This window comes from Argopecten irradians, chromosome 4, assembly GCF_041381155.1.
Source record: "Argopecten irradians isolate NY chromosome 4, Ai_NY, whole genome shotgun sequence".
In the NCBI taxonomy this organism is placed as follows: Eukaryota; Metazoa; Mollusca; class Bivalvia; order Pectinida; family Pectinidae; genus Argopecten; species Argopecten irradians.
In genome coordinates this window covers 16,176,289-16,243,842 of record NC_091137.1, presented here as the reverse complement: position 1 = coordinate 16,243,842, position 67,554 = coordinate 16,176,289, and the positions used below count along the sequence as shown (strand labels likewise).

The 67,554-nt window shown below is 33.7% G+C and overlaps 1 protein-coding gene and 1 long non-coding RNA gene across 8 annotated transcripts; one reads left to right on the top strand and one right to left on the bottom strand.

The window, feature by feature from the left end:
• The first annotated feature begins 12,398 nt into the window (after positions 1 to 12,398).
• On the top strand, positions 12,399 to 48,693 carry LOC138320755 (uncharacterized). 7 transcript variants are annotated; one of them, XM_069263939.1, is made up of 10 exons: positions 12,399 to 14,088; positions 18,211 to 18,291; positions 24,674 to 24,914; positions 29,513 to 29,590; positions 30,006 to 30,185; positions 35,154 to 35,464; positions 42,450 to 42,494; positions 45,589 to 45,901; positions 46,432 to 46,509; positions 47,146 to 48,693. In XM_069263939.1, exons 1-10 carry the CDS (start codon positions 13,960 to 13,962, stop codon positions 47,295 to 47,297), a joined length of 1,608 nt encoding a protein of 535 aa, XP_069120040.1. In that variant the 5' UTR covers positions 12,399 to 13,959; the 3' UTR covers positions 47,298 to 48,693. The 7 variants fall into 7 exon arrangements, with proteins under 7 accessions (XP_069120040.1, XP_069120043.1, XP_069120042.1 ...); XM_069263942.1 differs by lacking the exon at positions 18,211 to 18,291 and having other exon boundaries at positions 12,402 to 14,079; XM_069263941.1 differs by lacking the exon at positions 18,211 to 18,291 and having other exon boundaries at positions 12,402 to 14,088.
• LOC138320756 (uncharacterized) lies at positions 16,311 to 18,321 on the bottom strand. The gene is made up of 2 exons (XR_011208242.1): positions 18,167 to 18,321; positions 16,311 to 17,974 (listed from the first exon to the last, which is right to left on the bottom strand). It is a non-coding gene; the product is annotated as an uncharacterized lncRNA (long non-coding RNA).
• Positions 48,694 to 67,554: the final 18,861 nt, after the last annotated feature.

The window sequence follows — 67,554 nt, the reverse complement described above, 5'->3', positions numbered from 1 at the left end:
TGAAAATTTGACGGATTTGTATAGTCCTTTATTTGATATTCTAATAGGAAACAATATTTTTTGTTATCAACTGTCGAAAGAGGATTTTATCATTGTACAGAAATTTAGATTAATAGTGCAAAATTCAATCTGATTAAAATACAGATCCTTATTATCACTACGTTTGATAAGAGGATCTGAGAACATCCCATTAGGGGGTCACGTCAAGATGACCTTTTGAAATGGCCAATCAAATTGGCACTGCCAGAATCTTGACTGGGGACGAAATAGTTTGAAAAAGCTGTCCAAATTATTTTTCGTATATGTAGTCATCTCGCCCGAAGTGCACAACAAAGCTAATTGTATATGTATACTGGGGCGAAAAGACGTTTTCAATTGATGTTGTAAGGTGTAGAAACTGCTCTGAAGTACACGTGGTATAAACGTAAACTGAATGTGACCCCTTATATTGTCAGATCCTCTATTGAACGGAGTGGTTATAAGGATCTTTGGTGCAAAATTATGATTATTGTGCTTGTTATAGCGGTACTTTTGCACTTTTAGTGATATCTCACTGAAAGAAGCATGTCTCCGAAGATACCGAACAAGAACTGCCCACCCGGTCACATTATACTGAAATCGGGCAAACCAGTCGCCCAATCCCATTTGTGTCGAGCGCTATTATAGATTAGTGTCAGCAGGACCAGGGGACAGGACCTATAGCTAGCCTTCGTCACAGGGGCGAGCGCTCAAATGAAGACCAAGCAAAATTAAGGCGATGTCAAGGGAGACGTTAGGAAGAAGAAAGTCAATTAAATAGAAAAAGAAAAGAGAAAAGTAGCTAACTGTGACTCAAAAACCTTAATAGCTAAAGAAATGAAGTAGATGTAAGTTTTTATTTGAAATCTGACCTAGAGACATCTTCTTTAAAAAAAAACCTACAACGAAGTATTTCCGTATAAGATGTGTGGAGCTGCTAAATTGCGTAACCTTTAGTCAGAGGAAAAGTGACATGACGATCGGACGCAGCAGGATTAACTAGATCATACTTTAATGAGTGACAGCAAAAAAGGAAACAAGTGACTCGTTCTACTCCTTCAGTGAAACCAGCCCAGTTTCACGAACATTCCTTAAAAAGGAATCCCTGAACTTAAATTTTTCCATTTAAGAAAATATTACGGTTTCTAAGGAAGTCTCTTTAACTAAATATTTCCCCCTTAACTTCTGTAATTATTATAATGCGTTCCTATGGTGAATTTTAAGTTATGGAATTCCTTATAATTAACTTGGTATGTAAACCGCCTGATCGATCGAACATAGACGAGGTTAATTGGTACGTAGGTGATGAGACTTACAGCGGTATGAGCCTGATATTTTATTTCGTGTAAGTTTACAAATAAACCCACTGATAGTCTCATGTGTGAAGTATCTATGTCCCAAGAGCAAGTGGCAAAATCGCCACCTCTCTCTAAAGGTTTGATAATTAAGCGTACCGGGGCTCATATTCTTCCAGCTATACTATACTTGGGGCGTCATGTATGTTTTATACCATATGAGAGAAATACTATTAGTTGATACCGATACTTTATTAACCATTTCTAACGTATAATTGTGTTCGCAATCCTAATACAACAACAATATCTTTCATCGCTTTGAAGAAGTGTATGTACAGTGCATAAAAAATTGTGCCATTGTTCATGCCTTTTGTGCACTCTCAAAAGTAATCATCTGTTGTAGGAAAACACAAATCAAGATTACGACAATCTATGGGTTATAGATGATCGGCACCATATTGATACGCCAACCGCTAGGACCATATATTATGTGTACCATGGATACACCAACCCCTAGGGCCATACTGATAGAGGGGGCACCATGGATACACCAACCACTAGGGCCATAGAGGATGGGTACCATGGATACCATTTCGTGACAAAAGGACATAGATTTTATCAAGGAGAAACATGTTTTCAGATTCATTCATTTTGTATTAGGATGATAACGGCATGTGCTCAGGTGAATCGAATTTGTTTTGTGAATTCAGCAATAATCGTTTTCTTTAACTCAAATTGTATTGATCATCTTGTGAAAAGACCAAAACGACAGTCCAATAACAGCATAAGGAACAGTATGAGTATCCTATCGTCACTATATAGTCACAAGGAGAAAGGGAGGTAACGTCAATGGACTTGTGTTCAGATGTCAGACCACTAATATAATTGGTAACTAAAGTTAGCTTTGAATGTAGTTGTATGCGTCTTTTTATACTTTGTGCCTCTATTGTTACCATTGAGGCTTGTTTGTTTGTGACACCCGTCTGGTACATAACGTAATCTTACATGTATATCAATATACTAAGTAATGTACTTAGCATTCGGCGAATGGTCGCTATTACATGTACATTGTACCTTTAACTTGCGCATGTATGGCATGTAATCCCTAATACTTATTGTTGTATATATATTTTGGTATTATAGATCCACACATGGAAGCCTATAGAAGAATTAGGTAGGTCAAAAAGTTGTTTAGTGTTGATGTTTATTCCTATATCGGCAATACGATCTTATTGAAAGTTATATGTGCCGTAATTTTCGTATTGACGGGCATAAGAAATAGCTTACACTATTCGCCACCAAAAGCGTCTAACAGTTTGAGAATTGAATATTGGCAGTACTGCCAAACATAATAATATTAAGTCTCGAGAATAGCACTACAGTGCTAATGTTGTATTTGTTTCTGATATGCGACGTAAAATAAAATTTCTTGAAAAGTCTAAAGTGCAGTCAAATGGGCAGATCTGGTCTGATGCAGTCAAGTTGTAGTCTTCAATATTCCTTTAATATTTTTACACTTTATTAGTAATTGTTAAGTGACTTCTACAGATGTTTTTTCATCTACTACACAAAGTATAAAAACAAGAACTTTAACAGTGCAAACGGTAAGTGCTGTTGCAAATGGCATGGGCCTATATAGATGTTAACACTATCCAAGATTATTTATAATACATTGTTTTAAAACAAAACAAATAAGTAAACAAATATAAGTTATTGGCTACAGTACATGAATTTACTCATAGATCTGATAATAAATAGAAACGAACCTCTTCAATAACTTAGTGGTAAGAATTCTAAAAATGCCATTTCGTCAATTGAAAACTAAAACTTGTAAAACATTCAACTATGATACTTGTTCTTTGTTCGGTTCGAAGATAAAAAAAAATTAATTCTGGTAAATTTCTTCTAGCCTAGATTTCGCATGAACACTAGATTGCAGATTGAAAACGTTATGGCTCATACAGATTTTCAAGGGCATACTGATGGATCTTTCCTTGAAAATCGGTGTACAGATCCTATTGCAATTAGATATATTTATCTATTATGGCCTGGTTGAGAGGGCAATAGTGCCCTCTCAACCAGGCCATAATGGGTTTAGTACATCACAGTAAAACATATGAATTGTTGCAGAAATCTGTGTTTTTATAAAACGGGATTCAGCTTCATGAAGATTTAAAAGTAGATCAATATAGAACATGAGTAACTGTCTCTTGCAGAAAAGCAACATTTGCTTCCATCCCCGCACACGTTAGCATGTCCGCCATCTTGACGTCTTTGTCGAAGCGCAACGTTATGACGTTATGTAATGGTGACGTCACAATACATTCACGTTCAATTTCGTGCCACTTCAATAGTGCCCGCTTTCCCGGGCACTATTGCAAATAGTACCCATGTGTGTAGCCAATCAGAATCCAGTATTCTGTCACGTGATGTGAAATATCTCAGATACAGGACGCCGGTTTCAGTATGATTCGATGTTTGTTGTACCTTAAAGTTATATTTGCCGTAACTGGGCGAAAATTTCGACATGTCAATTTTTTATTCAGTAATCTATTAAAACTCACAAGGTTTAATTAATTAAGCCGTGAAAAATCATGCAAATGGTCAGACAAACATAAATTATACCTTTCAAACTTAAGTTTAAACACAGACATTATTCACTGTAAAAATTTTGGCTCTTATGCATTATGTAAGTTTAGATGAAAACATAAAGTTCTGCAGAAATCACTTTACAATTACTAATTGTATTGTAAAAATGTGAATGAAATTGTAGACCACAATTTGGCTTCATTGTCTGGCCATACTTTAGTAGTCATTTCATTGCAATGTAAGCTTAGAAGTAAAACTTATTTGTACTTGTAAAATTATAACTCATGAATTGTATTTCTCAAAATGTTGGTAATTTTTGTGGCGAATAATATATGAAAAGCTCTTCTTGATTGGTGAATAAGAAAAATACTGCACATATAACCTCGGCATTTTTGAAAAATACTACGTTTCCCCTAAGATATTTTCTCTTACATTTAATAGAGACATTGACAAATCGTATTCAGTTTTTACACAAAAAATTGTGATTTTAGCTTTCTATCAGATAAATTAATAATACACTAGTGTGCAACTGTATAAGTTTCAACTGTAATTTGTAGCATCTTTATAAAATTATCATAAAACTATGTTCAGTATAAAATTAATGTTCTTGGTAATACTTTTGAACGAATCCACATTTATTGATGTAAATTGAAAAGTCATGTTTAAAAAGTTTATAAAAATATATTGACGTCGCAGGTATAATTTATGGCACACAAATTAAATGAGCCCTTGTTATAACAAATTGACAGTGCCTGATAATTACATTATGTACCACAACATGCATATGTATTTACAATAGGTCATTGATAAAATGTGATTGGGCTGCAAGATTAACGGGATTATTTTAATTTCGGCGTTTCCCCGAAATTGGAACATTTCCATCACCTTTAGGAATCCTTCTACTAAGATTTCCTATGGTATTACACAATTAGTGTTACACTATAACTTATCCGTATTTTGAGGCTGTGACTAGGACATTGTGTGTCATAGGGCTAAGTAAAAGCATACCTTCTAAATGTTGCTCCAAGTTTAGTTATACCTTCTAAATATTTTGAGTATAAGTATACCTTCTAAATTTTGTTCTAAGAATAAGTGTACCTTTCAAATGCTGTTTTATAATATTTTGAGGCAAACTCAAAAACAATCTAATTAAAATTCGATGTTCATTATCTACTACGTAAAAACCGTATGAACAGAGTTTACTGAGTAGATAATGAACATGAAATTTTAATTAGATTGACTCAAGAACGGTTAACATGTGCGACAGTAACTGAATTTAATACATGTAGGTAGCGGAACTCCCAAGTAGCCCTTCTGTATATGTACAATATGTCAACACAGATACAGACTTGATAAAGAGGCGATGTCACCAGCCCGGGGGCTGGTCCAGTTTGTGTGTGGACATCAAATAAATACTGAATCTACGGAATGTCTGATAAACTACAGAGTCAGTAACGGCTATATAAATTAATGTAAGTCGGGTTAAAGAGAAAGTTTTTCATCAGGATCAGGTAGTGCTGCGATATTATTTTAGATCATGAAACACTATCATATGCTTGTAATGATGAGTTTATTGGTACGTTCCACAAACAACATAATGCTGTAATGCTATAGTAAAGAACCTTCCAGAACGTTATCCAATTTTCACTGACGGAGCACTGCTCAATCATACAGCATTGTTGAAGTATATCCGAATTCCTAATACTTATATTGAAATACAGATTCGTTATGGCCGAATGTATAGAACCTTTCTGACTTTCATCATTGTTCTAGACTACAGTCATATCAAGAAATAGTTTACATCACTGAGTTCTGCACTACAATCATATCAAGATAAAGTTTACATCACTGAGTTCTGCACTACAATCATATCAAGATAAAGTTTACATCACTGAGTTCTGCACTACAATCATATCAAGATATAGTTTACATCACTGAGTTCTGCACTACAATCATATCAAGATATAGTTTACATCACTGAGTTCTGCACTAACACTCATATCAAGATATAGTTTACATCACTGAGTTATGCACTACAATCATATCAAGATATAGTTTACATCACTGAGTTCTGCACTGCAATCATATCAAGATATAGTTTACATCACTGAGTTCTGCACTACAATCATATCAAGATATAGTTTACATCACTGAGTTATGCACTGCAATCATATCAAGATATAGTTTACATCACTGAGTTCTGCACTACAATCATATCAAGATATAGTTTACATCACTGAGTTCTGCACTACAATCATATCAAGATATAGTTTACATCACTGAGTTCTGCACTACAATCATATCAAGATATAGTTTACATCACTGAGTTATGCACTGCAATCATATCAAGATATAGTTTACATCACTGAGTTATGCACTACAATCATATCAAGATAAAGTTTACATCACTGAGTTCTGCACTACAATCATATCAAGATATAGTTTACATCACTGAGTTCTGCACTGCAATCATATCAAGATATAGTGTTTACATCACTGAGTTATGCACTACAATCATATCAAGATATAGTTTACATCACTGAGTTCTGCACTACAATCATATCAAGATATAGTGTTTACATCACTGAGTTCTGCACTGCAATCATATCAAGATATAGTTTACATCACTGAGTTCTGCACTACAATCATATCAAGATATAGTTTACATCACTGAGATCTGTTCTGCACTACAATCATATCAAGATATAGTTTACATCACTGAGTTCTGCACTACAATCATATCAAGATATAGTTTACATCACTGAGTTCTGCACTACAATCATATCAAGATATAGTTTACATCACTGAGTTCTGCACTACAATCATATCAAGATATAGTTTACATCACTGAGTTCTGCACTACAATCATATCAAGATATAGTTTACATCACTGAGTTCTGCACTACACTCATATCAAGATATAGTTTACATCACTGAGTTCTGCACTACAATCATATCAAGATATAGTTTACATCACTGAGTTCTGCACTACAATCATATCAAGATATAGTTTACATCACTGAGTTCTGCACTACAATCATATCAAGATATAGTTTACATCACTGAGTTCTGCACTACAATCATATCAAGATATAGTGTTTACATCACTGAGTTCTGCACTACAATCATATCAAGATATAGTTTACATCACTGAGTTCTGCACTACAATCATATCAAGATATAGTTTACATCACTGAGTTCTGCACTACAATCATATCAAGATAAAGTTTACATCACTGAGTTCTGCACTACAATCATATCAAGATATAGTTTACATCACTGAGTTCTGCACTACAATCATATCAAGATATAGTTTACATCACTGAGTTCTGCACTACAATCATATCAAGATATAGTTTACATAACTGAGTTCTGCACTGCAATCATATCAAGATATAGTTTACATCACTGAGTGCAATAAAAAAAATCTTGATGCTTAAATATATACACTTCAAGAAGTCAAGAAATTTGTACTTATGATTTAATATTTGGAATGATTTGGGTAAGACAAAGCAAGAGCATTGCTGTAAGAGTAAGCCTTTAATCACTAAAAATCACCAGGATACAATTCCAGGGATGCTTGAATTTCCAAAAACGAACGTTGGACGTTGTAACCAAACACTCACTCAGCTCATGGGTACATACATTTTCAAGAGAACAATAATGATTATTAGTCAGATGGCATTTGAAAATAAAACACAAAAGCGCTAGTAAGCGAAAACACTTAAACCCTGAAAAGTTCAATTAGTATATAATTTAGCTTTTATGCAATCCGTTTCTAGACAATGTCATATAATATGTCATAATGTAAAATAAAAAATGTTAGAACGATAGAGACTAAACGATATATATATTGATTATGCCAATCACTAAGTTTCTAGACATGGGTTGAAGGCGTAATATCAAGGGTATGTTTTTATGTATTCCTTACTAATTAGTGTTTTTCACAAGTACTCTTGTTGATTCAATCCTCGACGTGTTTCCTTGGCAGGTATCTACTAAGTTCCATAGATACAGGGTACGATTGGTACGGGGATAATAACGGTCTTTTACCAATCATTTTACCCATTTACGTATCACCTGGTTTAAGGATTTTTATTGTACATTTTGAGTCATATGGATACACTATTTATAAGCACGACTTGAGTTTGTCCCACCATGTCAGATCCACATAGAGACAATTTTCTGAAATCAATATCATTTCTTAAAATAAAATAATTTTCAGCGAATCAATCAGAACCCATTTGTAATATAAAGCCAAACATTAAAATCCAAAACACCTATTTAACAATATAAACGTTATGTAATAAGCAAATCAACTCATATCTGAGATAGTTTGATTTATTGTAGTATAGATAGTAGAACTTATATAATATTAGCTGAAGATTATAAGTGTTTACCTTTGTAACAGAAGCAGGTAGAGCTAAAAATATAATTCATGATTTCATATTGATCGGAGACAGAAAAATATGATAAAACCGCTCAGCTCAGGTTGCAATTTACTTTTAAACATTACGTTAAAAGGCTACTGGATGTACATATATTTGTGGTATTCTGGCTTTATTATGTACTATGCATTAAGTTATGGATGCACTCCATGTACTGATGTAATGTAGAGGGTTTTACTGGTACTGTACTGTGAAGGTCTCGCTTTCTATAGGCTTATTCATGTAATCATTTAACTATTGCTTGCACCTTACAAACATTCGGCTTTTAATATACTTCAGCACCCATATTTATTAACGACTCGAGTACATAAATAAATCTCGGATTTAATGTACTCGATACCCGATAAATAAGTAGGGGAAAGCTAATTCATGTTTAGAACGATAAATTATGTAACATTTGAAATGTGGTTGGAAACTCTTAATGGTTGAGCTGGCATAGTGGATTAGACTTGGTAGGGTATATAGTTTTAATACAATGTCAGCACCAGTTCTAAGTCCAAAAAGAGTCGGCATTATAAATCATTAATATTTCTCACCCACTTGAAAAGCTTTTAATAAGTAGTTATGTAAGTTGAAATATTCTAAGAAACTTTTACAGTGTTTTCAATATTTGTGGCGTATATAACTGATACGGCAACACGGGGTTAAATCATGATAGACAAATGATGAAGCAGATAATTGGTTATGTTATAGAGTATCTAGCCATTCCTACGAGTGACCAAATTTCTGTTAAAATGGCTGTACTCTTTCTTTTCTCATTAGTAGCAAATTAATGTTCAGGGTTTGTAAGTGAATTATAATGACATCTGTATGCAGGTCTATGGTCGGGAATTAAAACATACATTATACACAGGTAAACATGTCTTTGTATTTACATGTCTGTGTTACATTGACATCATTATACACCGGTAAACATGTGTTTGTATTTACACGTTAAATTGACATCATTATACACAGGTAAACATGTTTTTGTATTTACATGTCTGTGTTACATTAACATCGTTGTACACAGGTAAACATGTGTTTGTATTTAAATGTCTGTGCTACATTGACATCATTATACACAGGTAAACATGTGTTTGTATTTACACGTTACATTGACATCATTATACACAGGTAAACATGTGTTTGTATTTACACGTTACATTGACATTATTATACACAGGTAAACACGTGTTTGTATTTACATGTCTGTGTTACATTGACATCATTATACACCGGTAAACATGTGTTTGTATTTACACGTTACATTGACATTATTATACACAGGTAAACACGTGTTTGTATTTACATGTCTGTGTTACATTGACATCATTATACACCGGTAAACATGTGTTTGTATTTACACGTTAAATTGACATCATTATACACAGGTAAACATGTTTTTGTATTTACATGTCTGTGTTACATTAACATCGTTGTACACAGGTAAACATGTGTTTGTATTTAAATGTCTGTGCTACATTGACATCATTATACACAAGTAAACATGTGTTTGTATTTACACGTTACATTGACATCATTATACACAGGTAAACATGTGTTTGTATTTACACGTTACATTGACATTATTATACACAGGTAAACATGTGTTTGTATTTACATGTCTGTGTTACATTGACATCAATATACACAGGTAAACATGTGTTTGTATTTACATGTCTGTGCTACATTGACATCATTATACACAGGTAAACATGTGTTTGTATTTACACGTTACATTGACATCATTATACACAGGTAAACATGTGTTTGTATTTACACGTTACATTGACATTATTATACACAGGTAAACATGTGTTTGTATTTACATGTCTGTGTTACATTGACATCATTATACACAGGTAAACATGTGTTTGTATTTACATGTCTGTGTTACATTGACATCATTATACACAGGTAAACATGTGTTTGTATTTACATGTCTGTGTTACATTGACATCATTATACACAGGTAAACATGTGTTTGTATTTACATGTCTGTGTTACATTGACATCATTATACACAGGTAAACATGTGTTTGTATTTACACGTTACATTGACATCATTATACACAGGTAAACATGTGTTTGTATTTACACGTTACATTGACATTATTATACACAGGTAAACATGTATTTGTATTTACATGTCTGTGTTACATTGACATCATTATACACAGGTAAACATGTGTTTGTATTTACACGTTACATTGACATCATTATACACAGGTAAACATGTGTTTGTATTTACACGTTACATTGACATCATTATACACAGGTAAACATATGTTTGTATTTACACGTTACATTGACATCATTATACACAGGTAAACATGTGTTTGTATTTACACGTCATATTGACATCATTAAACACAGGTAAACATGTGTTTGTATTTACACGTTACATTGACATTATTATACACAGGTAAACATGTGTTTGTATTTACACGTTACATTGACATCAATATACACAGGTAAACATGTGTTTGTATTTACACGTTACATTGACATCAATATACACAGGTAAACATGTGTTTGTATTTACACGTTACATTGACATCAATATACACAGGTAAACATGTGTTTGTATTTACATATCTGTGTTACATTGACATCATTATACACAGGTAAACATGTGTTTGTATTTACATGTCTGTGTTACATTGACATCATTATACACAGGTAAACACGTGTTTGTATTTACATATCTGTGTTACATTGACATCATTATACACAGGTAAACATGTGTTTGTATTTACACATTACATTGACATCAATATAAACAGGTAAACATGTGTTTGTATTTACATGTCTGTGTTACATTGACATCATTATACACAGGTAAACATGTGTTTGTATTTACATATCTGTGTTACATTGACATCATTATACACAGGTAAACATGTGTTTGTATTTACACGTTACATTGACATCATTATACACAGGTAAACATGTGTTTGTATTTACACGTTACATTGACATCATTATACACAGGTAAACATGTGTTTGTATTTACACGTTACATTGACATCATTATACACAGGTAAACATGTGTTTGTATTTACATGTCTGTGTTACATTGACATCATTATACACAGGTAAACATGTGTTTGTATTTACATATCTGTGTTACATTGACATCATTATACACAGGTAAACATGTGTTTGTATTTACATATCTGTGTTACATTGACATCATTATACACAGGAAAACATGTGTTCGTATTCACACATCACATTGACATCGATATACACAGGTAAACGTGTTTGTATTTACATATCTGTGTTACATTGACATCATTATACACAAGTAAACATGTGTTTGTATTTACATGTCTGTGTTACATTGACATCATTATACACAAGTAAACGTGTTTGTATTTACATATCTGTGTTACATTGACATCATTATACACAAGTAAACGTGTTTGTATTTACATATCGGTGTTACATTGACATCATTATACACAAGTAAACGTGTTTGTATTCACACATTACATTGACATCAATATACACAGGTAAACATGTGTTTGTATTTACACGTTACATTGACATTATTATACACAGGTAAACATGTGTTTGTATTTACATATCTGTGTTACATTGACATCATTATACACAAGTAAACATGTGTTTGTATTTACATATCTGTGTTACATTGACATCATTATACACAAGTAAACGTGTTTGTATTTACACGTTACATTGACATCATTATACACAGGTAAACATGTGTTTGTATTTACATGTCTGTGTTACATTGACATCATTATACACAAGTAAACATGTGTTTGTATTTACACGTTACATTGACATCATTATACACAGGTAAACATGTGTTTGTATTTACACGTTACATTGACATCATGTCCCCCACCAGAAATCCAACTCTACCAGTTTTCGCTGGTGTCGACCTTTAAAGTCTCTCTTTTCATAAATCAAACCGCTGTCGTTTTGATAAAGTCAAATCTGTTTCAAACCCGAATAAAATTTACATTTTACCTGTACATATATGCACAATGTCATATCAATGTGACGTGTGTTGGCTAAAGGATGGCGATATATGTGTCGTGCTATGGCAGATTGTAGCTAAGTAAAGTATAGGAATCAAATTTAAACTGCCGGACAGGAAGGATGGTTAAGCGCGCTATTGCATTTTAACTTTTGGACAGATGATATTGACGGTGTTGTGAACTTCCTGCACTGAAGATCTTTTCAGTATTTTCTGGGCATAACAGGCAAAAGTGCTTCATCATCTGGACGATCATTCGAGTAACGAGTGTCGACTCGGACATCACCAAAAGATTTGCAGTCTAAACATTTCATAATGGAAGATATTTCGATGTCATGGACTGTGTTGTTCCCTTTCCTGCTGTTAAAAATATAATTACTGATGAATTTGCTGACTTGTGTGTGGTACCTTATGAAAGCATCAATTTAACATATTGAAAAATAACAGAATTATACAGTGATACGTTATGATTGATTTCCACCTATCATGTATGTATCCTCGACCTAAACGTGGACACTTATGCTGCCACTTATATGTACCTGGTGATCCTGATGATGTGTCAGGTCTAACGACCGTCCTACGGGGGATTTATTGGTAGATAAACAGGACACCAAAACTTTTATGATCAAATCTAAATTACAGCTGAGATTTATACGTGTGGAGAAAAGCTATTCACGGTAAATGAATAACACTTTCATACGGTTCATATCAACCATGACTCGTCCCTGTATTTATAACAACCTAGACACCTTGTGGCACGGGTTTATAAGTATTTAAATACAATGACATACCTGTCTATTGTTGGCCAATCGTCCATAAACATTCACTAATTGTTATAGGTATACCTACCGTGGGTTTGTACGTATGTGTGTATGTGTGAATGTAGTATTGCATGTATCTTGTACAAGGAAACTCTCGTGTCCACACATAAACAGGTTCTGCTACTCCTACTCATTCTGGTTGCCTGACGGATGTAAAACATTACTGTCAAGGTGATTCTATACGGATAAAAAGTTGTGCATTTCACTTGAAGTGATATTCCAAAACGTGGAAAGGATTCTATATATGCATGAATTGAACAGCTGAAATAGTGTCATAGTGTGATTTCAAATCAAGTAAAACTATTGTGATGTATTGAATGCAGCCACAGGTGAGGTTGCATCGTAAGGAAGTAGGGGGCAAATATTGGTGGCACACAAGACTACATACCTCCAAGCTTGTGATTGTCACCAAACAAACATAACTGAAATAAAGATTTAGAGAACATCAGTACTGCAGCAAAGGAAAGTCAAGCAAAAGAGCACAGGCATCATCGTCTAACGGTAATCATCAATGAAATACCAAAAAAGTCTAGAGAGAACAGCAGGAAACGCAACACTTTCAGCAGTAACAGCAGAAACAACGACAATAACAATAAGAGCATATGCATCATTGACACCATCGTTTGATGCAGCATTAAACAGGAGCTATATAAGGAGAGAGATGTACCTGTAGTATAGTTAACGATGCAGCATTAGACAGGAGCTATACAAGGAGAGAGATGTACCTAGTAGAGTATAGTTAGCAGTTACACACACCAGTGTGAGTTTGACCAGCGCCGAGGTCATACCCTGTTATGTGTCAAACGTGTAAGAACATGGTGGACCTGGATATACCACCCTGGCTCTGGGACCCGGGGGTTACATGGTGTAGGAGGAAGTACTACCGCGCCCAAAACGGCCGGGGGTCGGGCCAGGTATGTACGGTAAGTGATCTCTCATCTATTTGTCTATATATGAATTAAAAAGTACTATCAATTGCAGTTACCAAATGATCGAAACATCTATTTGGTGTACTACATAGGCTGCATATCATTAAAATATACACTGAAAGTAGTTGTCAAAATCTTCCACACGACGATTATGGTATGTTATATGTTACAACTTATGACTAAATCATTATAAAGGAATCTAACAACAGTGAATAAAATCAGATGGGGAGAACTCTTAATCTATCAAGTCTTTCTTCCCAAATTAGATCCATTAACTACTCGTTAAACATGCATGATGAAATTTTAGAAAACATATGTACTAAAGGGCGTTGCATTATTTAGATTCAATAGCCATTAGACATTTCTCTGTTTGCTTTATGATAACAGAAGGAAACATATATATACTCATAAGAGCAAAAGCAATTGAACACAGACTGATAAAGATACCAATGCTAATATGAAAATGTGACATTTTTATCAATAGCTACATTTTGACGTGCAGTAGTCAAATACTGTAGTGATACTGTTAGAATGTAAACACGTTTCAAAACCCCACAGGTAAAATTACAGGTAAAAATACAGGGAAATTACACAGGTGTATATGTGTACTATATAGGCGTAGACAGGTGAACAGACTTTCAGCCGTAAGCAGTAAGCAAAATTAATGTCTTAATGAAACAAGGTTGAAGGAGGGCATTACCACTGTCAAATATAGACATTTAAATCTCAAAACAGATATATATAGCACTTGTTCTATTGTCCTCGCTACATAGTCCAAAGTAGACGATTATGTGATAAGCATCTTAAAATGGCATTCGATGTTTGAAATTATAAAGAAGTTACAGAGAAGCTTTTAATAGGAGGTGAAAGTAGAATAACTGTAGAAATAGATTAATAATTAAATAAATGTATAATATCATACAAGGGAAATCCATAATATATTTCGATAATGTTATGATAGTGAATGTGACGGCTCCACCACACACAGTATACCGCAATGTATATACCTCATCAGCGAAATCAATCAATAAATAAGAAAAGAAAATGATAATTTCTTAATACCTAAATCTAATTTTATTTACCTTCTTAACAAATAATAAATACTTTTATGCAAAAACAATTACGACATACACTTTAATCAGAATTGGTGGTTGTCGTAGAAGTTCTAGCATCATAAGAACACAGATATTCTTATGATGTTACATTATAAGTAAGACAAATTGCATTCCATTTCACACTAATAGTTTGATCATGTGTTGTCCGTTGGCATAAGTATGGAAATCCAGATGGCTGTTTCAGTTGGTTTATCGGTGTTTGTCCTTGTAAAAAAAACCCAAAATTAGAACATGAATTGCACATGTATGTTACTTAATGAAAAAAATGTTATATGGACTGGTGGCTTTTTGGTACAGAGTTAAAAAAAAAGTCTTTTTTATGCCAGTAGTGTGATATTTGTGTGTCGCCGCAATATGTATACCTGAGTGGAGTAACGCTGGTAAAATTGCTAGTTTTATTCAATTTGAGTAATTGACTCTCAAACGATATGTTATAAGTGTGAAGTGGTTCGGTTGAGAACTAATCGTCCAAGACAAATATTGCTGTATTGTTTGTGCTGTTATCGCTTTGTTTTACTATAATGTTGTTCTCCTAATGACCTTGAATGGTGATGGATGATGGTCTCTTGGTTTCGATAGGTTGGATGATTTGGTTGTTTAAAGATATGTAATTTGGTGACAGATATTTCGTCATTATTTAATTACAAGCAACACATTGATCTACAAGTCTACAGTTATACCTAAGGTTAGGTCCGATGCATCTTCACGTACACCTAAGAAAGGATATATGGGCATACAAAATATCACTAGTTTAAATAGGACTTAACCCTTATGTTATCCTGGTAATGTAACAACAAACATTATGCCAAATACAATACTCCCGTCTCTCGTGATTCGTATATCCTACAATACAATGTTTAGTATAGCAGCAATAGAACATTTCATTACTGAAGGAAATGAAATTCATTCACTATAGTGACGGTACGTGCAACTAAACTTTTCATAAAAATAACGCTACCTTTGATTACGCTGCTAACTGTTTTGCTAAACTTTTTTCGTCTGTGATCAATATCTTATATTGTTTTTCGTATTGGAAAAAAAAATGTATCAACATACAGCAATGTATTTAAACGTCTTACTTGAAAGACAAAAAGTACTTACTGTCGATACATTCCCGTTTTATTAAAAACAACATTAAATACATGTTCTTTGGTCCATTTTATCATCACTTACACAGAATAGCTGCTACTGTGTCTACCATATTTAGCAAGTTAACCTAATTCACTCTCGTTAGCTTAATTCACAAAAGCATTTCAATTATGATTTTCGAACACTTTCATTATCTTATCACGCCGTATCTTACTAAAACGCAGAAGAAAGAAATAGATTTCAAAGTTTGTATCTGTAACAGTAGAAGAGAAAATGTAGCGTTCAGACAGGGGCACGAACCCCGGACCTCCGGACACAGGCCGGATCTTCGTACTATTGATAATCGCCGATGATCGACCCAGTCCCGCTACACTCATTCCTCTTTTCTCAAAGTATTTGCTCTTAAAGAAACACGAACCCCTTAAGCTATAATATCATACATGTACCACCACCGTGGATATTTTGTTGGGCGCTAAGATTGTAACAGGAGAGGAGGAAATGTAGTGGCCAGACGGGGCTTAAACACGAAACCTCCGAACACTAGCCAGATGAGCTATCTGGTCACAAATGATCGGGGTAGTCCAGTCTAAAGTTTGTAGATTAGTAAATGCAACAAAGTCCATATCGAATGATAAACCAATTAACAACATTAAGATGGTCCATTGATTTATATTTTGAACACTTTAGTCAGAAGTAGTTGTTACATAAGATAACATTGTCCAATATTCACTTGCTGAAGTTCACACATGCTTTTGTAAATTACTTTCCATAAAATTCCGATTATCATTTCAATAGATGTTAAGAAATCGAATGACTATTTCTGCGGTTTGTGTGTTTCATTTTTAAGACTCCAATAGATAATGCTATTATGATAATGTAAATATAAATTAGTTTATCTTCTATGAACATAGAACAGTAAATATTGCTGAATGTTCTTCTGAAATAAAAGTAAAATATCTTATACGTAATAATGTTCATACCATTCAATACCATTTCAAGGCAAAAATGGATACATGCTTTGAAATTCTCTTTTATGTTATAACTATATCTTTGGTTTTTGTGTGAATTACGATACGACAGATCACAGAACAACATTTGGCGTTATAAAAATATACACTATATACAATTCTATATAATTATTAAACATATTACACTGTATCAACAAATTAAAAGTATATAACAGAATTTTGCTTTCATTTGATGTAGAAACAGCAATTGCGTCATGTGAGGAGTACTTGAAATTTTAATTTGACTTAGAACTGATAGATGTCTTTATGTTATTTGGATTCTAATAAATGCAATGTTTGCTGTCACTTTTACCTGATTTTCAATGTTTAGCCACTTTGTATTCAGCTGAAACCCTTCACTTAAACATCACCCTTAGCGGTTTACGTAGATGTCATACGAGTTTGGAATATACCACTCCAGGGAACTGGCGTATACTTAATCGCTGTTTTGATACTATAAATGATACGTTGTAACTGTTCTTTCCTAGCATACCAGTGCACGTAAATACAACCCTTTACTGGCGGCGATATATGATGGTTTTATTTACCAACACAGAACGTGATTATCTCATGTTGCGTCTGAATATTGATGAACTCCTGATCATTAGTTTCACTAGTCAGTACAGTACATCCTGTTTCCAGTATGACACAGTCCATTTTGCACGTAATCTATGAAAATAAAATATCATCTTTTATGACTTATATTATGTTGGTTTTATTATACCGTTTTCTTCGTATAATCGTATCATAATGACTGATTTAAAGATACCATTAATAGTATATGATATATTGTATAATTATTTGTGGGTATATTATTACATGGTTTAGAGTTTTCAAAACATTTCATGGATAGATATTTACAAGTTGTAGTTTGTTTTTCCCGTTCTGTTGGCGGTTTGTTGTAGGATGCTATGACGCTCGTCTGTAGGACTTTTTATTGGCTGAAGAAGATTCACGCAGGCAGACAATACATTACCTGTAAAAAGGTAAAAATACAAATGAGTAACTGTTACAATAGTAAAAGGTCAAAGGTTATCGTTTCATTGGACAATGACAAATTCTGTCACGATAGCTGTTATAATTTTATACTATGTATGTAAATGTGTATTATGTTCTATTATCACTCGGAACCGGCACTTACAGTGAAACTATACAGGAAGTTAAGGACACTTAGCTAAGTACGTGACGACAAATATGACTAACATTCAGTTTCCTATTTTGTTTATACATAATCATATATTATTTCACACTAACTGTCGTGCTTCAGGGAAGAATTAAGTTGATTCAGGATTTATGCGTAACCTGTGATTCCCTTTATCGAACACCAGAATGGCGTGGTAAGCACGCGTAGTTTGGATTCACGTGAAGGACTCAAATTTGTTGTTATAAGAGACAAAATAATGTATTCCTCTAAGTGTGTGATAAAAACTAAAAGTAGGACTGCACATCCAGACTTTGGTGAAGTTCGACTCTCTCTAAATCCTGATAGAGGAGCAATGGTATCGGTCACTCCCGGTACTGAGGGCTCAGTGACGTCATGCAGTGGTAGGGGCTCCAGAGATGTTCCCCTGATCGTACAGAAATCAGATCCCAAGGGACAACCGCCATGGGCGAAATCAAATCAAACAAAAATTCTAAAACCAGTTAATTCAGGTATGGGATCTTACTCGACTACAGTTCCTGAAAATAAAAACTACCAAGCTCGGCCATCCTGGGCACAGACATCAGAAAGACAGAGAACTGATCATCGCCAAAGTGGTACCCCAGTTTCGGACAGACAGTATGGAATAGAACGGCAAGACAACCGTAGGCCAGTGTCATCTTTGTCATACTGTGATCAACCTTTCCGGCCAGATGATAAAATATCAGTGGGGCGTGCGTATGATAGACCTCGATCATCTCTTCCGTTGAGTAATTGCACGAACCAATTCAAATCGGACTTGTGGACGCCTAAAAAGCAAGTTAATAATCATTATTCAGCATTAAATGAAAGCCCTACACCAGAGTCGAATATGAGGAAAACCTGGATGAAAGACGACAATAAAAAAGAACGAAATCGTATTGCACCAAAGTCGTCATGGCAACGACCAAAGGTAGGATAATCAGTACTGATCAGACAATGCTTTTTAAAGGTCGTGTTGGCTATGTGGTCATTCTGCTATGTATTACAATTAAGGCTACTGCACACTTTAAATACCTGTCCCGTTCATATAGTACTATGAGATCGACTGGATAACAACAAACCAAAATGTCCGAAATAAAGTCTTTGCTATCGAATGCAGTTAGAATTTTTTTAAATAGTTTAATGTCATGTATTAAGAATTAAAGATAATCTTTAAGGCTTCGATTCTCAATATAAAGGTATATGTGTTAGAATTTAAATCTGTCACTGCACCATTTTATAAAACAGTAGAAAAATAAAAATAGAGCTAAGAAATCACACGTATGATAGGTCATGTATGGTAAAACAGCACAACTCGAGTTTGTTTCATTTTACATGATGTTAGAGTAGAGTATCGAGTCCTTGTCACCGTAGTAAAAAGTAAATCTGTTACCATTGCATCACCTGCTTGCCCTAATGATTCTTAGATCCATGTTATAAAAAATGGTTGAGATGACTTTCGATCGGTATTCGGTAGCCATCCATCTTTTAAGACCTAATGACGGTGCATTGTGGTTAACTATGTTACGTTGAAGTTCAGTTGAAGGACCAACTTTTCGTTATTAGATGCCATAAAATACTATGATGCATACAATAATAAAAAAACTATGAAAGCCATAGTAAGCAAGTTTTTGCAATAAAATGACCATAACACATGGTTCACGTTCCGTATTCGATATGTGATTGTATTTATATGTTCACATGTGAACGGAAAAGCCTGAACCAGAATATACAGAACAATCATGTAAAACATTAATATACTCATTAAAAGCAGTGTTGAAAATGCACGTTCATTTTAAATTTTCATTGTTACTGTCCACAGTTTTGATTTGAATGAGTTATGGTTTCTTAGATGAAAGAAAGTGAGCATTTTCCTATTACGGCTAATCTTAGTTGTTTTCTAAATTAAGTTAGAAATCGCTCTACTATTGTATACGTGGAACATTAGCGCGCGACAAGAGCGATAACTCCTACTGTCATAAGCGACGCAGTTTTCATATCTATATTGTTTGCTTGTCTAGCTTCTGAAGTGTTTGTGTGAAGAGAAAAAAAAATGAAGTATAGTCAATATATGTTGTTTAAAGATGGTTCACCGCTGACGAACGGTATTTCATCTGTATCAAAAGAGGAGGAGGGGAGGCGAATTCGTATTTTTCTTTAATTACAAAAGTTGCTTACTTTACGCCATTACCATTATTGAAAGTACGAGCTTTTTGTTTTACTTCAAGATAAATATATATATATAACAAATAATTGCGTCACGAAAAAATTCTACGGCACTATGCCCTAAATGGAATGCAGTACTGAGTGCACCAAAAGCAAAATTTCATCATTTTATATGCAATTTTGTGTTAATTTGATATAATGTCAAAAATATCAATAAGTAACCACGATTCATGTACATATTACGATGTAATAGAAAAAAGAGTATTATATTTTCTATTTCTTCATACACCGTGTAGCCGGTTGTTTTCGTGATAGGATATTTTTGCGGGTCATCGACGTGATCGCGAAATTTTGATCCACGAAAAATTTCCATTGTTTTTCCTTGTTTCCTTTGTTTTTGGTCACCCGTGAAAATAACTGGCTATACAAAATCTCCTCCCCGAACATATTAAAATATCTTTATAATATTGTACAACAAAGTTCGACAGATTCAAGAAGCAAGTTCAATAATGTTTTGAAACAGTAGGACATTAAACCGTTTTAGTAGGTGTATTTAAAAAAATCAATTTTGAGCATCTTTAAAAATCGTTAAGAATGACATCATACAATGTCAATGTTATATAACTTAAACGCGCTGATCTAAGGTGTTATATAACATTAAAAAGTAACATTATTATACATTTCCTAATAGTTGTTGATGACAGCCCGCAATATTTGCATGAGGCATCTTTTACTCCGTTAATCATCATGCAAATACCTTTCACATGTTTATAATACAGTATTCTTGTTGTAAGGGACATAACTCATGGTGAGGCCCGTAGAATATAACTATTTCGACTGATCATCGTATGTTATTGTTACCATAGTAATAGAAAAATCTATGTCTTGTTGTAAATATTGTTGTAATATAATTGTAAATATTATTGTAAATAACTCATGCAGATTTACGTTAATATTCGAAGAGTAGTGTATTGGTGTAACACCATGAATAAAGATTTATGATGATAACCATAAACCGGATATTAACTTATAAATCACGTCGTTTCTATGTGACCAATGCTTCAGATGGAATGAGGATAGAACGACTTCTATCAATCCAGACAAACGAAAGTTTCAGTTGAGCATACGCGCATTACCCAAGTCAGCCATTTCAGGGCAAGGCTGACCAATTGATAATAGTCACTTTGACCAGATAATACTATTGACCGTCCAGTAGACACGTTTTCGTTATAATGTTTATTGAATAATCGCACAATCATAGACAGTCTGGCGCTGGGAATGGTGTCCAGATAAAGTATGTTTCTATCACAAATTATCAACACTAGAACAAGAAGAAATTTAATATCTATTGAATAATACAGTGAATATAGAAATCGTTTACTTTGAATTATTAAAACTTTAGTTACAAAAGTTACATGCGTCGCAGAAGGACAATTTACCTGTTTCATAATACGAACAGAAGAATATTTGTTTTCAATTTAACAGCTGTCCTTCTGCACGTATGCAACAGGGGAGTGATCAGGTATAATGGGGAGAACTTACGTTACTGGTAAAGATATCAGACACACAAAAGCAGTAAAAGAACTTCTACTTCGAGATAAAAATATATTTAAACTTTGACGGTCAATGATATCTTATGACCACACAGTGCGTCAGTGACATTATGGTTTATCGTCATACTAGCTCGAATAATGCAAAACACATCACTACAAAGACTTTCGACGACAGAAGTAACGGTCACATTTTAATCGTCGAAACTGTGTCAATTGTAGATTGATTCGTTTTACTGTCACCAAACTGAAATTTACTGATATACCATATATGATTATATACAAACATCGTGCATAAAAGCACTGCAGCATCACATAAAAGTCAAGAATATTAGAAAAAAGAGAGTGAGGAGAGTTAAGCATATTTTGAATACATATCAAGGTCATTCACATTCAAAACACATTTTCGTTAGCAGCCTCTAACCTGGAATACAATAAGTTTCTGTTCTACCTAACTATAGAATGGGACTTGTAGTTGGGTTGATATGACATCTTCAATTACTGCTTTGCGATTAAATGTTGAGAGTTCCCTGCATCTCGTCCCGGCTGCATGAGCAAATCCATTTGGCAAAGTAATACAAGTGCATTCCAAAATTATTGGATGTTGCTTCAGCCTTTCAATAATTGCATGAAGAAAACTCGATGTGTAAAAAGTAGACAAAACTATAAAGGGATAACCAAAGTATTCAGGAACAGAAATAGAGTAGAACATGCTAAAACATTAGCATGGTAGTGTATCCGCCTGATCTGCATGGGCGATTGGATAATAAAAACCGTATTATAGTATGCACAGTTGGACAAATCATTTCAGTAACTGTAAATGTGAACTTCAGAGTGCGCGGGTGTGCACGCGACTGACTTGCTGAATATTTAATAAAACACCAACTTTGTTGATTTCGTTCCGGGTATATTTATCAGTATTATTTCTCAAATTATCAGATGTTATACCGGCATATCAGTAAGTTGGGCTGCTTTGTGACGATGAAGTTAATCGGTTTCGACGAAAGTGGCCGATATCCATGCAGTCGATTTTGTTACGTAGCGACGTCTTTGCTTTATCCGAGCTAATAATGACAATGTTTAATATCTGTCAATGTTAAATGATGACAAACTGTCAACTCGACGTGGGTGTTTTTCCTTATGTTGTATGTCCGATACACCCTTTGGGTGACGTACATGTAGGTTGTTCACATTATAGACGAATATGCCTTTGTTAAATTCCTATTGTATTAGTTGTATCAAATCCGGGTAGTTAGCACACGAAAGAGCGAAACAATCGTAAGATTGCAATCCGGCCAATATCAAAATACAAAGTGTCAATCATACTTCTTTTACAAACCTGTTTTTGGAAATCAAATATCATCCCCCAAAGTATATCATCTATCGTAAATAGCTTATTCAGGTCACGTGATACGTAAAATGGTAGGATGTGAAATACTATATATATTTGGTATGCGGAAATGTTTCAATCTATTCCATTGGTATACTGACCGCAGGTGACTTTTTGAGACAATTCAAAGGGTAGGTCGACTGAACAGGTAGGTCTGTAGAATTATACAGAACGTTGATTTTCGCATATAAGGCATTTGTAATGGTTCTAATATACCATTCCACATACGTTTTTATTATCTGAAATAAGAAAACAGCTCATTTAATAGGAAACAGTAAGGTTGACATATATGCAGAATAATACTGTGAGGGTATATGAAATATTGTTGGTAATGTTTCACTTAATGGCTAGTGTTGAATATGGTGACTTAGTTCGGACATTTTGTCCCTCCATTGTGTACGGCAGACGTGAGTATAATTACTTGAAAGCAGATTTTTATCTATGCTTTTTAGCGCCGTCTTGAAGGAAGATGGGGGGGGGAGATTTGGGTGCTTCCCTCGCGACAACTTTGAATTGCATATTTATACCATTTAGAGACGTATGTGGTCATTTTAAGCATCAAAATATAGTTCAGATTCAGCCATTATTGTTTGGTTTTGAAAAAAGGGCAGTGATCTTGCAAATCATCATTTGTCATTAATCATTTATATACAGGCAAGAATTGGCAACAATAGCTTGACTATGTATAAACGAATACTAGACAATAAAAAACATATCGACATTGTGACTATAAATACCGGGATTTAAAGATAACCGCATTCTTTATTATATATGGAAACAAAGAACAAAGAAATACAATCAGGTTATTCCAATTGTCATTAAAGATTTTAAGATAAATTTGTTACAACAGACGAAGTTCTCAGAAACTCGTGAAATATTCTTACATTTGTACATATGTATTGTTTACATAAAGAAATAACGATACATTATTTCTTTTGGGTTTCTAAAGCTCTTACATCTAGCAGGCAACAATTAAGTCATAAGAAAATGCGTTTAACGAATTGAGTCTTTCTTTTTGGTGTGGAAAATGATTTTTTTATGTATTGAAAATTGATACGATGGTATTGAGATTTTGTTTTACAATGAGTTTGGATTTTCAGAATTCAGAAATGGCTGACCAGAAGTTTATTGACGAAGTGGTGAAAGCTCACAACATTTACCGCGCTAAACACCAGTGTGGTCCTGTAGATCACGCCGCTGACCTGTCCAACGCGGCACAAAAGTGGGCCGACCATCTTGCTAAGACCGACTCATTTCAACACAGCGACTGTAAGCTGGATGGAACAAGGATGGGGGAAAATATCGCAATGAAATGGACATCGAGGCCAGATAACTATACAGGTACTAAAAGAAAGTTTGGCTAATATTTTTGATATTTCGTTGATTCTTTCTTTTGTTTCCCCACAATAGGATATGCTTTATGTCTTTCTGTCTTCGTTATTTGCTAGCTGTCCTTGCAACCCTGGTGTCTATCTCATTTCCAAGGCATACCAGGATTTTATTTTAAGTGGTTTTTGTCAGTATATGATGTGCACATGGGTGTACTGTTCGATATTTTTGCCAGGATCTGTTATAGTTTTCAGAGAAAACGATGTGAATTACACTCACAAAACCATGACGTCACAGTGAATACCTATCCGCAAGGGAGCTAACTCTAGATGCAAAAACGGAATAGCCCATCATAAGCGTCGTTATCCACACGACTTAAACTAATTTGAACATAACGGAAACATAAACGTTTTGGACCTTTTCCTGAATGATCTTATAACTCTGATCCATACAACGTTGTAGTCTTGAAATTTTCGATTTTAATAGATTTGAGCTTTAATTGCAGATTCATGTGGTTTTATTTTATACGTTATTCTTAACACGAGACACAATACGTACTTAAAAATTTCCATGGAGATTTACAAACGACGTGTAGGCTCGTTAAACAGACCCCGGTGATATCATATCTCAATTTGTAGTGTGAAAAAGAGACGAAAACGAGGCGATTCGGTTTAAATCGCGAAGTTATTTATACAAAGACAAGTTAGAATCGTGTGTTATTTCAGAGTATTGTAATCAATCTGTGTTGAAAGAGATAATACACGAAAATAAGATGGGATTACACGTCATGTTTTGGATATCTGATGACGCTTGTCCGTAACACCACTTATCTATCTTCATAATAGAGTCTAAAATAAGTCTGAGTAAAATTAACTACTTATCTATATTCAACATGTAATAAGTTTAAAATTAAAACAGATTTCGCCAGACACGAATTTAAAATCACTTTTTGTTGAAGTCCCTGCTCAAACATGAAAACATCCTCATTAGCTGAGAAGGTGTTCTTAAGACGGAAGTCTTATATTCCATATAAGTAACGCGTTAGCTGATTTCTATGTTCTTCGTCCTCACGATGATTTAAAACGTGTAGTTATCAAACCATTTTTTGTTTTTCACAAACAGCAAGGCTTTTCATTTGTTATTTCGACATATTGCAGTTTACAACTTCACATCGATACTGTCTCATCAACGCAATATCACATCATCTTACCATTGTCTTCACGTTGTCGTTATTAAGGTTCTACAAGTATCTACTAATATTCCATTTAATAACTTTGTAACGCTTATGTACAATGTTACTACCCGTTAGTAAATGTTGCTGACGACAATGTCAAATTATGGTATTGAAGTACACGCTCGGAGATATAGGTTAAGCGCGGCATCCAAATGCACTCTTCCACGTCTGTATTATTTTGTTATATATGAACAGTTTAGAAAAATGCCACAAGTGAACATAAAATATGAATCTCGACGATAAATTAATCGCCATTGAAATGAAGTTGCAACATAGTAGCTAGAGAAACAAACTATTCCGTCTCGGCTCCATTGTCCACCAAGCTATCACTATCCTACATTTGATAAACTGAAACAAAGGTGCGCAAACCTGATAAATAAGAATGAGATATTCACAGTAATGGCTGAACGACGTATACATCTTCCCACATAGAACTACACGGAAGGTATATCTGTATTCGGCCCCGCCCTAATTTATACGAAGATGATAACCTGGCCATCCGTTCCGGACGACAGCCAGTTTCTGATAACCCCTACCTCTCTGATAGAGGTGTTTGTTTACCTTGGTTAGTGCTAATATACATCCCTTAAGTCTACGATTAGACTAGCCACGTACACAATGCTTCCCTTCCACCCACACAGAATTACTTCAGGATTGTCGTCGTCCTGAAATACTATTGATAAAGCAATGCCGAGCTGAAATCCTCGGTAAATACATTCCTCAGTGAAATATAAATGGAATGATTTGATTATGTCTTTGGCCTTTTAGTTTGAAGCTCACTAAGGTACACAAATACCCTATACGACATTAACTCATGCTGAGTACTGACAGAATTGTCGACTCTGCTAAAAATAAATCTAACGAATCCTTATAGGGGCAAAGGATAAAATCGTAAACGTCAAGGTAGCCGGTACTCAAGGTGTACTAAATGGTGCCGTCTGTTCGTGTCATGCCCTCTGATTCTTGTACACTACCTAAGGGGACTAAGAACCTGGTGTAATTATAAATATTGCGCTATTTGGGATATTCGTGAAACGACACATTATCTCCGATAAGTGGTATTGATGGTTGACATTTCACCACATGTACACCTCTGGCCTATTGGTGTAATTGGTACAAAGTCCACAGTTGTCACATACTTTTATGTCCATTTCTTTGACAACCCCCCCCCCAAAAAAAAAGGCTTCTAAAAGGCTCATGATTGGCACCAGTATTTAGTCATACCGAGTTATCTTTGTTTATCAACACCCCACTGAGCTGGTGATATTGCAGATATTCAAATTAGGGTCGTCTCGTATACAGCTTTATCACATAATCCGCCTGATATCTAGTGATTTAGCCCGTGTTATATTTTGCATAAGTTCCTAGTGTAATATAATCAGGAACGATTTTCATTGTGTGAGTCGTCACATGACGTCAATATAATTGACGTGACGTCAGAATTTCGAGAAGGCGGGATAAAATGGTCGCCACCGCTCGATTGTTGCAGCACATTTTGGTGTTCAAATAATAGGTTTTTCTAGTTATGTGATAAAAAGTGTATTTTTGTGATATCGTTATATTTGCCAAACTTGGCAAACATTTTGACATGGTATTTTTTCTTGATTTATCTATTGAATACCATATGATTTGCTTAATTAAGGTGTGAAAATCATTCAAATGGCTTCAGATGCCTTATAACTTTAGTTACAGCACAGAAATTATGTTCAATAATAATAACTGTAAATTTTTTTTTATGCCTGATGTATGTTTGAATGGAAACATATGTACAGAAATTATTAACAATAACTAAGAACAATGTAAATTGGCTTCATGGTAGGACCGTATGTACTCACTTCACTTCACTATAGATGCAAATATAATTATTTTAGCTCTTATTTGTACTTGTAAAATTATAACCTATACATTGAAAGTACTGTAATTTTAAAAATGAAGATAAAATTTTGGTGGTGAAAAATATATTAAAAGCTCGCTCATCTCGACCTGAGATTATGAAAATTACGGCACATATAACTTTAATGTCAATGACTCCAAGGTTTGCAAAACTGAAAAAAAACTCATACGTTTCATAAAACCCTGTACATTGTAAACTGTAGTTTATAACCATACATACCATACCATTTACTGGTCGAAATACATTGAATTTTTGTTGATATTTTGCTGATTTTAAAATAGGATTTCGAGGAATTGATTGCATACAAATTATTACCTTCAGTAAACCGTATGGTTCAAAGGATTAAATATAAACTGGAAAAGGGCTATATGAACTACACGGTCAACGGTATGTCCACATCACTACAATAACGCGTGAAGGACTGCTATTTCAGCCAAAGAATACTAAAATGAAGATTATACTAGGATCAAATTGTCGAACTGTAACGTGAAAGTCTTATTTTGGCGGTTACTATGCAACTGAGAGTCTGTGACAGTTTTACAGTCCTTTTCATGATATAATTAATAATACGTAGCAATATTTTAATTCATGTACAGCATGATTTGTTTGTACATGGCGTGTTTATGACACAAAAAGAGCTTCACTTTTTGTTTGGGTATAGGTTAAGCGTTTAGCTATCTACATAGTGTGTTTGACATGTGATTTCCGACGACAAGTATAAACCTATTTCCACGTGTCCTTTTTATGTCGACTTGCCCCCACGAAGAGTCAACACAAAGTGACAATTCCGATGTTTGTTTGACCACTTAAGTGACTAATACAATGTTTTACTGGTCATCATAATACACATTATACAGCAAAGCAAAACATGCTCATTCATATAGGATTAAACTTTGTAGGCGTTCAGTGGATTTCATGTTATGTGAATGATGTATAGGGGTGAAACTCGGGTGTATAACTTACAAGTTCCGAAGTCCAATTACCTTTTATATTCCGGAAACTGTTGTAACAATTTGCTTCGATGGACAGTGCAGTTCTCTTGTTTAAAACATTTCATATGTTGAATGAAATTTAAATTAATTATATATACATAGTACATAAAATAAAAAAAAAATAAAAAAAACTCCACATATTCTTGAGCGCTTTCATTATATCTAGACGACCCTTTGGAATATATAAATATCATATAGATTATATGCTGTAAAACATCAATATTCTGCCATAAGCTGTATCTTGGAAATAGAGTTTCTTACACTTTATGTAATATGAAATTTATCAAACGAGTTCAATAATTTGATATGCCAAGAGCCTTTAGGCGAGTGGCATATTAAATTATTTAACATGGCCGTATGACATGGCTTGACAGGCAAGTTGTGTGATAATTATTTTATTGAAGCATTTTGCATTTATTAAGTATTTTTCACTGTTGAACGATGTATCCGTGTATGTTTTTGATAAATATTATAATGTCTCCTTTCAAAGGTCAAGAGGTCACTGACCAATGGTACAGCGAGGTGAAGATGCACAAGTTCGGCCAGGATCCACCATCCGCCGGTACTGGTAAGGTTCACCACAATGTATCATTAATACAATGAAAGCAATACAATTATGTTTATGTAACTTTTGTTTGAAACCAAATATGTTGATCCTCTAATAATTATTTAAGTTAAATGACAATCGTATGTGGTCATTATAGAATGCAGTTGCACGCAATTATAACTTCAAACCCCAGTGAAAGTGAGTTCTCATTTTGTCAAGAATAGAAACGAAAGCAAAAACATGAATAGTGTTCAAATTGCAATGACAAAACTTTTGATTTGTGTTTTAAGATAGGTAAATCGTGATTTAAATGAATATAGTTTGACATGCTTGTTTAGAATGGATATGGACATTAAACCTTCAGTTGTATATCCACAGTTTTTCTATTTCATTCTACCATCCGAACATATTCTAATAGTTTTCTGAACGTTTACAGGACATTTCACACAGGTGGTGTGGAAAGGAACCACGGAGGTTGGTGTAGGGAAAGCCAAGACAAAAGATGGCAAGATTCTAGTCGTAGCTAATTATAGACCAGCTGGAAACATGTTGGGTACATTCCGGGAAAACGTACTTCCACCAAAGGACGGGAAAATTGATCTTCCTCCATCGACAGGTTGTTAAGCATTTTGTTGTCCTAGCTGATGCATGTAAAAAGGCATGGCATGGTGAAAGGGGGACTAACATTCGAATAATACTTTACGCTGATAGAACAATATATTCCGCTAACACTGTGTGAAAGTTGAACTATATTTTGATTGAAACACCTGCTAAACTAACGCTTGTAGAAACATATTATTCTCAAGGTGAAGTAACCTTGTGAAATCAACGTTTTGGAGGTTTTGACTTTGGGTTTATTGTTGAACTAACAATTTACGTTGTGCTTAAATTGAACAACGCTTGGACTAACATTTTGCTTTTAAGTTGAAATAATGTTTAAATTAACATTATGTACTCATGTTGAACAAAGTTTGATCTTAAGTTTTGTGTGCAAATTAAACTAACATTGACTATACTTATCATAGTTTTCAAGTTTGACCGGCGTTTGAAGTTTGAACTTTTTTTTTGTTGAAGAAAGAGATCTTCAGTAGGAATAAAACTCACAAAATGAATTACATGTAGTAGGTTTTCAAGAAACAGCTTGCAACATAGTTTATTATAAAAAATAGTATAAATTAACTATAAGGGTTTATGATATTAAAACGTACCATTGCAGACCAGGAAAATCCTAATATCTCTCAAAGTGTAATAAAGAATGTAGACATCACATAGATATTTAACAATTCACTATCTGAAACCATATACACACGGCAATAATATTGTTGTTAGTAGCATTTTAATTGTAACACATAACAAGTAAAATTATATACAATACAAAATAAAAGCAATTTACAAATACACTTAGGTCTATAAAGATTAGATTCACATCAATTCTTTTTGAAAACAGGACAATGTATAAGCTCTAAATCACAACGACCGGTACACAGGATCTGACAATCAAAGGATTGACATACACGGAAGTATATAACGGAGTTATCTGTCCTTGTGGATAGGTGTTGATTGTGTTGATCTTGTGTGTGCGGGAGTAACGTCATTCTTTTCAGAGGAAACGTCACGAGTTTCAAAAAACAATAGCGGTGTATACCTGCCTACAAGGGAGTTAACTCTGTAATATGCAAAAGCGAGGAAGAATGACCCAGAAAACGACACGAGAATGACGCCGGCTATTAAACTCTCGTTAGTTTGCATATCTAAATCATTTGTAGTAAATCTTCAATATCTAGTAGCAATATGAAAATGAGTTCTGTTATTTACGATATATTTAAGACAATTAAATGATAAATTACAGTTCTATTGTCACATATATAGCTTATAACACATTACTCAATACTTCATGCATCTACCTAAAACGATCATGCTTATGCTTTCCTATTTGATATGCATAATGTAAACTTTGCATATTCATGCGTTTCAGTGAAATTATAATTGTGCAAATCACATATATATTCAGGTGTAGACTATTCCTCATGTGTTATACTGGATCCGGTATATCAAAATATGTAGATCTGAAAAATAATTTCTTTCAAACGGTATGAACATAAAAATGATATTTTTCGAATCAGTTGAAAATCCACTGAAAATTTTGATTTCTACGTAAACTACTTCTGGAAACAACATTAACTTCATTTCGTTCTTATGTAGCTCAGGTCTAAAATGTAATTATATCCACGATAAGTATGCTGATTTGTGAAAATGGCAAAGCCTAGAGCTAGTGGTCAGCGGTACGTGTATCTAATCTACACAACAATACCTAACACTGAATAACGCCACAGTACCTACGATACATAACCAGTATAGAAGATGAGTTAATACGTTCTGATGATAAATTCAAAATAATCTGTAAATAAATTTGAATTATTTTTTTTTACTCTTTTAAATGAGTTTTTTTTATTTGTTTGCATTATTTTTGTTTTGACTAAGATAGTTTAGAAAGAGTGCTTAATGCATTTCTATTAAATAGCAAAAACCCTTTCCCCGATCAGTTCTTGTCGTGAGTCAATCTATACTCATTGAAAACCATAGAAACACTTCAATCTGCTGGAGGTGGGGAAATCCTCACTATCGCGGCTATGGTGCGATTCCCTTTAATAATTACCTAGCTTTGTTCAGGAATACCACATTTTGTTGACATACCGATTGTTTATACTTCGATCCAAATACCTCTGTCTCTACCTGGTCAACTTTTATCGTTTTATTGACCCTGTTATAATTTCTGTATGTCCCAGAATGCCCAGGTAAAATCCGGGCGTTTCCGATCGAAACACGCCTGTGATATGGACTGAGATATAGGTGTCTGTTAATAGTGAGCTTCCTGTTGTATGCGTTATATTCGGAGACATTTATATCAAAATTATTCAGCGGTAATAGGTAAGTTTTAATTTTGATAATCTGGCTATCGATTTCAATAAGCAATACACAAAACAGAAAATAATCGAGATATTTTGTGCAAGTTTTTGGTAAACAGTATAAACGTGAAACTGTAATAGGAATTCAGTTTTTAACTTTCAAATTGACATTGCAAAAGTTATTATCCGTAATAATTTAATTATCACTGTGGGTTTTCTAATCAGCTAATATATTTCAACGGAATTCGGTGGGAAAATAATGGAGGAAGACTAAAAGCTAAAATATCAAGACTTCTCTTTTTAATTTAAGCTGTTAACTCTGTCAACTCTGATATACAATGAAGCTAATTTAAGATGATAATCATGATTTGAGAAAACATAGGAGTGTTTACTTAATTCAGTGCTAAAATGGCACTTCTACCGCTGTTTTGTCTTGTTTCTATAACACTCAAAACTCAAATGAAAAACTTTAAATGACAAATATTTCCTGCTTTATATCACCCATTACAAAAGGCAAAATGAAGAAATGACTTCAACATAAATTGTAGTGTAGTGTATTTTTTAGATGTTCCCGAATGCTGCATTGTGTTCTGAAACGCACCGCTAGCCATATAATTTGACGTGTAAATTGAATTTAAAAGCTAACAAGTCATACTGCAAAATTGCAGCAATACAATAGTATACGATTGCACAGTAGTTATCTAATTATAATAATGTTTGTGTGTTATACAAAAATAGAAGCAATTTGTATTGCATGTACGAAATACAACACTTTTTAAAAATGTGTTTTTGGCGACAACATGTATTTTACACCTTTAGAACAGAGTAGTTATATCCATAGTTGTAATGTACTGCATATTTCTACGTAATGCTATTTTAGAGCTTGTTACGTTCGAAATGATTTACATATTGTTGTTCCAATACTTAAATATCTTTAGTATAATAATTTTTGGCATATGATTTGACCTACAGACAATAAATACATTATGCCAATCTATTGATTTGTTAAAATGCAATACACAATAGTCTCCATCATTGTTGACGTTAATCTTACTTACTGGACACACTATATATGGATACACTGGTCAGTTTCATTGTTTATTCAGCTTTATAACCATATTGACACAGCACAAACACCTAGTTTAGTTTGATCGATAAAGCTAGAACGTCAATAACATATGTCACCCATACTGATGTACACCTCATATCGACATATCTAAACATTCATATACTCTTATACATGTGTTGTAACACTACACCTATGCATATTTTGACGCAGCGTCCGAAGGGACTACTGGGTATGCGTAGTCTCATAATTACATGATTATAAATGTATAATGTATTGTTATCTGCTCAGGATCTTGCATTTCCCATTGTTAGTATTCTAAATTAACAACAGGCAAATATATCGATACGAATGAACAAATGCACCAGGAAATTTAGTCTGTCACATTGCATCAAGAAGTAAAAGAAAGCTGTAAATCTGACGATATGCTCCAATTGAAGAGACATTATGTGTAGATTGGATGTAAACACTTAACTCTCACTATAGTACTAACAAAGATAGTCACAAACTGTAACCAGGTCAGGCAAGTTTTATCGATTTCTGCAGTATATAGTCCTCATTTGACACGCATAGCTACCTCTAAACATCAATACATGTACTCCCACAACCAGTACTGACTTAGTACCAGGGTGTGTTAGCTCTCACAAGGACGGTTACCGCAGGACACGTAATATCAGTTGTAAGTTTTTTACTGGAATTAATGTATTTATGCAAATCAAGAGGATAGGTTTATGAGTTACAGTAAAATAAGGTATAACGGATATAAGGATAATATTTAAAACGTGAGGTATAGTTACGAATCGCAACAAAGAAACTTCATTATTATGCGCATCCTGTTGGTCATTTGCCAGTGAATCTGTTGTAGTTCATATAAATGTCAAATAAGATTGCTAATTTTATCAATTCTGTTGAATATATAATAATTCATTGATATGAACATTGATTATCTTCTACTAAACAATGAAATATGTATACATATCATAAATTATGCAAATAGAATATCTAATCGTTTATCAAAGTGAGAAGTCAACATAAAGTCCAATTAACATTTGTTTGGTATTGTGATATACCATTTGTGTAGTCAGTTAAAAGTGACATGTATTGTCATCAATACTGACAGAGGTGGCCTATGTCGCTAAACGTTTCAAAAAGTAAAGCCGTGTGTCTATCATCCAAAACGACTATTTATAACAGCAATGGAACTCAATGCTAATATTAAGACTGGATAAATATTTGAAGACCAATACAGATTCTAGTCCTATCTCACCTGAAATACAGTTTACTTACCACATGACGCTTTATAGGACACGACATCTTCGACGTTGTGATCAACATTCATTGTCCGATAAAGATTCATATTGAAAGTATGTTAAAACAATGGATCTAATATTGAGTTATTGGTTGTTTTAACGCTGACATTATATTACTTATACCTATGCGCTTACACATTGCTAGTGACAGTCATCTTAATTGACAATTCGACGTCCGAGGAGTTACTGTTTATAACATATATATATATAATATTATGCGATAGCCATCAATACAAATACGACATTAGAATACTATTCCGTTTGTATTCTGATTGATAATGATACATGTTATTACTTTTCAGATCGACTCCCTGTTGAGCACAAACAAGGTTCTGGTCCGTTTTCTAGTCGATTTGAAAATAAAGATACTCCTTCCAATATGGCGAGCCGATGTGGCGAATCCCGGTCTGTCCGGACATTTACTGAAACTAGCGGAAGTGGGGCAAACAAGGTGACAAAAACGGTTGTCGAGGAAACCATCATTAAAGCTGATGGTAGCAAGACGACCAACCGGAAGGAAACCATTACCACCGGGGATTCTGGGAGCTCTGATATGATGTCAATAGGTCATAAGGACCACAAGGATAAAGACAAAAAAGGCGGAGCCTTCGGAGTAAGCATCCTCATATATTATAATCTTGCTTTGAGTAATTCTAAAGTGGAAAGTAATCCCATTTAACTTATTTAGAAAAGATATTACTCTAATTTAGTGAAGAACACTATTTTTGCAAAGTCTAGATTTTAAGAACTTTAACTACCATTTTTAATGCGCATTATATCTTTAACTAACGACTTTTAGTTTTAGTTCAAAACATGCTTATTATTATGGACCCTGTCGATCACTTTTGCTATTAGAGATGAATTGTTCAGGGTCTTTCGCTTTATAATAGACAGAGTTTTGATGAGAAATTACTGTGAACTAGACGTAAAGCTTTTGCACCGAAATAAATTAGGGTGATATCGGGTCGACAGCAATGACGTCGACATATCTCATGTTATACAATAAACCGGCGATAACAGGGTAGATTTGGCGTCTATTGAAATACGGGCCGTGACATTATAACACATTAATTGGTTTACGGGTCTCTGTAAATGTTTACATATATCAATCAAACCTATTGAAAATCCTTTTAAAGCAAGATCAATAGCACATTTCCTGTTCACCCATATGGTCAAAATCCGATTCTCGTTTGGTGTTAAATTTAGTATCAGAAAAAGCAATGAATGGAAAAATAATAGTCGTAGTTGAGATGAGCAGTCTAAAAATTATTATCATTATGATTTAATATGATGTACAGGAAGACATTTCAATATTCAAAAAGGCTGCACTTATATCATATTGGCAATATAGAAAGAAGACTGTTTTGGACAAAAATTGTGCAATTACTGTATTTGTGGCAAATCAAGGAAATGTGTGGGAGAAAGACTTAAAATCATCAGTTAAAAGTTTTCCTCATAAACAGTACACTCAATGTATTCAGATTATAGAAATGAACATACAGTTGAAACCCCTCCGCATATGTTATATTTGCGTGATATAACTGAATAATTGACAACCGTCATTCACATTCCAAGGCAAAAAACACTGTGTGTATGTTTTCCCCAATCTAGTCCCACAAAGGGTGAGAAAACATAATTGCATGTTTTGTTGCAAGACATATGATCCAAAAAAGAATTACTATTTCCCTGTAACGGACAATACTTCACATTTGTCGTAATTTATTAAAATAAATTCAGTTCAACACATTCACAGAAGTAGTTTATAACACTCCATGTAACGAGGTTTAGAAGCTTAATATTTTTTACTGTTTATACCCGGTATACTGATTGACTGTTTGAGACGACCGCCGATTCACTTTTAATTTGCCCCTTAGGTTGCTTACACAGTCTGTACCTGAAAACCGTATTTTTCTGGCATAATTCCAGAATATTAATACAATGTATATGATAACATCAACGTTTCTGTGCTTAATTATAGTGAAATTTTGTTTCCACTGATTCAATTCAAGTTAAAATAAACCTATATATCCGATGAAGTTTTAAGGCAAAAGAAGTTGACGTTTCAAATGTTATTATACAATTATGGTCATCTGTGGATGGATACGAGGGCGAAGCCCGAGTAAAAATAACTCTCTCCATGGAGACAATGCTAGATGTATTCCAACACATAGGAACATAATTATTTCATAATACAGAACAAAATAAAAAGAAGAAAAAAAACCCAAAAAAAGAATTCATGATGATTTTATTTCACAACAACGTTGCTAATTTCGTCGGGCTGCAAACACATAAGCAACAGCGTTGCCATTGTTGGTTGACGTTGCAGATGACATGCGGAGCTTCCAAGGGCTTATTTTACTGTGGTTAAATCCCTCGCCTTCCCATTCCGGTGAAATATCTAACTTATTAAATGCCATGTGATCAAGTTTAATCCAATTAGAGCATTCTAAATGAAATTGAGGTATAATAATATGTATTATCTGTCGGTTTTAGGTTTGGTTTTTATACGTGATATTGCTATCATACAATATCATTTGGTCGTTGACATTGTTATGCTATATAGAGTCCGTATAATTTGATACCGATAAACAACTTCAGACGACATATCTGGTTGCCAGGGCTACCACAACATTTTGGGCATGTCATTGATAGCCTGAACTATCGAAGACAAGATGTCGTGTGGTTTTGTCATCTATATTGGTATAACAAATGATGGATATCCTCTTGAAGACACCAGCGAACACGTTTTGTGTATATTCGCAATAAGTATCATCAGGACTCAGTCATAAACTGCCTACTGATATTCCTATCTAGGAGAACCCAAGTTGCTTGAAGTAGTCATTTACATGTTTAAGATCTCATTCGCACATTCAGAGAAATGAGCTCACATTTCTGAACTACTTGATGGTGACGTACTATATTTAGACTAGGTGCTGTACATGTAGTAGTATCTAGCATTGTCAGGCTTTGTTTTGGGTCTTCACTTAAAGGTACGGTGTGTACTTAATCCATCTAATCTAAACATGTTAATGCAGTGGGGCGACTCCACTTATTCCGTCATGATTTTAAACTTTAATACTTACATAACAGTCAACTTGTCCTGTGTATTTTTTCTTTCAGTATTTGTTTGATAATAATTCGTGACAGACATCAGCAGATACATACACTACACGATGAGATTTTAACCTTGATTAAGGCTGGATCAAAGTGTATCTAAATACTTTTCTGTATAGCTAAGGGCTTCAAATGAATAAATAACAGTAAATTGCTTATGCGCAAGAAATTATACGGAAAATTGATAACACGAAATCGAACTAAATAAGATGATTTTTTTAAAAAATTTAAATGATGTGATGAAGCATTGCTTAAAACTCAATGCCAGGCAGTTTTCATTTTGATAAATGGCAAGAATCAAATGTACCATCCTTTTCAGCATATTATGCCTGGTTAATATATTAGTTGATTTTGGAATAAAAATTAAGTTTAGATTTCATTTCCGATGAGAATTGTAAATCCCTGTTTTTACTTTGGACATCTAGAAATGTATACTTATACAGGAGCTATAGCCGATAACGGATGATAGATGTATGGTAACGGTAATTGATCTAGTTGATCAATTAATAGATTAATTAACGAAAAAAAAAGTCTAATGATATGTTCAACCGATTTACAAATGTATAATGTAAGTATGAAAATTTACTTAAATTCCGCTCACTATCAACTAAGATCATTTCACGCTAGCTCTAGGCAGCTTAATTATCTTCACTTTAAACTATGTCTATATGGCATTAATGTCCTCATAAAGAAGATAAAATATGTTCTTAACCCTAGTTGTGCTGAATTGTCTCATATTGGGATAGTACCGAGTGCTGAATTGTTTGAAAAAAAAATAAAAATAAAACCTTTTTTTTTCTTCATTCTAAAATACCAAGAAGCATCCAAATAATATGTTGGATACATTCAATGGTCATTTGAAGGTTGATTTTATGTAAAATATAGCTCTTTTTATTCCTGTCCGCAAAATGTGGCAAAATTCAGGTAAGAAAACAACAAAGCTTCAGAAAAAAAAATGAATTGTTCTTTGCTTTTAAATATTATTTGTACACATCAGTACAATACCCTTTTCTTTTATTTTGTCAATAAAATCAATCACAACTGATTATTGAAAAAGAAATATTGAAAAAACTTAAAATTTTGTTTTTCAAGGGAGACAATCTGTGGACAGCTTTGTCTCGAATCAAATTTACATTAGACTGGTGATTATTCTTTTTGAAAACAAAATATTAGACAAAATATGAATATGGGTTAACAGTAATTATGTATTTTGAATATGTAAGGTGAAACAATTATTAGTTATGATTTTCCTTGAAGTGTGTGTGGTTGGGGTGGGGGGGGTGTGTGGTGAGGGGGGAAGCAATATGTTGTTGGTGGTTTTATTGTACATAGAGATTAGAGTTTTCCTGTCTCCAGTTTTAAGTCTTTGGCTCCGGATGACAAAAATACTGGAGCATACACATGAGTTATATTACTGGTTATTTCTCTTCCAGAATAAATGAAAAATAAATAGGAGTCCTATGTAATGATCGACCTCTGACAGCCTTATAGCAATGATACAAATACAGCAGCCTGGAATAGAAACACAACCTGGTGTAATGTAATGCACAGGCAATTTCTTTACCATAGTGATATATAGTGTTGTAATTGGTTACAAGTAGCCTAGAATAGACTAACCACCTTGTAAAATACACAGGTAATTCCTGAATATAAGTTCCTTTCGATGATATTAGTTGGATATCCTTAAATGGAATTCTCAATCTGGTAAAATACTCAGATGATTCCACAATGTTGATTGTCCTCGTTGAAGATAAAGGTACAAGTGCCTAAAATAGACCTTCAACATGGTAAAACAGTAAAAACACCAAGGATTATGACCATATATGACACACATTATGGCCTTACTGCTGATATGGGTACTGGTAGCCTAACTAGAATTGAAAATTACAAAGTAAATCCCAACCAAGGTGTCCTTATTGACAATTCATTTACATGCCTATGAAATAGACTGAATAGCATCTAGTAAAATACACAGATAAATCTCTAATTTAGTTTCTTACAGTGATATGGATACAGGAAGCCTATAAAACAGACTTACAATCTGTTAAAATACACAGCTGATTCCCTGATCCTCCTTTAATATAAATGTGGAAATTGTTCCTGAACATTGTTTATTGTGACGAAGATTTATTCTTCCTGCTGTCACTTCTGATGTTCACAGGTATGCATGCACTTATTCTGCAATTATATAGTACAACTCAAAGCAGGGTTAAAAGATTAATGCAACCTAGCTAATAATATAGTAATGATTGGAAAATTGAAACACATCATTCCTCTGCAGGATTTTGGTAAGCCTAAATAGGATGTTGTGACTTGAAAAAAATCACACTCTACTGGACCAAAGACATCACACTTCCTGCACTGGCTTTAACTTTCTCTCCTGTTAATGGCAGGTAGTCAACAAAATGGCTTGTTGTGAGCCTTCAGGAGATTGTGCTTTCTCTCCTTTTGTTATGCATACATAAAAAAAACCCAAAATTTCTGCCATACTTAAATTTTGAAATTACATGTAAAAATTATTACAATATTGATCACTTTTGTCTCTTCAAACAATATTACAATATACGTCACTGCTAGTGTAAATGTTACGTAGTTCAATGTGTAAAGATACAAAATAATATTTACTTTATAATTTAGTCATTATTCACCATAAATAAAATAGATCTGGACTGCTGAAGCCCACGTACGTAGATGTTGTACTGTTTCAGAAGATAGAGTTCAGTGATGCAGATTACAAGGTCATATGTCACTCCTATACTGACCACTGATAGCTGTCCAGTTTACAATTTTATTTATGAACAATACTAAAGTCACAAAGTAAAATGTATGTACAATTCAATTCTGTACTTGACGGGTGTGTCTGGACTGTACACTGAAAATTTCAGTTTTACTCCCCAAGCAATCATCATAGTAAACATCTTGAAATCTAAGTTTTTGAAGAGATGTGTAACCAACTTAACTGTCCTCACCATGGAGACCACTAACACTTGTATGACATTTGTAAAATAAAACTCAAAATATACAGAAATTTATCACAGGTCATTACTGATGTAAAAAAAATAGAGTGCCCAAATACTGTCTGTAGACCAGCAGTCTTACATGTTGATCTGATTTACTAAGCCAATTTTGAATTGACCCATTTTGATAGTCAGTGCTATGAAAGACTGAAGTCCATGTCATGAATATTGTGTAAGTTCTAGATGTCCCTTGATGTATAAGTCGGCATACCTATTTGTATCCGAAACAATTGTGCTCACAATTTCTTCTGTGAAAATAATTTCAAACAAATCGAGTATTGATAGCGATCCATTCACTGGATAAGGCAAGTGTAAACACAGCCGGTGATTTCCCATATTCTACCGAAGTTTCTTCAGCAAACGGCTCTAAAACATCGTGCTTGTTCTCCTTTTCATCAGTATAAAAACTGTCAAAACCATTGTAATATTTATTCATGTATTCCCTCGAATACATCTTCAAATTCGCGCAGTACTGATGATCGATTATGATGCTGACTGCCATGTTGTTTACAACAGCGACGATCACTTCCGGTATTTGGTCAAAGACTCGTGAAAGTCGAGATAAGACTACGTTTGTTTCAGCATAATTACGTTACAAGAAACAGAACACTTGTAATGATAAATAACAATACCATAGAAATATTATATTTCAGTCATTTAATATTTCGCTATTTTGCCGAAACTATCAAATTATCGATTTCATGTCATAAACTCCGGCAAAGTGATCGACTGCGCATGGCACTGTTTGACGACGACTGCTTGCTTCGAATTTTGACTTGGTAGAAAACAACGACAGTAAGATCATTCATATAAACGTAAGAAATGTCACAAGGAATATCTATATATTCAGAATGTCACTACATACCTTATTTTTAATTTGTAAACTCGCCGAAAGATAGCATTTTCTTTAAAATAATAGAACACCTGTTTTCCCACATGGCGATAAAATTACGTCATCTACTTTCACAATTCATGCGCAAACCACGATATTTCAACCGCTTCCGCTGAGCTAAAAATACCGTCGTTCTGACTGAAGTTGGGGATTCCTGTTGGTTTCGTTACGACAACTACTAAACCTTGGCGTGTTAGGATAAAATATTTTGGAAATACTTCATTGAGATTCTAAACTTATGATCAACACAAATGCTATTCATTATTTTAGTCACACATTTTCAATTTTGATCACAGAAATATGGGGTTTCCCCATTTTTTGTCTGGCGGGTATATATACCCGTTCAGCACCCGACCGATGGATTAGATATATACCCGTTCAGCACTACTAGGGTTAAATGGAAAACTCCCTGAATAGGTATTTGTGACTGGGATACTCTGTAATTTATGTCATATATAAATACAAACAAGTGTCTGAGTTGTTTCCCTTTAATGCCTCTACATAAGTCTCGCTATTTACAATGTTTATTTTATATAATTTATGAGTATATTGTTTTCTCTTTGTGTGGTTATCAGTCCGACATACCTATCGAAGGTCTACAAATACAGAATGGCGATGACGTAAGTGAAAGTGTTGTATCACGTGACATAAATGGTGTTGGTTGGTTTTTACTGCACGACATTTTGACTAACAATAGTTTGTGTATACATGTAACATCATATTTTGCAGATATACCAACAGTTATTAATTCATAACAAAAAATGAAACCCGTTTTGTTTGTGATGTTTTTCTTCTATACCGCTAATATCGTGTATAATTAGATTTTCTTTCAATATTGTCATTATTTACTAATTTGATATCGGTGGTTTTTCCTTTTACTAAACGATATAATGCCAATATGTATAGGTACAATTTAAACATTTTGTCGAGCTTTGTTTCGTTTACATTCAATATTCATCATGGTCCGCTATTTGGCCTTTCTTTTGACCTTTCATTCCATTAGTGTTTGTCCTTTTAACCCTAATGTTACACATGAGACATTTATCGATAATGGCCGGTTATAAACAAATATAAATAAAAGGATACATATTTCTGTACTAGAGAGTTCCTAAACTGTATTGTATGTACGGAAATAAAAATAACAGTGACCACATATATTAACTTAATAAAATATCTACTTAACGTGTTATATTTAGAACAACAAAAACCAAATTATAAAGATACTCATCGACACATGTTCTCCCATGTGTAACGACAGATGGCGTTAAAACGCATAGCATATGACCGAAAAAGCCACAATACAATTAGTATGGTATCATTTATAAGATCTGTACTCCATCAGTCACGTGCGTGTTATATTATACATACGGTCTAATCAGTTCGATATCTCCCCAGAATACTCCAACTGACGATCGATAGTACTGTAATACCTTTTGTATTTGTTTTGGTTCATCTTTCCACCATATTGTTCGTAATAGATAAAATGTAAGTTCGTAAAAGACACGGTGTAAAACCCCATAATTAAGGAATTTCCTTTAAAATCACTAAGTTATACAATCAGCAGTATTAGATTTTGAAATGCATTCATATGATGCATGACAATCGTGCAAATATTTGAACTCGAATGAATTTAAGATGTTCAAGGTAGATTTTACCAAACCTTTGGGACGTCAAATGCATCTGCTGTCTCAAGGATTGTAAAACTGAACCTGTTTATTATTTCGTAGAAATACCACGAAACAGCGATTGGTTGATTTAATCAATATATAGTATACACTGCATGTAATTAGTACATTGCACAGTTTTGTCGGCTTCGTCGCGTGTATATATAACACTGGTGTAATTGGATTGTAGGGACAGCTGGTTGTGATATATACAGCAAATATAACATATGTAAACTGGTAACAACCTACATTGTGGTGTAGCGTGGTGTGGCTATCATACATTTTTATAATGTACGATTGTGGACAGCTGTAGTGATTAATAGACCGAAAGTTAAATATAGTATATTCAATATCTCTAGATATAGCGTAACTATGGGCAAAACGCACTATATCTACTAAAACATATAGCAAAATAGAGTGAAATTAATTATGTTGATAAAAAACAAATGTAGAATTAATCTTAAATAATGTTGTGTGTGGTTTTTTTTATTTTAAATCTGCATCATAATACCATAGTGTTGGTTATAATGGAAGGGAGTGCAGTAAATTTAGTACTCAACTAAATATATGCTTTCCCTGTCTTAATCAAAACATGCACATACATTTATACTTATACTGACATTTATGTTTTACCTGTTCTTCACATGCACGTTATTTTACTGATCTTCCTTAACCATAATGTTATTTTGAATTGCATGCTATGATTTGCAGTGTTTCGTTTTGATGTCTTTGCAAAGTATAATTTTCTTCATCAAAATTCCTTTTTTATAAATGTATACCTAAAAGCTGACTATACATTGTCACAACTATTTAACGGTTTCTTTTCATAATCTGAAAACACCAAGTGAAACTCTCTTATCAGGACTAAATTTAAGCTGTGTTAAAACACAAGGAAATGGGAAATTTCTTATCGCGGTTAGCTTCATTGGTTCACTTAACTCAACACAGTCTCTGTATTTTGGAGGGTGGAGTATGCATGGCTTTTAATAGGGAGACATGAATCACATAAGATCGCTCCACAGAAAAAACAAATTTCACTGTTCAAGTACCCAGACAAAGGGGGATACGATGTGTCATTGCATGCGGATTTATTGGGAACTTCTGCAGGTTAACGGCCGATAACGTTTGGGTTTCCTTAGTACGTACTGGTCAGCCAGTGGAACCGTAGTGGCTCAACATACCAACTTCGTGTTGTATATCAGTTTACTTACAAGTTAGAGTGTTAATAATGTGATGGAGACTAAGGAATGCTACAAAGGATCTGAATTTAATTCTAAGGATTCTGACAATTAATCTCTATATATTGTTAGATTTGCCATGTAGACAGCATGTGCATAAGATATGAAGGATATTACTGACTAATGTTAATCAAGTTATAAAGACAAGTATTTGTGATCAATAATTCTATCTCTGATTGTGTATATGGTGGTTAGAACACAAGACTAAAGCGCAGAAAAACTTCTCAGTCTACTAATTACTGCAAGACTTTGGACGGAATTCGCTCTCATAGTTAAGTGTGTAGGCTCTGTGACAAATGTGTCAGCAGCAGGACATCTAATGTCCTGAATAGTAACAGTGTCTAAAACACATGATTTAACTCTAGGGATCTATTCGCAATATAATATGATACATATAATCGTCGTCTGGTTGAAAAAACCCATTCATATTAAATTTGCAAGGACGTTATCATTAGTTAAGCTGTACGTGCTGAATTGTCGCACGGATATCATAAGTGTGTGTATTCTCTACTCCTCTAACGCTATCGTACGCAAGTAATTGGCCAAGAGTAAAGCTATTTCCGAGTCTGGAACGTATCCCATGAGGGTCAATGCAAAACATATGCATGGTTAATTGACCACTACATAACAAGGACGAAATGTGTCAGATACATCATCCCTTGCATCACAGACAGTGTATATTGATCCTGGAACAAATGTCTGCATAGTTGTACTGCTGTATCATTGCGGGCAATCTTTGTGTACAAGACGATAATTAAGGATTCATTCTGTCCATATCTTTATTCAACGTCATGCCTTGTCTTCCTTTACAGTTCTTTAAAAAGGACAAGAAGGGGAAGAGATCCTCCAGCTCTAGTTCATCTGATTCTAGTCCAGAACGGGAAAAGAAGCCACAAAAAATCAAAGACTTCATTGATGATGCTGTTAAGACTCACAACGAATTGAGAAAAAAACATGGATGTCCACCTTTGTCGCACGACAAAAATCTGTCGAAATACGCCCAGAAGTGGGCAGAACATCTCGCCGCGAGTAACACGTTCGCGCACAGCGATTGTAAACTTGACGGTGACAGACTAGGTGAAAACATTGCTTGTAAATGGTCATCTGGATCAGCGGACTACTCGGGTAAGTTCTTAACTTTAGGGTCTCTATAATGTTTTTGATGGTTAAGTGCTAGGAAAATTGCCAATTTGACAGAATAGATGTCACTTTAAACTGTCCTGATTTAAACTCAATTGTTCGTGTTACTATGAGCGTAATTAGTTTAGCACTTTCGAATTTATTGCAAATCTTCTTTTCTATGATAACAAAAAAATGAAATCTGATAAATGTAATTACTTCGAAACGAAGAAAAAAATAGATAACAAAACTTATCTGCTACAATATTGGTTATTATAGAAATGATTACTTTGGTGTTGACGGTAGATGCCTATAAAACGACGTGACGGACTGGTCATGATACATAATCAGGCTATTGAAAATAAAAATATATGTTGATTTTTGCAAATTATCGATAAATGATCTTAATGTTATAAGGAATTTTGTTGCAAAGTCATTATTTTTAAACCATTTTATTAAAAAACTTAGCTATTAAATTCTTTCCTTTTATGTTTTAATTTATATTAATTTTACTTTTTATTTATCATATCTAACAGGGAAGGATGTGACCGAGTACTGGTATAGCGAGATAGAAAAACACGACTTCAGCAGTGAGCCGCGCACATTAGGTTCCGGTAAGTAACGCAAATTTCTATTGGATCATATGTCTACATAGTTGTATTGTATATTGTTCATTGTATTGAAATTTTGGTTATTTTCATGTTTGCTGTTGAACCATGGATATTAAAACAACGAATTTTGGTTTTATACATTATTGAAGTGCTACGAACATTTCTATGTATGAGCTATTTTGAAAGCTTCCAATTACGAACATTCCATGTTAGCTTATGTTCTAGAAAACCATATACGACGTTACGACATTTAATCTGTAACATATATACGCTATGAAACGGAACAGTCACAGCTTTTGTTATAGAAAAAATGGCGTAACTTTTGTAGTATTTTGTACATTGAATTTTATATAACTTGGGAAATTAAACAAAAACAATTCCGTTGTAATTTTGTTTAATTAGTATCGGTATTTTATGTAAATTATATAATTTCGTGTCTCTTCATTACATTAAAATGTAAATGTAGATGGATTTTATGTCAAATCTTTTTGCGCAAAATTCCCAGTACGTTAAAAATGTATTTTCTTTATTAAATGTCTAGAACACAAATACCATGTGGATACATTTCTTGTTTAGAACGCCTTACACATAACTTCGTTGATTTTTATTTTTTTTATTTTTATTTTTTTTTCTATACAGGTCATTTTACCCAGGTTGTATGGAAAGGCAGTAAGAAGATGGGGATAGGCAAAGCAAAGAGCTCCGGAGGGAAAGTCCTCGTAGTGGCTAGTTACTTCCCCGCCGGAAACATGGTCGGTTCATTTGTGGAAAATGTTCCCAGGAAAAAGTGAAAATGTGTTCCAATCATAATCAAAGTCATATAGCATATGTACATTGAATTTATATAAAACACGAATGACTGGATCAGTCCTTCAATACCACGTTACAGTCAAATCTGTCTATAAAGGACACCGGGGTGAAATAGAATCTTCCATATAGGTGATGTGTCATTTACTGTACCAAATAGGATTTATGAGCATGTCCTTTATAGACAGGTGTCCTTTACAGCAGGTTTGACTGCATACCATTTATATCGATTGCTGAGAGTATGTTTATATGAAATGGATACTAGACAAATTATGTGATACTATACAAATATAGACATGTTTTCAGGTGTATACGATGATTTATCAACCCTAAGAAGTTAATGACTTTTGAGACAATGTAACATCTTGATAAACACGTAATAGTTGTTATTCTAGCCGTCTTCCTATAAGTGAAATAGTGAGTAGGAGTAGTTGGCTGTTTCATTAGTTGTTAGTGAGTAAAATGGCAGTGCCTTGTAATAAAGAACTTTTGTCTTACAAACCAATAACGTAACACCAAATGCTTGCTCACCAAATGGAGTAACTTTGTAGAACAAAACACGCCATAGATGCGAACCATATCCTGATCACATATACGACTGAACATCCTCTATAGTCTGGGTGTCTGAGAAATTTATGACCAAGTTTTAGTTTTAGTATAATTTCAATTATGGTATGGACAATGAATTCACGAGTCATTTACAATTAATCAGTTCACTTCCTAATCTAGATTTTTACCCTATTCAGCGCTTCATGCAAAGTATCACCTTGCATATATTAATCATGCAATGTTCTTCATAAGTTTAGTTATACCACTCATTTTATAATCTAATAATTGAAGTGTATTTATGGAAGACGTGTTCTTAGATTATCTTGTCATGCGAGGTTCGGCCATTTTGAATTGTCTTTGATTTTTTTTCCAATTATGAATTAACATTCCGGAGCATGTGTGTAATCCTGTGATATGAAAGTGCTTTTATTGAATCGGCAATTTTAAGGCCTCGGTGCCTGGCTGCTATTTCATATGTTCTCATATATTTAAATATATACCTTATGGAAACTTGGATGTGCGATTATCAAAATATTCGTTATATATTATTTTGTTTTGTTTTAACCAGCATTTCATTTTCGGATACAAATAATTCATATTATTATTCTTCAAATAAAATTTTGAACATGAAAGTATGAAAGGATGCATTGCGTAAAAGAATATGCAGTACGGTGCGTTTATTGCAAGTTATTTTTGTGTATCTCGTCATTAAGTGTTGTTTTAAGATACCGAAATGCACATTATTTGTAATTATATACATGAACATGTTGCAACATACAAATGTACATGTACCATGCATCAGTGTCGAATAAAACATTTTATTGACTATGATATCAATTTGACTTCTTACTTTTATCGTTTAAAACCGGTACAATGCATGAGATGACATTTTCTTACTTTTATAAATTTTCATCAATTCATGTATCACTGTTTGTGATATCCCGCATCGTAACGTAAGAACGGTAACTCTTGCACAGGAACTACACAGTATATATATAAGTGCAATGCCAGAGTATTTCAGTAACTTTACTTTCCAGCTGGTCCCAAGGACCGGTTGACCCTAAAAGTTACTGGTCCTGACTGAAAGTTAATGGTCCTGACTGAAAATTACCGGTCCTTACAAAGTTACTATTCATCCTTAGTCTATCTTGTAATAGTCTTACTAAACTAGATAAAGTTTAGTATCGTGTTCTCACTAATATAGATATCCAGCATATTTGTTAAGTTCTTGTTAGTGTCTTGTTCATGTCGGGTTTTCGGCTTAAAAACGTCAATTTTCTGACACGACCTCGCACCAACTTTTAAACCCTGGAAACGGAACGGAAACATAATTTTCCGGAAAAAGTAAACCTAAAAAGTAGGCGATTCGGGTAACAAATTAAAATGTTTAATGTTAGTCTCGGTTACGTGTAGTTATGACTATGATTTTTTTTAAAAATTGATTGATGTGCACGCAGTTGCGTTTTTGCGTCAATGGTAGCTACGCCACTGGTTTTATTAATATAAATATCCATATATCTGTTTTAGTATCGTGTGCTCTCAACAAAGTTGACTGAAACCCAGCATATTAATCATCACGAAAATTTATTTTGAGCTACTTTTGATTTGTACATCTTTACTACTCTATCTGGACCAAAAAATTGCCGGTCATGGCAAAAATTGCCTGGCCTACTATAAAGTTTCCTGTCACAAACAGACGAACAGGCGTTAATTTTGAACGCTGCCGGTGTATAAAGACCACCTGGCTAGGAAGAAGAAAAATTTCCTCTGTCACTCGGGTATTATTGCTAGCATTATGTTTGGATTTCACATGGTTATAAATAGTCTGTTCACTTTGATTGGCTGGCCAAAACGATTTACGTGTGTTGATTGATTACTTGTTGTTGAAGATTTCATGTGTATAAGGGGTACCAGTGGGGAAATTATTGCAAACAAATTATCATTTGATAAGTCCGAATGATTTTTCTGGTTGTCGGACATTATTCTCAGAAATAACACAGGGCGGCACTACACGTAATGAATAGATTTCGGAGAAATTGACGGAAATTACACCGAGATGTCGCGATTGTATAAGTTCGGTGATTTGCCTAGTTTTGTTTACATTGTCGAGAGCGCGTAGAGCATCTATATATAGCCTAACTAGTAAAGTACAATTTTAACCGAAATGTTATGCTTGTTTCTATGCGTATATATGTATTACACCAACTTGTCCAAGTACATGTACAGTACATGTATATCAGTACAGTGAATATTAGACGGAAAACTTGTTAGCATTAGGAAAAGGCCCAATGCACCTTCAGAACAACTTTATCAAAATAAACAAAATTACGTTCATTTTCATAACGCAGGTCGTATTATGTTCCCCGACGTCGTCATAATTACAACGCGTTAGTTGACTATTTCTGCACCAGACGGCAAAACTTGTTTGGTGTTGTAACCTCATCTTTGGCCATATTTTGTAATAATTGTTTGAAAGAAACTTTTATTTTGTTTTGTTTCGGAAAGGTAGCCTAGTGGCCCTTTCATGAATATCATGAAGCTGATTATCTTTTACATTGAATGCAAAAGCATTTAAATCATCATTCTTCAAAAATGAATTGTCATAAGAACTATGGCAGCTAACTATGAACAGAACAATGCGACAAGCTTTCCTATAATTGCTTCCTAATAAATAATGCTGTATGGTAGCCTTCTTAGCTTTTTGGGAAGCTAATACTTGTTATTCTATTATGGCCTTCTCCAGAGGGAACTGTTCTCATATACTGTTGTCTGGCGAGGTTTAGTCCCCGAGTCGCAGACGAGCCTAGTACGTCACATGACATTCATTGTGACGTCATATATTTGGTCGCGTGCTCATTCCCGGGGGATTATACCTAAGGAATAGATGTTTATTTTGTTGAGGTTATGAGGGTATAATGATAATGGAGCACGTGTAAATTATGTAACCGGCGAAGCCGGGTTACATAAAATTCAAACGGGGTCCATTATCATTATACCCTCATAACCTCAACAAAATAAACATCTATTCCTTATATTTACAGTTTTTCAAGTAAATGAATATTATTAATTCACGCGGCAATTGCATATATTTTCATTAAAATACACATATTTTTCTCTCCCATCATTGTCAACGAATTCGATTGAACAGCTGATTGGAATCGAGTCATTCATATGTTCCCGCCAAAAGTGGGGTCATGATCCCACGTTGCTACGCCATCAACTATTCACGTAACAATAGAAACGCCGCGCGTGTTGTGCTAACAATAAATAAACATTATACATTGATAATGATAATACTATAAAGCATGGTTATTGAGTCCATGTCAGTGCAAACTGTAAATATTTTAGTATAGTGCCCGTAGTCAGATATAGTCCCCCGTAGTCAGATATAGTCCCCCGTATTCAAGAAGGACAGAGAACTGTCGCAAAATATACCATGGCTATAATCCAATCGCATTTCTAGTAATTATCATGTTATGTACTAAAGATAGATAGTTTTGACTATATATAAAGTACTAAGTATATTGTTTTAATTCCAAAAGATATATCCTGATTACAAAAAGCACATTCAAAGCATATGTGACCCGGTTAATAGTCTCTCAAGGATTGCTGACAGATATGTAATTATTAGTTATTTTGCCAGATTTTACGTATCTTTAAAGCAATAAATGCTGTCCTTATCTTCTCTTACATATAAAGAAGTTGTCACACATTCAGTAGGAGCAATATTATTCATAACTATTATATAACAAAGAATCTAAATTATGATAAAAATAATAAAACCAGACAAATGTTTAGTGAAAACTTGCTTCAAAATACTCACGTGTTTTCCCCCGCTGGAATGTAACAGGTAATGTCTCATTAGTCCGGTCATCATCAAGTTATCTTCCTATCTGATCATGTATTTAATAAAGCAACCGGAATTTGAAATGTATTTGCTATATGAATTGTTAATTGTCAATAATCCTAATTTTAATTTAAAACAATTTTACTGCAAAGAGGTCAACGGGATTAGACAGCAGATATTGCCTATATAGGTCGTTTCCTTACAAAACAACACCGTGGTACAAGTTACAAGCATTACACAAAAAGTCATCTAATTTAAAATGAAGGGAGATAACCCCAAACAGGATTATAGCTTTAATAAAAAAAAATCGAAAACATGAATATAACTATTGTTTATAAAGTGTAAATCAGGAACATAGTAGCTTTAATCAAATGAGTTAATTGTTTTATTAGTAAATCTAATTATTGAATATTTAGTGTATTATTGTCCCAATCCACATACAGATTCGGGCCAAAAGCTGTCCATTTAACATTAAGTAGGCCATCCAGTGATGAGGAAGGAATAAAATACATGGAGTTTGCTTGGAATTTATTGTTTATTTAACGTTTACATTTCAAAAATATGCTATTTTCTAAAATGAAATTCATATAGGAGTTAAGAATGTTTACTATAAAAGATTAAAAATATTTCTTTCTATTTTCACTGTAACGATATGTCGCTTAAACATTTGATATTTGAATATGGACATGTAACTTGATGATTTAGATCCCCAAAAGCATATGTAGGCCAAGAGAACCGAAATCTAGTGATCATATACGTGTATTCCTGGCTTTGAATAAAGCGCCTTCAATCACCGCCATGTTTAGTACCTTCCGAATCCTATCACGTGACTGACGTCGACACGACCTGCACGTGTTGAGCCAGGTGACAATCATAAGCGTACATGTGTTTGATTACGTTTTCCTTCGGGCTAATATGAGCAACTCATGCTGGTATATGTTCACAAAGTGATTATTTGAAATATCTAATTCACACATTTCCGTAAAATATTGTGTGTATCAAATATTGTAATGTGTGAGTTCTTTGTAGATCCAGTCTGCTGAGGTCGATACCGTGTTTTGTTTATAAAAAATCGGTGACATTTTCTCTTGGTTTCACATCTCTCGTGTTACTTCGAGATTGTTGCGACGATGTTCGGAAGAGTTCGGAATGATTTTGCATCTTTCGAGCCTATTTTTCACATGAAAGATTTTTTACTTTTATAATAAAAAAAAATACTTCCAGTGTTGCAACTTTATAAATAAGATAAAATTAGAAAGTTTAAACCTCAGACAGACAGAGTATAACACTTAAACAGTTTTCACTATGACAAAAAGAGCGAAAGTTATAGAACATACAACTTTAACATGTAAATTTTAAGTTGAATTGGTTACATTTATAACAATATGCATAAGAAATTTCAGTGTGTTTTCAAGATTTGAATCAATATTATTGAAAGAATTAAGCATTAATCCTAATGCAGTCCTCGATGTAATTTTCGTCATGCCTATTGGTAATTTGGAATTAATGAGAAGATCATGTTATTTCATGAAAAGGGTCTGAACATCATTTAACCTTTGGGTTCATAATATATAGACTGTTTTCTATAGAGGTGAGAGTATGTGGGGCAAACATCTGTTACGTAACAGACAGGTCACCGAATTATATATACGGTTATGCATTCACAAATCCTACATATGTATTATGCTTGTTCCAAAAAACGACAACAACGATAAATCGCGTCACAAATTGACAATTAAACATGCACACGTCTGTCTAATAAATGTACGCTATCAATGTAAACTCTAAAGGAACTAATTTCTCACACCATATGTCACATTGTCTTATTCTTTGTGTAGGGATTTTAAAAGTCTTCTGTGAAGTTTCGACACTATGTCAAACATTTTATCTGTTCTAGCTACTTCAAACTCGGTTGCCAGTGAACATGCAAACTTTAAATGTAATGAGAACTGTGAGACATTACATGAACGTTGTCAGGAATCTAACACTTCAGACACAAATGACGATGGCATCGATTGGATAGGCCAATTTAATTGTCAGGATCACCAACCTAAACTTAATTGTCAGTATAACCAACCTGGACTAGAGGAATGTAAACTGAACCCAGATAAACTCCGTAATCTCAATTGTGATCACTGCATGGATGGAATGTGTTCATTATGTATTTCTGGAATGAAGAGGACAGAACTCCTTCAGTGTTTTAATGGAGAATTCTCAAAACAAAAGCAACAGATAGAAAATCGTTTGATAGAGATGTGCAATGAAATAATACACGTCAAAAACCCGGTGTGTAAGGAACAATGTTCTAACCAGGATTTAATTAAAGATATTCACGTTAAAAATGATCATATCTATAACGAAACAATAATAAATATTGAAACTGGGTCTGTAGCAGATGCTGTGAATGCTGCCTTCATATCCCTCAGAGACAAAGAGATGGTTTGGCATAAAATGTATCGTCAGCGTATGGAAAAATACACAGAGTATTTAACATGTCTAGACTTTAATACCAAATTAGAGGATACGTTTTGTGAGACAAACTGTGAAACTGGGAGTTGTTCGGGACCTTTGTCATTTCTTTCTGATCCAAATGTCAAATTTATCCTACCCAAAATATCAAAATGTGATCGCAATAACACTGAGGAATATACAGTATCGACATGTATGTAGTATAGATGAACCTGATATGGCGCTGCAAAACTAAATTTGTTTTACAATCGTTGGTTCTATGTCGTTTAAACAATGTATTGTATTGAACTCGACGTTGTGTGTTCCATCATAAGATTGCGTTAGCATAACTGATATACGTGAAAACTATGCTAATACAATTCACCGGCGGACGTGATATATTTTTAGCTATAAGTTTGTTTCCATCACTTTCTACAATACCATTGGTAATGAACAGTATTGTAAGACTATATTATCCATTATAAATGAAACAAAAATAATAGAATAAAATGAATATATCCACTTTTGTATTCTTTATTTTAAGCATGGATATAAAACTCAAAAATGAGTAAAATTGTAAAGTAAATTTTCCTTACTGAAGATAAACAAACTTTGTCAGTTTTAATTGAAAAACACCATGTACATGTGCTATTTGTCGTTGATGAAGCATCTTGAAGCGGAGTTATTACAAAATGATCACCACCACTTTCTGTAGTATGACTTTGACGGAGAAAATTGTAAAGCTTTGAAACTCTGTAATTACGTAAAAACAGAAATTGTCCAATTGAATATGATGACTTTCTGTCACGTTATGCTTGAATTGGGTATGCATGAAGACAAATTTAATTTTAAGAGGAAGTTAGACCTTTTCAGTATTTTCTGAGAAAATGCTTATCAGTGATGCTAACTAAATGTGAGGCATGCAGGTGTATAAAGTCAACATTCTTTCCAATCACACCACGGAATGTTCAATATGGCGTCCAGGTACAACCAATATAAGTCATACATGTATATAGCATAGGTGGACTAGCTGCTTATATATGTAGTTAAACGAAAGGGGTTGGTCGAAACTAAATCAGATTTGTTTTAACATTCTCTAAATTACAATTACTAATTTATTACTGATTAAGTACTTCCTATTTAGTAAAATGTCTAACATAGCAAATACAGGATTTTTAAAACAAGATCACATTGATACTTAATTGTAAACTTGTTTCATTTAAAATACAAAATAGTTATAAAACAAAATAATTTTACAAAGAAAACTTTATTTAATTATAAACAAACCATAAGATGTAATAATTTATTTATGGCTGTACCACGTTTCTCGTTGGCTTAATTATTCTATATATTGCATAATCATAAAAGGTAGACATTAACAGAAAATGACAGCTAGTGGCTTTGCTTTACGCAAGGTAAATATCTTTATGCATCATGTTGTACGGGAAACAATAGATCAATCCAAAACAGTTGACTTTTCCTCCAAATTCTTAACTACTTAGCCCCAGCTTATTCTACAATTCATCATACTTGCTGTTCAAATGGTTTAACAAATCAAACTTGTTAGACAATTTGAGGTAAGAAGGTAACATGAACCATCATCAGTTTTTCTCGTCAAAGGCTAATATAAGTAGCTCTGGTTAATTACTGATCAAGAGTCGACTTTATCCTTGGAAACATGGAAACTAGCTAGACGAGCTAACCAAACTCTCATACCGGCTGGTATGAACGTATTCCTGTTATATGGAGACTATGCGGAAAACATTCGAACAATATTATTATAATGCTAAAATATTGGAATTCGTCGTAAACTTCTTAGAAATAACAGGGTATGTAAATATCGACCATTTTTCCTAGGACAAGCAATGACAATTTCTACTTAGAAATCAGAGGGATATTCTTCTAGGAAATGAGAGAGGAGAAATGATGATCGTAAACATCGCTCACCAAATCTCATCACTGATTGTTCAAATCAAAACTCTTATTTCGTTTTTTTTTTGCTTTATTTTAATCTAAATGTGACATAAACAATATATTGCAATATCTGAAAGGATGAAATAAAGAAAATCCATCTACCTATCTATCTATCTATCTATCTATCTATCTATCTACATCTATCTATCTATCTATCTATCTATCTATCTATCTATCTATCTATCTATATATCTATCTATCTATCTATCTATCTATCTATCTATCTATCTATCTATCTATCTATCTATCTATCTATCTATCTATCTATCTATCTATCTATCTATCTATCTATCTATCTATCTATCTATCTATCTATCTATCTATCTATCTATCTATCTATCTATCTATCTATCTATCTACTGTATCTGGGTTGAAAGTGTTTGGACACATACAGTCCACATTACCCATGTCCGAAATCGCACAACCATACACAAAATTACACAACCATACACAAAACTACACAATCCTACACATAGTCTATAACTATTTACATAACTGTACACTATGCACAACGAAACGACTCTGTCATTTAAATCAACGAATATCACACTATTACATGAATAATATGTTTATAGAAATGTTTAACACAACACATTATAACATAGTGCGGATTTTAAACCAGATTTATTATTATAATTAGCATACAAACGCCCTTGGCGAGCCTTGATGGATAGCTCACTTAGTCACGAGGTCAATATATGGCGGTAACAACAGCTCCTAGAGCCTAAGGATGTGGGCGACAGATGGAAACCTCCCCTTACATACCTTTCTCGAGACAGCGTTTCATCATTATACTTCTGGGACGTCTTGGAGGTAAGTAATATTTAAATAGTTATTTGGTAAATCTAGAGCACGGTTCAAAAGGTCAGACATTGTGAATACATAGAATGTTTAACAAAATCTTCGGAATACTTTCGTTAAATGTAAATTTACAAAGAATGAACTGAATCAACAAAGCATTCTAGTGAAATATGTTAGAAGTTATTTTCTAATAACTCATAAGTTATGTCTTAGTTCAACCATGAATATTTACCCAGGAAACATGTCTTAGGTATATAATACTGCGGAACATATGTACAATATAATTCAAACAATCCGACACTCGCACTTCATTACCTTTGACCTCTGATGTTATGGTAATTAGACATTAAATTACGCAGCACAAAGAGCGTAACAAATATAAACACTTGATAGAGTAAAATAAGTGACAGGATAATCGCGTTGTTGTTTAAGTCCTCAGTGAGTTCTACTCTCACATTTCTAACGGAAATAACTCTGGAAATAAAGATAGAGACCGATACAATTGTTATAAAAAATGTTGATAATGATAATTCCGTCTTAAATATTAGAACATGAATTTAAACTATCCATGTTTTGTTAATGGATGTATATGTATGTACTGTGTACTGTATATAAAACAGTTTGTCAGCATACTTCAATATATAACTTAGATTAACACATGCTCATCAATTGGACGTTTAACGTAAATTTAGTTTACATCGATATGCATACTATAGAAATAAACATTGTCATTTAGGGTTTTTTAGAAAAAATATAATGAAAATGTATATAAGTTCTTTGTAAGTGATATTAGAAATACGGACAAAACATTTGAAAATTTTCGATGCGGTATGCCCTTTTATTAAAGGTAGGTTTCGCCCAACCAAATAAATATTTTTTGTAAAACCCGGAAGATAAGATGGAAAAAATCTACAAATGTGACTTGAATACGACATTGAAGAAAATCCTTGATTCGTAGTTGTTATACTTCTTTGGGCGAAACCTTCCTTTAAGACGCCCAAATATATGTACATTGTATGTAGAACTAGGTACAAACAAGTCGAAAGAGTGTTAATTGTCTTAATAAGTTATTCTTTATTAAAATGTGAATTATTTTATTTTATAAATCCAGGTTATGCCAAGTACCAATAATTTCAATTTCTAAAGTTGCCATAGGAACGACATGTTTCCACGACATTTAAAACACACCTACAGTGTGATGCTGTGTTGTGTCCTCGCTCTTCAGGCTTCAACACTACCAGAAGTAAATGGACGAGTTGATAAGAGACTATTGGCGGCCATCAACAATAAGAAAATTCGCTCACTGCTATCCAAATCTGACAAAACTCAAACGAATCCATCCACAATACCTCAGGGAAATTCTCCAAAGACTCCAAGTGATGGATCAAACGCAAATAAAGCGAGCACACAACCAAGTGGAGAGAACAATCCGACTACTGAAGTAGGAGCTACTGATAACAAAGATCCGAAACCTACAGACACTCAAAAAATTGATATCAATATCAATATAAACAATAACATCAATAATAAGGACCCCACAACAACAGGCAAGTCAACGAAACCAAAGGCGCCAGTTTTAAGACATGACTGCAAATTTCTCTGCGCTAACCAAATACCGTAAGTGCCAGTTTTATTACTCTTTATTTATCCTATCCTCTACCAACCATCACCAAGTAAAGCTAATGTAACGATTGCACCTAAGATCGTAGTTTTCAAATATAATGAGTCGTTTAACCATTCAATTAAAACGTTCATAAATATCATTTCTCAAATTACCAATAATTACTTCATTTATTAGACGGAGAGTTAGACGGAGAGTTGTGAGTTTCTTATGGTATGTATTTCCCACTTTATTTCCATAGACTTCCAACATGCCATTGCCCACAAGGCTTAGGGACGTGGTTCTGAGTCCTTTCTCACCAGGATCTGCACCCACGAACGGAAAGTGGAATGATTATCATATATATGAAAACTATGTAAACAGCCAAGCTTTTATGTCAAAGTATACGCATTGTCCAATGCTTGTTTCTAATCAACATTTACCAATGTTTGAGATGTAATAACGCTATTATGATTATGAGAATCATAAATATTGTAAATTCATACAACCAATTACGATAAGCAATACATACATGTATGTACTATTTTTTCTGTATATCATGATGAAATGCTATCGTCATGGTTACGTTGTTTTCAAGAAATAAAGCAATGACAAAGTTTGCATGTATATGTTCAAATGTATAAACCTGACGTCGAGAATTAATGATTGATTACTCAAGACCATATGGAATTTCAAACCCAATACTTTCATCACTGAAAGCGTCAAAACAACCATTTAGTATTCAAGGTACATAACAATTTTGCCAAATCTTGTTTGAAATCATAATGTTTTTTTCTAGTGAAACTCGCATGTCAATGTATTAAGTCTAACCTCTTACAATGCAGTAACCGCTTTTCCATAAAAACCATAAAGAACCAGAAAATGAAATCGATTTGTTTAGTGCAACACTTTAATAGCGTAAATCAAAGAACGCAATCATCATTTTCTCTTTCCACACATTGTTTGGTTACAATCAGGGTTATCTTAATATACCTATACCACCCAGTATGATAACACTCGATTTACATTCAGGGTTCTCTAAATACAGCTTTACCATCCAGTGTGAAAACACTCAAAGCTATACCATCCAGTGTGAAAACACTCTAGTTACAATCATGGTTCACTATAAATAGCTATACCATCCAGTGTGAAAACACTCTAGTTACAATCATGGTTCACTATAAATAGCTATACCATCCAGTGTGAAAACACTCAAGTTACAATCATGGTTCACTATAAATAGCTATACCATCCAGTGTGAAAACACTCGAGTTACAATCATGGTTCACTATAAATAGCTATACCATCCAGTGTGAAAACACTCTAGTTACAATCATGGTTCACTATAAATAGCTATACCATCCAGTGTGAAAACACTCGAGTTACAATCAGGGTTCAGCATATACAAATATACCATCCAGAGTGTGAAAACACTCTTGTTACAATCAGAGTTCACTATATAAAGCTATACCATCCAGTGTGAAAACACCCGAGTTACAATCAGGGTTCACTATATATAGCTATACCATCCAGTGTGAAAACACTCGATTTTCAATCAGGGTTCACTATATATAACTATACCATCCAGTGTGAAAACACCCGAGTTACAATCAGGGTTCACTATATATAACTATAAAATCCAGGGTGTGAAAACACCCGAGTTACAATCAGGGTTCACTATATATAGCTATACCATCCAGTGTGAAAACACTCGAGTTACAATCAGGGTTCACTATATATAGCTATACCATCCAGTGTGAAAACACTCTAGTTACAATCATGGTTCACTATAAATAGCTATACCATCCAGTGTGAAAATTTTCCCACTCGAGTTAAATCACTGGGTAAATAGCTTTCCCATACAGCTGACTAAAGTTATACGTCTATAATAATTGACATTATTTATATCACCTTTTTTATGTACTGGGACAATGGAGTCACGTGACCACTCTTCTGGAAAGAACCCGGATTCAAAAATTCTTCTATAGAGTTTTTATATACATGGTATCAAAATATCTTCACAATCTTCGAATAATTCGTTTAAAATTAGATCTTCACTGCAACTTTATCTCTTTTCAGATTACGAATTGCAAAATGTATCTCCTCTTCAGTAAATGGTTCATCTAATTCATTAAATATTGTTGAATCTATATCATTATACGACAATTCTTCACTAGTGTCATCTGTATTAATGTAATACTAATATTACTAAAATAGTCTAAACATTCATCCATACTAATATGTGGTTGGGATACATGATTTTTACGCTTTGAAAAATATTTATAGAATTTCTTGGGGTTATTTTTTCTGAGAAACTCTACCATATCACCTTCTTGTCGTTTGTATGGACGCTTAAGTATATATTCCAACTTTTTGTAAGTTTGTTTTTACTTATAAGAACCGCATGATTATCATGTGTCTTGTTAACATTAAAATTAAATAATGCACGTTTACACTCATTATATCAATTTTTACATTATCAGTAAAACATGGTTTGTCCTCTTTATCACCTTTATAATGTTGAGGGTATTGATTCATATTACTTGTATTTTTAACATTACAGTTTGGTAAAACAACATGATTTATATCGCCACAAAATTTGGTTGCACATTCATCAATTTTTTCTTGAGAATTTAACGACATATCACATATATTAAGAAGGTCATGAACTATTGCTTGAAGGTCATTGCATATTCTATCTACATTGTCTTTGTTCCATCTCACAGTTTTTGTTGTACTACCACTACATAAGACATTATTGCGGTCATCAATTATATTAGTGTTACACATATTGAAGGAAAAACACAACGGTGAATAGTATTGAACTCGCCCGTGCCAAATTTTAAAACATTTGAAATATAATCACAATCAACTAATAGATAATCAATTAGACTCATTCCGTTGTTATTACAAAAGGTATAATTTCCATTTTCATCGCCTGTATGACGACCATTAACTATTCGCATACTTGCAGATTTACACAATATAAGTAATTTTCTACCATATGTATTTACATGTTTATCCTTATTACTACGAGGACAACTAGTTGAATCGTTATTATAAAACATATCATCAAACAATTCATCATCAAGCCAAACATTTACAATATAATCTGGCCTAGTTCCTGTTCGAGCATTTGAGTCGCCGGCTACATACACATTTCCATTTGTTTTGTAACGGCTTATTGACTCCTCTAGACTCACGAATATATCAATATCACAACTATTTTAAAAGATGCTATTTACCGGAAGAAAATAACAAAAACACAAAAAAAATGACTTACTACCAGAGTTAATCCTTACCCAAAATATATACAATCAACAATATTTTCAACTATAGAAAACATATTTTTAAATGGTTTTTATGCAGAAGCACAACTCCACCCCCTTTTCCAGTAGGTCTGGGGAAAACATATGTACAAAATCCATTCAACTCAACTACGTCATTACTCGTTATCCAACGTTCAGTCAGACATATGACATCATATTTATATAATATTTCTAAAATATCTCCGTCGGTGTGAAAACACTCGAGTTACAATCAGGGTTCACTATATATAGCTTTATATATCCAGTGTGAAAACGTTCGCTAACACCTGACGTCAAAAGCAAAACCTACCAGCAAGGGAAAATACCTCTGCAATATGTAAATGCAGAATAATCAGTAACACTCAAAATATTGTGTTATGATAAACTATATACTTCGATCATCTGTAAATATCTCAATTTATTTTTTTTAGAATATAATCTACATCGCGTTACTTCTATATCTATATATATTAAACAACAACACATTGTGGTGACAAGAATGATGGAGTAACGGATTCTACGATGTGGATAATAACATTGTCTTATCACAATTACCCTTTCTCAGAGTGATGTCAAACACATGATAAATATAAAGAAATGACAGTTATAGTACTATCCATATTGATAGTCACTTATTGCACAGAACAACAAAAACAATCTGCAAATTCATATAACAGGACTCGGCTGGAAATTAAACCTGGTGGACGAATGATAAATGTACCATGTGGTCCACTAATAAATCATTAAACTGAGATAATACACGGTGGGTAAGAGAGAATCAAAATAGCCCAAAGCAGACTACTGTATTAAGAATAAAACAAAGACACAAACTATCAATAAATAATACCTGATGCCATAAGCAATCTAATTATTTTTCTACTGGAGGTTAAAACTTGAATTTGGACAGATACAGAAAAATGTGACTTTTTAACAACAATTACATTGTTTAAAGATGCTCCACCGCATCAATATAACACTATATGGTGGTTAATCGTGTATATATATGTTTAATCAACACAAAAACAAAATATGAAATAATTCATTTTGCTTTTGATGCATGCGCAATCAATAATTAATTCTGTATAGTTCTTAGTGCCACGGATTTTCTTCGGGATGCAATTTATCATTTTTAATATTTTGGTTTTGAAGTAAAATTACAAGCCCAAACTTTTCAATGGTGGTAATGGTGCATAGTAAGTAACTTTTGGAACTGAAACAAACAACCTTATTCGTCTGTTCCTGTTTTTGATAGAGAAAAAAATACCATTTGTCAGCGATGGAGTATCTTTAAAAAACACCTTAATATCATCAAATGATGTCAACTATAATACTAGATTTGTTTGTCTATAACGACAATCTCCATCTCTGATTTACGGTACACGGTATTAAACGATCACATGTAGCCAACCAAGGGTGACGTTCAATATGACGGAATTCAATAGATTTCTGTAAAAAACTTAATAACATTTCTACTGTTGAGATTATTACTTTTGAGAACACAGCAAAATAAAGTGGAAGCATCTCAAACTGTTCTTACTTAGTCAACAAAGAAATAACTTTGGTCAGAAAATCAATGTATGAGAAGTGTACTGTAACCCAACTTATTTCCCCCGCGTGCGATTTATTTTCGAATATATATTCCATAGAAATGATTTTTTATTTTACTTTGAATCTATTTTGGCCTTTTATTTCGGACTATTAATATACTAGCTTTATACCGTTTTAACCTCATTATGATTCACTTTCGCGAATTTCACGATCACAGTGAAATCGCGAGTGTTTATCTGCGCGATAGCTATTTGCATTTAATTTTCAAACTAACTAAAGTTAATCTTCGCGAACATATAGACATCGCGAAATTTAGTAGTATAAGGATTGAAATCTAATCATAGTCACTGTAAGGTTAGTATATACTTGTCTTCCTATCCAGCTTCACATAATTTCCTAACCAAAGAAAGTAACATATAAATTTGGACAATTTAAATTTTAGAAACAAAACACGATTTGAAGGTCCACACTTAACAATTTAAGAAAAAATGACAGTAAAACTACATAACAATGGCGATGGTAACTAAACCACCAACTCCCCATCAGAAATAAAAGGCAAGAAAACAAGAGTATCTAAGTATTTGAATTATGAAAACATTTCATGCTTCAAAATATGCGCGTACTCCCCCCTCTCTCTTTTAACTAGGTTTGCTAGTTTGTTATTTATTTCGAATTGTAGCCATGAGTGGCATATTATTATTGTAATGTTCAACGATGCATGCATCCCTCAGACTGAGGTCATACATTTAAGAAACAAACACGATATCATTCCCGCTGAAGGATAGATCACTTATAATCATTAAGACGATATTTACACTGAAATTACAAGGTTTAAGGTTCAGAAAGTCAAATTGATATAGAGCATACAAGCTATGGATTATTAAAAAATGTATCCCCGAGCCTATAAACGCACATACGACTGGTTAATTAAAACTATTCACGTGATTTGTGGTTTGAACGATCCGAAAGGCAATTCCAGACGCTTGCACGCATTTACTGTATGAGAGGAACATATATTATTGGCTACGAATTGGAACGAAACCCACAAAGAGAGAAACACGAGAAAACAAGCTAAGAAATCAACTGTCGTGGTATGTCGGAGGAATGACATGATTAATATACTAAGGGGTGTGAAAGTGTCTAATAGGAGTATTAATTACCGCGAAAAAACCAACAGGGAGGCTAAGTTGTCAATGACAAAAATCTAAACAAAGCAAAAGATGTTAAAAACGAAAAAGTACTAGCACTACCCACAGGGACCTGGCACGAAAATTGTTAACCAATAGTATACATATATATATGTATACTGTTAGTTTAAAAAAATCGTGCCAGGTCCCTGTGGCACTACCAATTGTATACATGATGTTCCCGTGATTCAATTTACAGAAAATACAAATGTAAACCTAAAAATTGTCGTTTGCTTTTCGCATGGCATGTCACAGGTCATTTCCTCATTTTCAACATTGATTTTCTTTCTCACTTTTTAAGAAAAGAAAAAAAAATCAGGGTTTCACAGATGCAGAATGAATAAAAGTACTACCTTCATGTAGAAAAAAAATCAACAATTTTGGTTGTTGAAAATATGGTATTTGAAATGTTTGTCTCAAGTTTGATTGTCACTTACTGTTGTTATCTGATCAATTTCAAACAATGCACCAAATTAAGTTATTCATTACTGAAGTTGATGCAAATAAACATTTTAATGCAAGCCTTAGAAAACAACAAGAAAATAATCAAGAGGCCCAAAGGCCTTAACAGTCATCAGACTACCTTGGCAATAGCCGTATAGAAAATTAATTAGATATGGTGTCATGGTAGCCATCTCCGATTTGGGATCAACTCAAATATGAGTACTCTGGACCTTTCGGTTAGTTAGAAGTAGTCGTTCAAATATTTTAGCCTATTTGACCCCTGTAACATTGAAAGTAGGTAAAGGTCATTCATCTTCACAACTTTGGTAGTCCTTAATCCCAGCATGCTACATGGAAAATATGAGTACATTGGGCCTTTAGGTTGGTAAGAAGAAGTCGTTCAAAGATTTTAGCTTATTTGGCCACCTGTGACCATGAAAGTAGGTCAAGGTCGTTCATTTTCACAACTTTGGCAGCCCTTCATCCCAGCATGCTACAGGGAAAATATGAGTACATTGGGCTTTTAGGTTGGTACGGTAGTTGAGAAGAAGTCATTTGAATGAAAAGTTTACGTACGGCGGACGGCGGACGTCGACGGACGGTGCATGATGACTATAGGTAAGATGACCCAAAAAGCTACGCAAAAACAAATCAATGTTCACATTCTTGTCGCTACTGTTATATTTATCCATGTTCTGTAAAAACTGATTCAAAAGAAGCAAAAGATGTATTGCCTTTACACATTTAAACGGAAGCACATGCCCGTGTAATTAAAGATTCTTAACAGTCTTGAATTTCTGGAGAGAATAACTCATAAATGTTATCTCACCCATTTTAAAGGGACAATTCAATCTAAGACAACATTAAAATTTGTACATATATCGGGGAAAAACCGGTTCTAATGGAAATTAGATCAGTCGGTTTTACCGTGATATGCTCGAAAAGCCCATGGTGGTGAAATGTGTGTGAAACTTTCAAACTCGCTCGCTGTCCGCCATTACACATTGTGGTCGAATATCTTGTATGTCGAACCCTATGGCAAGCCAAGTTTCTTTTTTATTCCAATTTCCGATATCGGGAATTCTAATTTCCGATATTAGAAATTCAATTTCCGATATCAGAAATTCTAATTTCCGATATCGGGAATTCAATTTCCGATATAGGGAATTCAATTTCCGATATCGAGAAATCAATTTCCGATATCGGGAATTCATATTAATTTTTGATATCGGAAATTCTAATTTCGATATCGGAAATTCTAATTCCCATATCGGAAATAAGAAAACAAATTCTGATATGGGTAATTCTATTTCCGATATCGGTATTTCAATTTCCGATATCGAGAATTCAATTTCCGATATCGGAAATGAAGTATAATCTGCAATGCAAATAATGAGTAGAGAGAATTTCCGATATCGGGAATTGAATTTCCGATATCGGAAATTGAATTTCCGATATCCGGAAATTGAATTTCCCATATCAGAAATTGTTTTCTAATTCCCGATATCGGAATTAGAATTTTCGATATCGGAATTAGAATTTGTTAATTCTGATATCAAGAATTTTTGTTCTAATTCCGATATCAGAATTAGAATTTCCGATATCGAGAATTCTAATTCCGATATCATCGGAAATTCAATTCCGATATCGGAATAAAAGAATAAAAAGTAACTTGGCTTGCCATAGAACCCTGTCCCTTGCTCGTAGAGTAATGCAACTTTTGTCTAGAACTGCTCAAATCGCTCTGACAGTAGTGGTTTACCTTATTAGATGAATTGTCTTGCCTAAGAATCATTTTATTACCTCCTCAGTGGTTATGTAGTTCATATGTTTATAATTAACGTGCGTGACTTTGGCTCGGGAATGGGTACAGAGTACATACTGTACCTGCTTAATCGTATTGATCAACGATTTGTAGTTACAACGGTATCAATTAAAATACTTAAAAATAACGTGGAATTTGTCAATATATTGAGTTAAATGTTTCATAAGAAATATAGAACAATACATTTATGCCATATTTTGCCTCTTGGTTATGTAAAAGAATTAGCCTGAGTGAATTGTCCCTTTAACCGAAGGGGAAATTGTTATAACAGAAGTGACAAATACCTGCAGCTCACATTTGTACTACTGGCAAATTGATTGAGAATATGTTAAAAATAAATATTCCTCTTGTGTTTTTAATTTCACAAACCTGTAATAAACTGGTAAGCGGTTATATTAAAAAGATGATTTTATAATATGCACATACATGTAAATGTACAATAACAGTAATAATTAACGCCGGGAAGACATGTAAGTACTTGTCTATGGTTCAACATTGCTTTTAAACCTTTTTATATTTTGACAGTCATTAATTAAATACATGCTAGTATTACAATAACTGCAGATCTACATTCATCAGTTTTTCGTCATGATCATGTAACAGGAGTGACATCACTCTCATGTGTAGTGACAATGTGAGCAATGGTTGAGCAAATTTATGGCTAAGAAACTTTCGTGAACTTTATGCTTCAAGTTGAAATATACTTTTAA

What these genes read in the sequence shown, in the direction of transcription:
- LOC138320755 (XM_069263937.1), top strand. Translation starts at nt 18,706, where the DNA reads ATGTATTCCTCTAAGTGTGTGATAAAAACTAAAAGTAGGACTGCACAT. An exon ending in GAGGCCAGATAACTATACAG is followed by an intron (nt 24,915 to 29,512) that starts GTACTAAAAGAA and finishes CTCCTTTCAAAG; the next exon opens with GTCAAGAGGTCACTGACCAA. An exon ending in AAATACAGAATGGCGATGAC is followed by an intron (nt 42,495 to 45,588) that starts GTAAGTGAAAGT and finishes CTTCCTTTACAG; the next exon opens with TTCTTTAAAAAGGACAAGAA.